This window comes from Hydra viridissima, unplaced genomic scaffold (genome assembly GCF_058129835.1).
Source record: "Hydra viridissima isolate aposymbiotic clone 2 unplaced genomic scaffold, HvirCarnegie_v1 scaffold_1, whole genome shotgun sequence".
Lineage (NCBI taxonomy): Eukaryota > Metazoa > Cnidaria > Hydrozoa > Anthoathecata > Hydridae > Hydra > Hydra viridissima.
This window is the reverse complement of record NW_028324300.1, coordinates 26639993-26712081: the sequence shown is the minus strand read 5'-3', so window position 1 is coordinate 26712081 and position 72089 is coordinate 26639993. Positions and strand designations below refer to the sequence as shown.

The 72089-nt window shown below is 32.3% G+C and overlaps 8 protein-coding genes, 1 long non-coding RNA gene and 1 pseudogene across 10 annotated transcripts; 6 read left to right on the top strand and 4 right to left on the bottom strand.

Moving 5' to 3' along the window:
• Nucleotides 1-10912: 10912 nt before the first annotated feature.
• On the bottom strand, nucleotides 10913-11989 carry LOC149894186 (uncharacterized). The gene has a single exon (XM_090077491.1). The coding sequence runs from the start codon at nucleotides 11987-11989 to the stop codon at nucleotides 10913-10915; it is 1077 nt and encodes a 358-aa protein (XP_089933617.1).
• Nucleotides 11990-12109: 120 nt separating this feature from the next.
• On the bottom strand, nucleotides 12110-13180 carry LOC149894185 (uncharacterized). The gene has a single exon (XM_090077485.1). It carries the CDS (start codon nucleotides 13178-13180, stop codon nucleotides 12110-12112), a length of 1071 nt encoding a protein of 356 aa, XP_089933611.1.
• An 87-nt stretch (nucleotides 13181-13267) lies between these two features.
• Nucleotides 13268-13936, bottom strand: LOC149894184 (uncharacterized). The gene has a single exon (XM_090077476.1). The coding sequence runs from the start codon at nucleotides 13934-13936 to the stop codon at nucleotides 13268-13270; it is 669 nt and encodes a 222-aa protein (XP_089933602.1).
• Nucleotides 13937-14027: 91 nt separating this feature from the next.
• LOC149894183 (uncharacterized) lies at nucleotides 14028-17564 on the bottom strand. Its single transcript, XM_090099466.1, has 2 exons — nucleotides 17442-17564; nucleotides 14028-17192 (listed from the first exon to the last, which is right to left on the bottom strand). Exon 2 carries the CDS (start codon nucleotides 16197-16199, stop codon nucleotides 14028-14030), a length of 2172 nt encoding a protein of 723 aa, XP_089955592.1. The 5' UTR covers nucleotides 16200-17192; nucleotides 17442-17564.
• A 23257-nt stretch (nucleotides 17565-40821) lies between these two features.
• Nucleotides 40822-43319, top strand: LOC149894181 (uncharacterized). Its single transcript, XM_090077465.1, has one exon. The coding sequence runs from the start codon at nucleotides 41331-41333 to the stop codon at nucleotides 43317-43319; it is 1989 nt and encodes a 662-aa protein (XP_089933591.1). The 5' UTR covers nucleotides 40822-41330.
• Nucleotides 40911-41297, top strand: LOC149894182 (uncharacterized). Its single transcript, XM_090097874.1, has one exon. It carries the CDS (start codon nucleotides 40911-40913, stop codon nucleotides 41295-41297), a length of 387 nt encoding a protein of 128 aa, XP_089954000.1.
• A 923-nt stretch (nucleotides 43320-44242) lies between the features above and the next one.
• LOC145180553 (uncharacterized) lies at nucleotides 44243-46466 on the top strand. The gene has a single exon (XM_080055460.2). It carries the CDS (start codon nucleotides 44243-44245, stop codon nucleotides 46313-46315), a length of 2073 nt encoding a protein of 690 aa, XP_079911586.2. The 3' UTR covers nucleotides 46316-46466.
• A 34-nt stretch (nucleotides 46467-46500) lies between these two features.
• LOC149894180 (uncharacterized) lies at nucleotides 46501-49976 on the top strand (annotated as a pseudogene). The gene is made up of 6 exons (XR_016455671.1): nucleotides 46501-46753; nucleotides 47015-47220; nucleotides 47481-47574; nucleotides 48117-48723; nucleotides 49076-49241; nucleotides 49471-49976. The product of XR_016455671.1 is annotated as an uncharacterized LOC149894180 (transcript).
• A 1520-nt stretch (nucleotides 49977-51496) lies between these two features.
• Nucleotides 51497-52546, top strand: LOC149894179 (ATP-dependent DNA helicase PIF1-like). The gene has a single exon (XM_090097865.1). It carries the CDS (start codon nucleotides 51663-51665, stop codon nucleotides 52497-52499), a length of 837 nt encoding a protein of 278 aa, XP_089953991.1. The 5' UTR covers nucleotides 51497-51662; the 3' UTR covers nucleotides 52500-52546.
• Nucleotides 52547-54876: 2330 nt separating this feature from the next.
• On the top strand, nucleotides 54877-56601 carry LOC149894178 (uncharacterized). Its single transcript, XR_016445165.1, has 3 exons — nucleotides 54877-55658; nucleotides 55987-56010; nucleotides 56416-56601. It is a non-coding gene; the product is annotated as an uncharacterized LOC149894178 (long non-coding RNA).
• The last annotated feature ends 15488 nt before the right edge of the window (nucleotides 56602-72089 follow it).

Sequence of the window (72089 nt, the reverse complement as noted above, 5' to 3'; positions counted from 1 at the left end):
CATATCTAAATATATATATATATATATATATATAGAGAGAGAGAGAGAGAGCCGGCTCGTGAAAAATATAATATGTGTGCGAGAATAAATTAGGCGCCTTGTAGATTTAAATTCCGAGCGAGCTTGCAAATAATGTCCCTGTTTTTATATCATAAAACAATGCATACTACAAATACAATAACTTTCTTAAAAATTTTATTGGTTTTAAACATTTTTAGTTAAAAAACGAACACGTCTAACTTTAGATTTTGCAAAATTTAATCTTAAAGTATCAATATCCACAAATTCAGCAATTTTGTTTTCAATGGAAGTTATTGATAAACCATTTAAACGTTCCTGGCCCATTGTTGATTGTAAATAGATTGTTATTAATTTTAATTTGGAAAAATTACGTTCCTCTGTACTCACTGTTACCGGTAGTATTTAGGGATGGCACTTTTACTTACTTTTTTTTTACTTACTTTTTTTTTACTTACTCAAGTAAGCCTTTATTAAAAAATAAATTGCGTATATAATTGTAAACGTTCAAAAAAAACTTAAATTTACTTTTAAAAGTAATTTACTTTTCTAAAACAAATTTTATTTACTAAAGTAGTGTTGTTATCGACTTCGACTTAATCGACTAAAAGTCAACTTGTCGAAAGTCTAAATTAGTCGTTTTTGAAAAATCGAATAGTCGATTTAATCGACTATGAGTTTCCTATTAATCAACTAAAAGTCGATTTAGTCGGTTAATCATCCTAACATCCTCATTTCTATTTTTTCACTTAATTTAATTTTATCAATCTTTAATATTGTTATGATGTTGACCAAGGAGTAAAGATAAGACTTTATAAGAAGTTTATCTTGTAAATATAAAATATTTATAAAGATTGAGCCATTCAACAGTGGGCTACAGGTGAGCAAAACCCCCCAAAATCAGAACATTAGAGGACATTGGACCTGGGCAAGAGGTTGCCAAGGTTTGGGTGAAGAGGTTCAATCGTCGCTAGACAAAATCTGGTACAAAGAGATAATAAACAGATAGTAACTGAGGATGTTGAGCTAGCCAGCATAGCACTAAAAGAGTCCTTGTTCCTCACCTGCCTGGTTCCCCTACAGATCTGGATCAAGGAGGCAGATGATGTTGTATGGACAAACCCAAAACCTACCTCCACACTCTTGCAGGCCAATCTGGTTTCAATACATAAAGGAGAGCAAAGATGTTGTGGTTGAGGAGTGTAACATTTTCAAGGAGTTCTAGGCTCTCCCTTCAAGGTTGGATGGATTCATGATCTACCATGAGCTGAAGAAAACCATGGTTGATAGAAAAGTTGCCATCATTCTTAGTGCAGTGATTGACGCAACAACTAGTCGCAGCATCTGCTGCCTGAGCAGCTCCAACCTGAATGACCTGAAGAAGGTTTATATTATTGTGGCAGATCTTTCAGATATTAGATTTAAACATGGCTTGTCCACCTTTAATTTGTGGATAAGAAGCATGGAGTGCTTCCTTCTTATAGCCAACAGGCTATGTTGAACTTTAAGAGGTTTTAGGCTAAGGTAGGAAATAAGGGACTAATAAAACTAAAAAAAAAACAGATTCAAGTTGCGCTGAGTGCAACTTGAATCTAATTTTTTTTTGGTTGGTATTGGTTACAGTTTTGATGTTCCAATGTCAGGAGGATCTGGAAACTCCAATAATAGCAATACTTTTAGGAGGTTTTTTAGGGGATACCAGAAGTCAGTAGAAATTTTAGGTGTTAATGGAGAGCTGATGAAGAGATTTTACATTACCCTCTGTATCCTCTCCAGCAATAAGAAAGTGGACCCTAACAAGCTGCATTACTATAACTTGGAGACTGCACAATTGTACACCAGCCTGTACAAGTGGTATCATATGCCCCTGTTGTACAGACTGGTACACAGTCTTCCTGTGCGGTCTCGACCACCTGTGCGGTCTCGACCACTCCTAGAGACAAAATAAGCCCAAACTTCAATACCCGACCTCATTTACCTATATTTAAACATACTAAATGTCCCTTTTTTATTATAAAACTGTCAAGACATCCAATGACCCACTCTGAAATTAACACCTGTGCTGTAATGACCACTCCTAGAGATCAAGTATACGCAGATTTGAATTCCTCGACCTCAATTACCAATACTTTAATTGAACCAAAGTATCTGACCATTGAACCTAATTTGCTGTATCACATAAACTTAACTCTTGGCTTACTGTATGTAGCACCACTTCATTAATGTTTCCTTTTTCTCATAGCAACCAGTCGATGCTTTTAAAACAAAAGTAATGTGTTACGGTACTCAATTAAGGATGCGAAAACGTTTTGCAAATCTGCCAACCCCAAAAAAGTTTAGCCCCCCTCCCCCCATCTGCTCCGAGCTGTTTTTAATTAAAAATTTTTTTTGTTAATTATTGGCTTTAATGTATGTATGTATGTATGTATGTATGTATGTATGTATGTATGTATGTATGTATGTATGTATGTATGTATGTATGTATGTATGTATGTATGTATCAATGTTTTGTTGGCGCGTAGGAAAAAATATTTTTTTGACAACCAATTTATTGAACGAAAAATATCTGCTTCAACAACTTTTTACTTATTCGGTTTCGGCCAAAATTACTGTTTAAATCACTACCGAAATGAGCCAAAACTTTTGTGAGGAGATTTTTTTAAGTTTAGTTAACTTGTTCTTCATTCAGTGTGATCATGATGATTTCCTAATTGTAATCGTTTGTGGGTAAATCAATTTTTAATTACGACAGTTGTAGCAATTTTAATTGAAATTACGTTACATAACTGATTCAAGTTACTACTCTCAAATCATTCCTTCAACTTCAAATATCAAAATTTTTTCACATGTTCTACTTTTTCTTTAACCCTTTCGTACCGGAATTTATTTAGGCAATTTAAAAAACGCAATACTATGCCACGTAAACACTTAAATAGATGGGTTTCCTTACAAAATAAGTTAAACAAAGTATATATCATTGGAAAGCAGGCAAAATTCAGAATCCGAAAATTAAATTAAAAAAGTAAAAAAATTGAACTGATGACGTCGACATTATTTCATATTGATGCAGTAGCATTGCGACTTTTAAATATTTGCTAATGAAGCCTTTCAAATAGCTAGCTATATTGTTTTAGAAGTGATTAAAGGCTTGTAGAACGGTGCAAAATTTATTCACCTTTCATTTGATGGTTTTTTTTTTCTAATATAGATAACTAGAAAATAAATAAATAACATTTTTCACTGGTGACGTCAATTTTTTATTTTTCTCCTAATTTTGTTACTTAATAAAAATATTAAAAATACCTATAAGGAAAAGTAACTAATTTAATGGGGTACTTTCCTTATTTAGATAAGTAGAAAATAATAAGCCAACACTTTGTTTAAAGCAAAGAAAAATTTTTCAAGCTATTTTATTTATTATATTTAGTCAACACAAGTAAATATATATATATAATTTTAAAAATTCGTTGTCATCAGACTCTGAAGACTCAGAAGACAAATCACTAACATCGTCCATTTCATCAAGGATTCGAAGAGCTTCATTCGGATCATTTAAAATCCTATTTCTCAAAGCCATCTGCGCTGAAAACGTCTAACAACTACATATATTTTTGTCAATAATTTTTAGTGTTTTAAACATGAAAACTATCCGTGAATTGAAAGTTCCAAATTTCCTAAGCTCAATTTACATGTCTACAAACACAAAAGATTATTGTTTAAGACTAAAAAGGGTTGAACTTTTAGAGAGGTGTTTTGATTGGTATGTCCAAGGCGCACATATGTGCGCCTTCGGCACGAAAGGGTTAATTATGTTACAAACTGATCGTTTAATTACCTTATGTTCCATGAATCCAACTACTCTGTGTGAGACTTCAAAACCATAAAAATGATTGAGGAAACTAAGTAAATTAAATTTTTATCATGGTCTTTATTTACGATTTGAATCTGAGACTTCTCGTAAACAAGGCACGCACCATATTAATTTTGTTTAATTTTTTCGACAAAAATGACTGGAAAAAAAAGACAAAAAAAGAAAATTATCTGAAAGATCTTTGTTTGGAACGCAAAACTTTATCAACATACATCGCCAGAAATGTTTGTCTTTATCTGAAACAAACACGCCGACAGTTGAAGCAAGACGCCTATCTGGTGACAATATTACATATTCAGGTATGTTTGTAAATTTTATTTAAATATTAAGATGAACTTGCGAATGAAAATAGAAAGGTCAAAGAAAGTAAATGACCCAAAATAATTACTTGCTGTACAGTCATGTATTTGTATCAGTCTTTAATTTGCGTTGATACTTTAAATATATTTTTATAAACTACTGTTTGTGCTGTAGGTTCGAACTCTGATACCGACGATGATCAAGTTATAAAATCAGTCCGTAAAATAAAACCATTGCCTATTAAGACCCTATTTTCATTTGTTGCCAACACAAATAAGTATGTTTGTTTGATGTGCCCGGAGAATGGAAACCTTGTGTGTGGATCTGAACCAAATCTGCAAATACATATTTTCCATGTTCATAAAAAATCTGAGTACTTTTAGGATTCTCAAAAAAAATTACTCGTTCAAGATAAATTAGTTGGGATGCAGAACAAAGATGAAATAGATGAAGCCGTAATAAATTGCATTATTCAAAATGGCCGTCCTTGTAACGATTTTCATAAACCTGGTATGCAACGCCTACTAAACATTCTTGCTCCACTTTACAAACCACCTCATCGAAAGACAATAGCAAAGCGATTGAGAAAGTAATACTATAAATACAAGAACGATCTTAGAGCTACACTTAAGTCATGTTTATGCTAAACTTAAGTCGCTATTATGCAAAGCCAATAGGATCCTAAAACTTAAGGATCCTATTGGTTTTGCATAACAGCGCATTATTTAACAAAGAAGTTTAAATACAAATCAAGTATAGATAGCTTTCGTAGATTTTACGGGAGACAATTAAGTAGTAGACTTACAGCATTCGTGCAAAAAGAAATCACTTCACTTGAAATTGATACTAAATTTATTTCAATAACAATAGACAACGCTGAAGACATTAAAAAGGCGATAGGATCTATAGCTTTACGGCTTTCATGCGTTTGTCATAACTTAAATCTTGGTTTAAAATCATTTTTAATATTACTATTTATATTATTATTGTTAGTATTATTAATATTATTATGATTATTATTATTACTATTGTTATGATTATTATTATTATTATTATTGTTATTATTATTATTACTGTTATTATTATTATTACTGTTATTACTATTATTATTATCATTATTATTATTACTTTTTATTATTATTGTTCTTAATATTATTATTACTATTATTATTCTTTTCCTTATTTTTATTATTACTATTTATACTTTTATTGTTATTATTATTAGTTTTATTAGCATTATTATTATTACTATTGTTATTATTATTATTATCATTATTATTATTATTATTATTGTTATTATTATTATTTTTATTATTATTATTATTATTATTATTATTATTATTATTATTATTATTATTATTATTATTATCATTATTGTTATTATATATTATATCTTCTTCAGATAATTGAAGATAAAGAGGTTAATAAATAGGAAAAAGCAGCTTAATAAGGTTACTTTGTACTGGAAAGACGTGTTATATCTCATAGCTTTGATGTTTTTATGAAGTTTGGCAACAAGCCGAGTAAAAGTTTATATGTTTCATGTAAACAGATTTTTTAATCATTCTACATGTTTTTTAAAGCGTAAGTGCATATATTTACATGCTATTACATTTTTTTTGACGCCGAGGAACAGCGAGTTGACGGAATCAATACAGAATTATTGTTTTTTTATTGTAAACATTTGTTTTATAATCTTGGTAAATAAATTTCAACAACTTGAACCTAATTGCTTCTTTACTTGTGTAATTTTTTAAAGACTTTTTAATCTTAACTCAGTCGGCAAAATGATATCTAAACTGCATCTAATATGCATCTGAAAACTAGTCTAAAAGATGTTTGAATTCACGTTGTGAATGAACGCTAAATAGATGTCTATCTTATAGATGTCTTTTAGATGCATTTTATTTGATAAAGGTGCATCATTTTAAATGCATGAAAGATGTACAATACACGTCTATTTTATTTATTTTTTTATCGAATAAAATGCATCTAAAAGACGTCTATAAGATAGACGTCTATTTAGCGTTCATTCACGACGTGATTTCAGACATCTTTTAGACCAGTTCTCAGATGCATATTAGAAGCATTTTAGATATCTTTTGCCTGCTAAGAAGCAAGTTCAAGTTCGTACTGTGTTTTTTAGAAATATTGTTAAAGTAGAAAAAGAAAATTATTTAAAAAAAAAACGCAAATAATTTAAAAACGTTCATATAATACAGCTTGTTGGATTGTTGCCAAGTATCTTTCTATTTAACAATTTATACAACTTATAATAATATATACAATATATATCAATAAAAAAGAATATATTTTTTTGTTTTGTTTTTTGCCGTGAAGGAGCATTTTAACAATACCGTCCAATTTGCTGTTTAATTTCAACACTTGAAACCTTTTAAAATCTTCTTTTTACAACTTCTAAAAATCAAATAAAGCATCATGTAGGATATATTTATCAAAAATATTGGAAATAAGTTTAACTTAACATAGAATATTTAACTAAACTAAAAGTTTAATAATTTAAACTAATTTTAGATTACCTTCTATTAAGTCATACAGTTTAGTTGATAATAAACCAATCTTTACACCAGAACCTTTTAAGTTGAACTGTGTCAACAGGTTATTTGTAAATACTCTAAAAGACATCGAATAAATGATTAAATCTAGGAAAAATATTAAACAACTTATAAATATTGATTTCCATAATTACTATACATAAAAAATATATTTACCACAAACAAATACAAAAAATAATTGCTATACAAAATATAATAAAAAAACTTATTCATGACCAATCTTGTCAGTTGTTTAAAATCTTCTGCACCTAAAAAACTGAGCTGTTTCACCTAAATAAAAGTTTGGCAAAATATTTATACAAAAATAACTATTTTCCCTTTTCATTTATATGCATAAAGTTTTATATATGGATAAATATTTACCAAATCAAGTCGAACACAATCCTCTAAACTTTTAATAAAATCCTCATACTCTGCAATAGTGTCTAATTTCTTGATTGGAAAATTACTATGATTTTGTTTGTTTATAGCTTGCATATAGCCCGAAAAGGCTGTAACCCCAACTTGATGTTCCGGAGAAACCCTCTTCAGGGAGTGATATACACACCCCTGATACCAAAAATGCAAAAATTAAAATGAAACTATTTTGTCCGAGAAAAAAAAAAAAAACACATATTGTTTGAATGATAACTTCATATACTTTGCATTTATTGCAGTATAAGTAATTCTTTGTATTGAATTATGAAATTTTACCTTATATTTGATAATAGAAGTATAACTTATGAAGCTTTTTGCCTGCAAAAAATTTATTTTTTTTAAATTCATGTTTAATTACACAAATAACTTGGAATAACTTCTTAAGAAATTGAATAACTTGGTTCTGTGTAATGGTAGCACTCTGACTTGTTGATTGCGTTGATGCGCTTACTTTTCTTTACGCGCAAGATTTCTCGTTTAAACTCTAATAATAACGATTCTTTTCCTTATTAGTAGAAATCTCTCCACTTCAAGTTACATAAAAACTATTTCTTCTACTCTCCTTTTGTAAAATTTAAACTCCGGTCTACTTCTTTTTCGTAGAACCTAAAAACTCTGTTATCAACTCTTCTTTTCGTAATCTTTAAAGTTCTGCGCTACTAATCATGCTGTAGTTATTTATCCCTTTCTCTCTCTACGTCTCGTGTATATCCGCCCCTCTCTTTCGTGGGTCTTTTTTTTTTAATGTTTCTTGCTTTTTATGTTGGTTATAATATTTTGGGCATTGGCGGTTTTTCATTTGTATTTGCTACTGTGTAAAATATTGATTAACGTTTTTGTGTGGTTGTATTGCTTTAAGCTGCATTTTGTTTCACTTAGAATTAGCTTCCTCACAGTAGTTATCGCAAAAATCGTTAGTTTCGAAATTTTATGACAATTTAACGGGAAAGGATCGTAATTATGTGATGGCTCTCGTAGCTTTTAACGGAAATTTCGAGCAAATCAATTGATTTACGTAAGTTATAACAAATCTTTCATGCAAACGACTTGAATTTGCGAATTAATTGAATCAATTACTTGTCGGAATTTCAAAATTACAATTTAATTGATATCGTAAATTGTTGCGTTCAGTAAGTTTTACGAACACTCTCGCAAATTTAATTTTTAATTGTTACGTTCGTAAAAACTGCGTAAGTCTTTCCTCTACATTTATCAAAAGTGAACTTCTCAAAACAATTTCAAGTTTCTATATGTATTTCAAAAATAAATAAAACAAGACAATTTAGACATCTCGTAAATAAATACGCAAAAATTCAAAAGTTTCACTTGCCCGTCTATTAAACTCTGATAAAAGGAATTTGTGAAAGAATGAAAAAACAAAAACGTGTAATTACAAAGTAATTTACAATTTCAAGAATAAAAGTAGTTATTGTAATAAAATTTGAACTGAGGAATTTAAAATTGGCAGCAATAGTAAGTTGAATAAGTAAATTATTTAATGATGAAAAATCATTAAAAAAAAAAAAAAAAATCTATGGATTCTGTAAACTTTCACAAACCGTCAATCATACGCGGAAACTTAATTTTTTAACTAACTTATAGTTAGTAACCGGTTTTTTACCACAACAAAATTGCATTTACGTAAGTACATGTATTTCATAATCTTTGAAGAAACATGAAGGGCTGAGTGCAAAAAGTACTCAAGTCACAAAATTAATGTTTTGAGAAAATTTAGTTTGATCAGAGATATAACACTTCAAAACAAGGATTTAAAATGGCTGATCAAAGTAGATTTTCTCAAAACATTTACTTTGTGACTTAAGTACTTTTTGCACTCAGCCCTTCATATATTAAAGCAATTCTAATGCCTTAGGTCGTAACGAAGGGTTCCTAAATTAGATGTTAAAAAAATTGAGTTTTCATAAAAATTTTAAACTATTTTAAAAACTTCGAAACTTAATACTTATAGAAGAAGGAAAAAAAAAAAAAAACTTATTTTTACCTCTTTAAACTATCATTTACAAACATTTTGCAGGCAGCTAATTAACCATCAGGCAGATGAGGTATTGTTGGTTGATTCCCTATATTAAAAGCTCATCCAGTTATTGTTATTATTATTATTGTTTGTATACTTTTTTATAATATTATTATTATTATTATTTATATCATTATTATTATTACGGAGGTTGTATTATCCTGCAAGTGGTTGTATTATTACGCCTCCGATTTTAATGGTTGTATTATTCAGCAAAAGGTTGTATTTTGGTTGTATTTTGGTTGTATTAAACGACTGGTTGAATTATTCTTATTTTTGGTTGAAGTATTTGTCATGAACAAAAGTGGTTGTATTATTACGCTTTGAAATCAGAAAGTCTTAATTTCAATTAAGAGACCTAGGTTCTTTAATTTTTCCAGCTAAGTGCACGGACTTAGCAAAATAATTATTAGCGAAAAAAATAATACAATTATAGAAATACAATTATAAAAGCAAATATTATTACAAATTTTATTAGCGAAATAAATATTAGGAACTTAGCTCAACAAAATATTAGTAAAACAAAACTTAGGAAAAGAAAATATTAGGAACTTAGCGAAAAAAATTATTAGGAGCTAAGCGAAAGAAAACTTTAGAACTTAAAGATACAAAATTAAGATTTTGACAAGTTTTATTACATGGTTTGAAAACAGGTAAACAGTTTCTTAGAATCTTCCGTCCACGATTTTAGCTTTAAAATTTGATTCTTATCTAAGCATTTCTAAGTCTTTCTCGAATATTTAAAACTAAAAATTTCCAAGTGTTCGTCATGCTCTTGAAAAATGTCTACTTTCCACGGCTGCTTGTCAAGGCAGTTTCTGACCTCTTCAGCAGTAAAGGTTCGGGTCCTATTTACGTTATCAAAATCCGCACGACATAATATTTGAGCACAGTTCGGTTAGAAGTAAAAAGAAAGATCTTCTGTGCTTTCTTCCTTTAATCAAATCATCCTTTTTAGGAATATCAAACTTTTGTAATATCTAAAACAAGAAAACCCTAGCCTCATTAAGTTAATAGATAAATAAAGTAAGAATTAAGGGCTAACAGAAAAAAGTTTAAAAATTATCATACGTTTCTTTAAAAATGGTTCCTAATTGAACAATTCTTAAAATTAAACACCACCACAAGAAAAAATTACATTTTCTATCTTGGTATCCAAATTGGAATTTGACCCTAAATAATCAAGTTGAAAAAGGACTGGAGAATGATCTGGAGAATTGCATGGAATATTTCCTTCCTAAAATAAAGTAAGGAACAACCATTTCAAATTCACCATTAAAAATAAATAGTTAGAATTAATTAGCATCTCATTATTACATAGTGCTTCATTTATTTTATACAAATTTATTTCAACATATATAAACTGATCCGAAGGTGATCAAGATTAATACCGATTGCGTATTATATTATTTTTTGAAGATCAACACCGCTTTTGTTACTTTATAATCAACATGTTCTTAATAAATTTTTACTCTATTTATACAGTTTTGATCGGTTAAAAATAGCTAAATTATTTTTATCAATCTTCATAAATGGGCTATATATAGCACTTATGGTAAAGCACCCAAATACTACAACCACGCATGATTAAGATCGGAATGTCCCATAATAAGCTAAGTTACAAAAATAGCGTTAACGTAAATTTCTTCCGATCATTCTCCCCCTCTTTGATAGACTCCAGTCTATCAAACCTTTTCAATTATTGAACTCAAGAAGACACAATCTTATAATTGGTCGTATAAATTCTTTTTCGCCAATTTTAACTTTTACAACTCTTACACGTCCATCTTTTCCTTCAAATACTTCTGTAATTCTATCGAGCGGCCAATGTCCTCTGGCTGTATCCGGAGAAATGACTAATACAATATCATCTATTTTCATTCTTCGGCTTTCTTGATTCCATTTATACCGCTTTGATAAAGAGGGAAGCCATTCTCGCAACCATCTTTTCCAAAAGTGACGTAATAATTCTTGTACTCTACGCCAACGTGTTTTAGGATGATAATTTTTTGATTGACTTGAGTCGGGAGCGAATTGTCCTCCCACTTGTCCAGTTAAAAAATGATTAGGAGTCAATGGAACATCATCTTTTATATCAGCACTCTGATACGTTAATGGGCGGGAGTTCAATAAACTCTCAGCACCTGTAAAGGCCGTATGGAGTTCTTCATCAGTAATATCGGCCTTTTCAAGTATTCCAGATACTGCACGTTTTGCAGCCTTGCTCATTATTTCGAACACACCACCAAGATGAGGTCCTAGTGGAGCGTTTAAGTACCACTTGATTCCTTTATCAGCTGTAGAGTAGGTAATTTTATTCTTATCTAAGCTATTGACAAGTTCTTTTAGTTCACGAGATCCACCAACAAAATTTGTTCCATTGTCCGTCAAAACTTCCAGTGGTAATCCTCTTCTATTCACCATTTGAAAAAAGGCATTGAGGAATGAATTTGTATCTAAATTATAAGCTATCTCGAGATGTACTGATCGTGATAGTAAACAGGTAAACAAGCATAAGTATCTTTTTTGTCGTGTCCTCCCTCTACCTTGCATTGTTAGAAATGGCCCAGCAAAATCAATGCCAATTCGGGCAAACGCACGTAGTGGTTGCTTAAAGCGAATTGCTGGCAGAGGAGCCATAAGTTGTTGAGCAGGTTTACATTTTCTTCTTCTACATTTGTTGCATTTTGCTTCTGCATCGCGGATTTCTTCTCGTCCTCGTATAATCCAATATCGTTCTGATAATTTTGTGAGTAACTGATTTGTTCCCATTACATGATTTCCTTCTTCATGGTAATGTTTAACAATCAATTTTGTAACCGCATGACCTCTCGGCAAAATGATTGGATGCTTAACATCGTAAGGCAAGTAGTAAGCATTTTGTAATCGACTTCAAGAGCGTAATAAGCCATCTTCATCAATTTGTGGATTTAAAGATATAATTTTGCTTGATACTGATATTGTTTTTCCTTTTTTAAGGTTGTTATATTCTTCTTTGAAGCTTTCCTGTTGAGCTTTAACAATAATTTCCTTTTCGCTTTCATGATATTCATCAGCTGTTATATCACCTATCATACGCAAATCAATTTTACATCGACAGTTCATTATATATCGATACATCCATCCGTTAACTCTGACAAGTCTTTTCCAACATGAGAATTGGTTTATATCAAGCAATTGATTTACTACTTCGGAAGATAATGCGAAATTTATTAACACAGCGTTTTTCTTTACTTTAATTGAAGCTTCATGTGTGATTTCAACGTGATTCTGAGGCCATTTTTCCTCTAAAGAATTCAGAAAACTTGGTCCATGCCACCATACATTATTGTTTTTTAACTCATTCACCGATGTTCCTCGAGATAATAAGTCGGCTATATTAGTTTTTGTAGGTATGTACCTCCATATAGTTACGTCTTTAATTTCAAGCTTCAAGGCCTTATCAATCTTCTCTGCAAGTCGTAAACCGAGAACAGCTCCAAGTAACTCCAGTCTTGGTATACTGATAGACTGCAATGGACTTACTCGGGCCTTTGACATTATGACTACACAGGTCACTTCTCCTGTGTCATACAAACATTGTTGATAAGCAACAGCACCGTATGCTTTACAAGACGCATCCGTAAAAACGTGTATGGATCGGTTTACAACTGTTGAAGTTATTTGTAAACATCTAGGAATGTTTATCATAGAAAGATCTTTTAGTTCTTGAAACCATTGATCAACATTTTTCAAAATCCTATCCGGAATTTGATCATCCCACTCAATTCCGTCAATCCACAACTCTTGCATAATTATTTTTATTCGAATCATGTATGGTGATAAAAAACCCAATGGATCGAACAAAGTTGCCATTTTTTTTAACAAAAATCTTTTTGTATATACCGCATTTTCTTCGGTAGCGACGGAATGAAAAGTAAATAAATCAGGTTTTGCTTCCCAGACAACTCCAAGCGTTTTCATGGCAGGTAATTCTCCAGAATCTAAGTTTATATGTTCTGCACGATCATTTTCGGGTGTTATTTTAAGAACTTCGACCGAGTTTGAAAGCTATTTTCGTGCAAACATTCCGGCTGAACTCCATAGTAGCGTGAGTTCTTTGTACAATTGAATTCCTTCTTTTTCATCAACTACAGAAATTATTGTATCGTCCATGTAAGTTGCTTCAAGAACAGCTTCAGAAGCTAAAGGAAATTTTTGTGCATACATTTTTGCGTGTTCTTGTGTTACAAATTGAGCCATGAAAGGCGCTGAGTTGATTCCAAAAACCAGTCGATTAAACTGAAACACATCAGGCTCAGCAGTTGGATCCAAATTTCTCCATAGAATTCGTCGGTACCTTCGATCATCTTTATGTATTCCGATTCTTAAATACATTTCTGCTATATCGCAAGCTAAAGCGACTGGATATTTTCGAAATCGAAGTAAAACTGTTACAAGATCTTGTTGAAGTTTTGGTCCTTGGTAGATAAAGTCGTTAATGGATTTACCATTGTATTTTGCAGATCCATCGAACACTATTCTGACTTTTGTGGTTGATTTTTCGGGACGGAGAATTGGGAAATGTGGTAAGTACCAACCATCTCCTAGATTCTTTTTATCAATTTTCTCCAAGTATCCCTTTTCTAGATACTGCTTCATAATTTTGTTATACTCATCTCCGACACTTTGGTTTTTCATTAGACGTTTTTCCGTGTTTTGTAGTCTGTTTAACGCCATTATATAATTATCATCCAGCTGTCTATTTTCTTTCCATGGTAATTTTAGCTCATATCTTCCGTTTTCTATTTTCAGCGAACTTGTAACTATATTAAGGGCGGTAAGTGTCTTCTGGGCTTGTTATCATTTTTTTTAATTGCATCTCTTCTTCACCTTCAATTGCCCATAACTTTTTAATGGTGTCATTCGCATCTTCTATTTCCTTTGCTTTTGGTATCATTTTCGTAAAGTGTGTTTGAAGGGATCCTCCAGTGCCGCCAATGCATGTCCATCCAAGTGGTGTTAGCCGGGCCACTGGTTCATTAAATTCTCCTCTTACTTCCTTAATTGCACGATGCAACTCAGAATAGTCTACACCAATTAGAATGTCAATTTTTGGTTTGGGTCCAATATTTGGGAACTCGATGTTTCTCAGATGTCTCCAATTATTTGACATTTTTCTCCAATTAACGGCTTTTAAGTTTCCAGTTACATTATTTACTGTAAAGGCTTCCACTGTTATAATTGTTTTTCCATTCAATGATTCCAGCTGGAATTCCACCGGCATGGTTTCGAATGAATCAATTTTTCCATTTATCATGTTTACAGTTACTTTTTCTGTTTTACCCTGCAGTGACAACTCAGCCGCCACATCAGAATTCAGATACGTTTTTGTACTTCCATCGTCAAGCAATGCGTTAACTAAAACTCTTTTATTTCCATTACGAAGAATAACCGGCACCGTTCGAAGCGATATACAGTTCATGACGTGTTTTGAATGTAGTTGGATGTTTGATATATGAGAGTTTTCAATTACCATGTTCTTGGGTTCTTCAGAAATTCTCTCATTTTGACGTTTCTTTTTGTGAAGCAAGCGATTGTGAGTATCTGTACAGCCGTCAATCCCACAAATTCTTGTATTCCTGCATTCCTTTGGCAAATGATTAGAGTTTAAGCACCTGAAGCAGAGTTTACATTTCTTGGCTGTTTCCCATCTTTCTTCAACAACTTGATTTTTAAATGTTGGACACTCCCATATTTTATGATCGTTTTTGCAAGCAGCACATTTTTTTATCCAATTTGTTTTCTTTTTTCTTTCATTGTCTGTAAAGTATGAATTTCCTTCAGACGGTTTGCTACCAGTGCCTTTTTTTAAGCCATGAAGAGTCTCTGTTGCTGCCATTTGAAAATCCGCTTCTTCAACAATAAACTTTTTTAGAGTTTCAACATTTTCGTTTAATCTGTATTCATGCACCCAACGTTTATATCTTATCAACATCATCTCTGGAATCTTTTTTTGCAGTTGGTGGTATAATGTTCCGTTACCAAGTTCTTCAGTTCTATTAGCTTCATTTAAGTTTATTACTGCCACATCCAACAAGTCGGCAAATTTTTCCAAATCTCTTGGTTGGTTTTCCCTCATAGGTTTGAAGTTGTTCAATTCATCCAAATACATGAGGACCTTTCTCCTCGTTCCGCCATATTTTCTTTCAAGTCTTTCTTTCGCAGCTTCATAGGCAAACGATGAATGCCCAAGTCCTTCAATTGCTTTTAATGCGTCGCCAGATAAATATTGACGTAACTGAAGTAATTTATATTCAGCTGTCGCTGGAGCTTGATCGATACATGCGTTGAATGAAGCTTTCCAATTTTCGTAGCTCTTTTTATCGCCATTAAATATTGGTATAGAAACGCGTTTTAGTTGTTTCCATAAATCCTGTCCAATTTTTGCAGTCTTTTCATCTAAATTATTTGTTGTACGCAAACGGCTATGAGTCGATTTGATTGATTCATATTCGCTATTATCTTTTTCTTCGTCCTTTAATTTTCGAATACTCGACCATTGATCACGTTGCTGCTTTTCCGTTGTCCGCATAGGTTCTCGATCCATCCTTTGGTCAAAATTAGATCTTTCACTTCCGTTGCACAATATCCATCTATTTACATTTTCCATCGCTTCCGTGAATTCGCCATTTATTCTTTCAATTCCTTGATTGAGTTTTTCTAAATTTTCTTTTGACTCCAGAAACTCGTATTTGTTTGATAAATCAACCATCACCTCGAGAACTTCGTTTTGTGTCTTTGTTAATTGATGAGTTAAATCGCGTAACTCGTTTTTACATGTCGGATCGTCGTCTCCAAGAAGCTGAATAATTTGATGTTTAATTTGCGTAAACGAAGAGTTTAAAATCGTTTTCTTCCTGTTTAATGCTGACACTTCATTTTGGACGGTTAGTTGATCTTCCATTTGATTTGTTAATTTCTGATTTCTTCTTTTTACCATTCTTCCGTTGTGTAGAAAATACCCTCTGCTACCAACTTTGAACCGAAGGTGATCAAGATTAATACCGATTGCGTATTATATTATTTTTTGAAGATCAACACCGCTTTTGTTACTTTTTAATCAACATGTTCTTAATAAATTTTTACTCTATTTATACAGTTTTGATCGGTTAAAAATAGCTAAATTATTTTTATCAATCTTCATAAATGGGCTATATATAGCACTTATGGTAAAGCACCCAAATACCACAACCACGCATGATTAAGATCGGAATGTCCCATATAAGCTAAGTTACAAAAATAGCGTTAACGTAAATTTCTTCTGATCATAAACTTTAAGTAGCATATTTCATCATCTAGCAAGCCTTCCTTTTCAAATCTTTGAGTTCTTTTTCTCTGTGGATAAGACTTTTTATCTTTTAAAAGAAGTGACTGTCTCTTACTCTAAATTTTATAATAATTTATTCATACACATTTATTACCATTTACAAAATCATTACTGAAATTTTATAATAGAAAAAATTGCAAATAAAATTATAAAAATTACTAACTTGAGGAGTGGATTCGGAATCAGATGAAAGTATGAGGTTTTCATTAGCATAAGCGTTCTAAAATATAAAGGGAAATGGAGAAACAATGTACGCAAAAACAACAAATTAATTTAAAAAACTCAATGTATTACAATACATGTTTGTATGTTAAAGTTTCAAATAAACAATATTAACTGTTTCCAACATTGAAGTACTGACACTTGTGTATACACACATAAATACAAGCATGCATGTATGTATGTATGTATGTATGTATGTATGTATGTATGTATGTATGTATGTATGAATCTGACAATCTGAAGACCATCATTTCAATAAAAAAAAAAGACATAATTTAACTGAATTTTACAATATTTTATTTGCTTTACTTACCAAGTCAGATTTTGGTTTTTTGTGTTCATCACTAACCATCTTCCAAACATCTTTGGCAAGAATACTCTTTTCTAAAAAAACAAGGCATTTACACTAATCATATAAATAACAACTGAGTCTTACAAAAGTTTGTTCAAAATTTACCCTGCTGAATTAATGTAAACTGCCACAACCCTGCAGAGGGTTAGGGTTAGGGTAGTGGTTAAGTAAATAAGCACAGGGTTTTTAAAAGCTATACGAACTTAACAATCACATTAAAATGTTGTAAGAATAAACTTTGGTAAGCACCACAAATAACTATAGTCATCAACATTTATTACCAGAATTTCTTGCATACCCAGACCACCTTTCCATTTGAATAGTTTCTATCAAAAATAATTTTTCTGATATATAATTGAATGAAATGCTGAGATGAAAAACAAAACTAAAAATACTTAAGAAAGAAGGCTGCAAAATTTTTTTTAAAAATTTTTTTCTAACATGATAACATAAATACTTTTTAGTTTGCTTTGTTTTGCACTCTTGGCAACCAGTTTCTCAAATGCATCTTCACAATCTAGATATTTAAACCATGAAAAAAAAATCAAAAAATGTTCTAGATGATATTTAACATCAATTATATTTAATATTTTAAAGAAAACACTTTTTACATCATCCAACAGCTTGACAGTCACTACATAATTCAACAATTTGATATCATTATATCATTCAGTAAACTGAAAATGTGAGACCACTTATCTGTCTAATTTTAAAACAACTTCTAACTTTTTTTTTTATATCTTTTTATTAATTAGTTTTAAACTATTTAAACTTAATTAGTTTTCAGGAAAACCTCTGACTGCAATAAAAGTTATTTTAGAAGTATTATTTACACTTGTTCTTATGAATGAAAAACTCACTAATACAACTCAGTAATCTACACAAAAAAACAAACTATTAAACTTAGAAAAAATGTAATGTAGCATATTTTAATGTTTATTCATTAAGAAACTATATTGTACCTTTATTTGTGACCAACCTTGAACTTTGGCAAACATTTTGATGATTGCTTCTGGGACGAGGACTTTGTAGATATAGTCATTAAACTAAATAAGTTTATACAATAAGGCCAGAAAGTTCAAATTTTCAATTTTATTTTTTCAGATAATACTTTAAAATTTTAAAAAAAGATAAACCTTAAAAGGAAAATTTTTCCCCATTTCAGAAGCAAGGAGGTCAGCCTGATTTTCTGAGAGAAGATTAATCAAGTCAACATCACACATTTTCCCTAAAATTATAATACTTAAATTATTTTCAATTTTTGATACTTCTAGCAGATATTACATTATACAAATGGATAACATATATAAAATGCTAACAACAGAAAAGTTGGTTCTTTTAGACCATTTCTACAGTTGTTATTCTAATTATACTGATAACATACTTTTTGCTGCACCCCCTTCTTTAAATATATTGTGTCTGTAGCTAAAGTTCTAGAAACAAACCAAATATTGTTTTATTTCAGTAGCTAATCTGTAAATTTTTTGCAACATTGTTTAAAAATAAAACCATACTTCACCAGAAAATATCAATTTTAGGCTTTGTGAAGATGCAATATCCTTAATTATCTTTTCGGAAAACTTTTGAAAGGCTGTAGGAAAAAGACTTTTAGCTTCTAATTTCACATATCAAAACATAATTATGTATATGTATGTATGTATATATTCATACATACATAAATACATACATACATACATACATACATACATACATACATACATACATACATACATACATACATACATACATACATACATACATACATACATACATACATACATAGTATAAAAATACTAACCTTCGCCAACAATTCTGTCTTTCTCAAGCAATTCACTTGATTCTGTACTGACTGGCTAAAAAAAAAGTATTTATGCATAAAACAGAATACAACATGTTATACATTTTTTCTGTCTATATGTGTATATGGTTATATTTAAAAAATATATATTACAGCAATTTTTGCAGACAACATAGCCATCTCCAATTGTACCACCATGGCATTTTGTATCAATCAATAAATTACACATTATGCAACTTGTTCCAGATTTGAAAGCATCACCATTACATATGTAGCAAACAACCATTACTTTATATATAGATTTAGTTGATATTAACCTACTAATAAACATATACTTTTATAATTGTTAATCATAAATACATAGCTGAACTTAGAATTACGCAATTAGTAAGTATAAGTTTTTATTTACTTGGCATTAGTCATATTTTAACACAACTTAGTTTGATTTTCTCGATATATAAGTACCCAGCTAACTGTAGTTAATAGCTACCTTATCGAAACATAGCTAAAGTATTATAATAAGTTGACAAAAAAGTGCGGAAAATAGATCCTAATAATGGTTGCGGATATGTGGGTTGTTTTATTCTGCAAATGACACATTAAAACTTGTTTTCTGGGTTCAATTTAAATTCTTTTTACTAAATAGATGATTTATTCTTACTCGTGCTCCCTATTTTTTTTGATTTGTTCTGAAAATTTGATTTAAGATGAAAAATAAGAATGCGTTTTTTATATTATTATTATTACTAAATCATCCGTTAAAAGAAGCGATCGTAAAACAGTATAAAATATACTTGGATTTCCAGAAAAAAAGATGTTTTTAATATTTTAACATTGGTTATTAGGCAAAAAAATTTCAGCAAATGAAAAGATTGGTATAGAAAACTCAATAATACTATTTAATCAATCTAAAAATATTTTAAACTGGACATATTGTCATGTTTAAGTGGTTGTATTATTCCAATGATGACTCCTAAAAGGAGCATTAAAGATGAGGTTCGACCGATTTTTTTAAATATTTATTGTCAGGGACATAATATAATCGTATAAACTAAAAAAAAACAAACTCATTTCATATTTAAGACAAGTTTTTTTACGACTTTAAATTCAACGCTGAATAATTCAACCAAACGGCGGTAATTATTATTCATACTATTATTATTATTATTATTATTATTATTATTATTATTATTATTATTATTATTATTATTATTATTATTATTATTATTATTATTAGTATTATTATTATTATTATTATCTTTATTATTATTACTATTATTATTATTATTATTATTATTATTGTTACTACTATTATTATTATTATTATTATTATTGTTACTACTATTATTATCATTATTTTTATTACTATTATTATTCATATTATTATTATTATTATTATTCATATTATTATTATTATTATTATTATTAATATTATTATTAATATTTTCATTATTATTATAAATATTAATATTATTATTATTATTATTATTATTATTATTATTATTATTATTATTAATATTATCATTATTATTATAACTATTATTATCTTAATATAATTAGCACAGAAACGTTTAATGTTTAATGTTTAATGCTCAACGTCGTTTCGTCATTAGTTACTAGGCTTTGAAAAAGCGCGTTCTCTAAATGCACGCGGCCATTGGAGAAAGGTCTCTTAAGCGAGTTGAAACCTTTTTCCTTTTGGAATTTAATTATTAGTTTAGATATATTACATAAAGAATCATATTAAGAGAAATGATAATCGTTAAGATGATGTTATAATTGAAGAAAGTATATAAAATAGTTATATACACATTTTTATTAGCTAAAGTAGAAAGGATTTAAATTTTTATCAGAAAAAGTAGAAAGGATTTTAATCTTTTAAATCGTTTGTATTTTGTTTGTTTTAGCTTTTCTTTCAGCATTTTTATTTTTGATATTTTATTTTTTAGAAGGAAAATAAGGGTATGGATGTTATTTAAAGTTATACTAATGCTTTTTCCATAAAATGGTTATTACTACTTTGAAATTATTACTACTTTGAAATTTCTGTGATGCTATTAACTATTATTGTTCTTTTTTAGAAAATTTAGAAAATAAATTAAAATTTTGTGCCAACACTGACATGGCATGTCACATGTTATAGTATGTAAAGGTTGAATTTTGTTGTGAGGATTACAGTTCTTATGAAAAAAAAAAAGAAGGTAAAGAGTATTGTTTGTAAATATATATTTTCAATCTTTTTAAATTTTCTTGCGTCATTTTTAATATTTTTGTTTGCACACGTTTATTGTTTGCATATATGCTTTTTTGATATGTATGTGTATGTGGTAATAAATAGTTATTTTATTAGTTATCAATGTATTTTTATAATAATGTAAAGTGTTTTTTTATTGTTTGTGTATGTGTTAATATGTGTTATGTAATTGTTTTAAAAATGTGATTAAATTTGTATATAAGGTATACATTTAGCCTCATATACATATTTAAACACATTTTTTGTGTTTATAGTTGGTACATATGTTTATATTATGTTGTTTCCGTGTTTTCAAAGTGCTGTGACTTGGTAAACGTGAGCAAGATTTGTCAACTTTGCCAGCCAAGTGATGTACTTTTAACAGAGGGTTACACGATAGTGTTCAGTGTCAAACTGTTACTGCTTTAGGTCTAGCTGTTTTCAAGCCTTTATTAATAAAGATTATTCTAAAAATACATAATAATGCATTTTAATAACATTTTGCGTAATGTTTTTACTTATGTTTTGTTATATTTGAATGTTTTCTTACTTAAGTTATATTATATACATATTATATTAACTTATGGTGTGTGCTATTGTTGTGTGTTGCTGCTGTGATGTTTTTTTGTTATCTTTTGAGTTAATAGACATTTGGCTTATCTTCATGTTGGTGTCTATTGTTAAAAATGGTAAATAGGTAATTTTATTAAAAATCACTGCTTTTAATCATTCACTAAAAGCCAATACAAATTTTTTTGCCATATATACCATTTGTTTTATCTCAATTTGATTTTTTGTCTTTAGCGCTGTTTACTACATGATTTTGCTATAAATATTTTAGAATCATGATGTTCCAGCATAAATTATATTGTAAAAGCTAACATGAAATAATAATATTTCTCAACTACTACTCTGGTAAATCACAACAGCTTTTCTCTATAAGGTACATTGATTTTCATTTTTTGTATGTAATGTTTTTCTTATTTACTTATTCGTTACATTTTTTGTTTTAGATTTATCAGATGATGTGTTTATGTGGTATAGAAGAACAAAATATTGTAAAGTTTTGTGAATTTTTTAAAAACGTTTACTAATAATTTTTTTTGAAGAAATAATATTTAAGTTTGCAAAAAAGGGTTACCAACGTTTTATTTTATTAAATTTTCTTTGTTAGCAGTATGTTTGTTATAAGAATTGTATGTTTTTAATAATTTTTTTTATTATTTACTACGCTAATTTTTTTTCAAACATCTCTTAGCTGATATATATATATATATATATATATATATATATATATATATATATATATATATATATATATATATATATATATATATATATATATATATATATTTAAAGTCATAAGATTATTGTATAACTTATTCTAAATGACAGTCTGCTATATTTAAAAATTATTTGTGTGATATATAGGGAATAGGCGGTTCTGGCGCATTAACATTATATGTATAAGGAAATGCCGGTTCCAAGACATTGGCCCCTTCCTATACTTAAGGGATCCAAGATGATGTCGTGTTTTGATGTAAAGTGTGAATATTAACTTACCTTTTTTTCTTGAAGTTCTGTTATTATTTTTTCCTGTTCATGGTCTGGTTTTGTAATGTCCGTAAGCTAGCGTGTGTATTCCGTCTTCTAAGATGATCCTCTTGTCATCGTTAGCGCTGAATGCGACTTTGTTAATTTCTTCGGTGTAGACATCGTGATGACGTGATCTGAAGACGTTCATGGTGGTGAGTTTTTCTTGTTTATCCTTCAAGCAGTTGTAGTAGTCTTGATGAGTGAGGTGATTTAAATTATTGTCTTTTTTAAAAAAATGTTTTTAGCGAGAACAAAGCATGCAGGTGAAATGAAAGCGTTGTTTGATCTTTTGTTCAATAATATGAAGATGGTGTTTTTGAAGATAAGTAAAGAAGGAATTTGTGTGAAAACAAAAACAACGATAAATTTAATGTTTGAAGTGGAGCTTTTTTCAGATCGGTTTGACGAGTACGTGTTTGATTTTGAGGAGCCGTTGTATGTAGGTGTTGAGAGTTATATAAGCAAGGTGTTTAAAACGGTGAAAAGTAGTTGCGAGTTGACTTTGTTGATTTTGAATGCGGAAAGTTTGGAAATCACCGTGAGATCTTTAGACCAGTTTGTGTATAATATTAAGGTTGCGATAGAAAGCGTTCAAAACGTGAATTTGAGTGAGAGCTATTCTTTTCAGTTAAAGAGAAGAATTTCAGCTTCAAGGTTTAGAAATATGTGTAATATGATAAAGCCTACCTCTGAATTTAGAGTGTGTTTAGAGAAAGGGGTGATGATATTTTCAATGGAGACATGTGATATATTTTCTGAGAGCTTTAAGTTTGGAGAAGAAACTGAAGATGAATTGAAGGTGAATTTGGTGCGTCGGTCTGAGCAGTTGTATCGAGTTTTAAAAATAGTTTCTTTTTCAAGCGTGTTGGATGTGTTTGTGGGAGAGACGTTTATGATTTCGTCAATAGGAAAGATTGGAACGGTAAAAGTATATTTTCTGAGAGAATGATAATGTAAATTTTATATATCTGAAAAATATGTAAAATAGATTCTATCATTTTTTAGTTTCATAATCTAGTGCTGGTTGCATACTGTTTTCTTTGAAATCTTTATCTAAGCGCATACGGGTTCTGATATAATGTTCATAATTTTTTAATACGTAATTTTCGTATCTATTTGTTTCTTTGTCAAAAATTTTAAAGGAGTATGGCATTTTTTATAGCAAGAAAAAATTTATTTAAGTCATTTCAAAAAGTTTTTTTTCTTTGTACAATTTTACAAGAGCTTTTCATAGAATGGCGCCTAAAAAAGGAATGCTTGAGAAGGGTGAGTTTGGACCGAGCAATAGACCAGATCCAACAGATTGATACCCTTTTCCATTTTTAACAAAGAGTCCTTCACCAATAGTAGGTTTTACCCAAGGCCTTAAAAAGATTCCTGATCCTGCAGCAGTCATTTTCATTCCATTTCCATTCTTTTTCAAGTATACGATTCCTCTTCCTGCAATTTTATCAACCATAGCAGAGCCGACAGAAGAACCTACACCTGCTAGTAATCCAGTGGCTAGAGCAGGAACTACTTTTGTTGCAAGAGTGCTGCCTATCATTCCTAATAACGGTAGAAGAGCTCCGATGAATCCGCCTTCAATGGTTGAGTTGTGTGATAATTGTCTTTTACTTAGTTTGAGTGTGACTCCAGTTCCGTTACTGTATGCTTTTGTAATTTTATTGAGTTGAGATTTTGTTACTGCTAGAACATGTTCACCTTCTAGATCTGAATGAGATAGTCTTATATTGACATCACTCTTTTCTTGAATCGCTTTTTTTATTTTATCAGTTTGACTTTGCGAAATGTTTATTTTTACTTTTTGATAGCTCATTTTTTAAATAAAAGAAAAAAATTATCGTTGAACAGCGCTACTCGTAAAAAGGTCTTGAAGAACAGAGGTTATTCTTTCTCTAACGTGAAATCTGAGGATAATGTCTTCACCTCTAAAGTCGATCAAGTTACCGTTTTGATCTACAATTCTTGTTTCCATTCTTGAAATTCTACCAACTATGATAGGCAAGTATATCAAGTGGAAAGGTTTTTCGCTAATTTTGTAGCCTGGAGGAGTGTCAGGATGAAAAGAGTAAATGTCAGATGTTCTTTTTCCGTTATCATAAGAGGATCCGATAACATCGTTTGTGATTCTGATGATGGCTATATCGTCTATTCTCGAAAGTGATTCAGACTCGTAATAGTCAATATAACTTGTTACTTTATCTGGATTTGCTGGATCATCCTTTTTCTCTACATAAGTATATTCTTCTTTATTAAATCCGAGAACAGTGGCTAAACTGTTATTCACGTTGAAATCCACCCAATATTTTGTTGTAGATCCAGGTTTTCCAAATTTCAGAGTAGTTCTTAAAGTGGTTAGGTTTGCACCGATAACAACACCATCCGTTCTATATAAGTTTCCAACTTGTTTTTTCATTTCATTCTGAAGATAATCATTAATCTCGCTAATTTCATACGCTCCTTCTTCGATGAGAATGGTGTAGCTGTTTGAACCGGCGTTGGGACTGTATCTGAAAACATTATTTGTCGAATTGATGTTGGTGTAACTGTGAACAGTGTCAAAGCCAACAAGAGCCATTTCGTACTTTTTATTAGGTTCGAATTCGATGGGGTTGTCAAACTCAGTTTGGATGACGCTGTTTCTTACGGTTGGAGTTTCTTTTTTTGCTTTTGCAAGGAGATAAAATCCGCTCATCTTTTTATATAGGGTTGGGAAAATAAAAATTGTCAAATCCGCTTCGATATTTCCCACAATCCTTTTTTGAGGATAAATCAATGACTGCAAATCCGTGAGGTTGAGACCAGCAATATTTACAAAACTTTTTAAACTCTTCTTTTTTCATATCGCTTGAAACATGATCTCGGTAAATATGATCTACATTCTTTGAATCCTGTGGAAACAGGCAAATGAAATTAGCGTTTTCTCGTATGGTTTGTCTTGGGAGCATGAAGTAGTTTTGAGCGAGGTAAAAGCAGTCGACGTTAGAATATCTTCCTCGGATATAATATTTTTCGCACTTGTTTTGTTTGGTCAATTGCAAATCGTCAAAGATCATTAAATTGTTTTTGGATGAATTAAGATCTTCTGGTTCTGGCACATCGTCTGCTGTTTCGAAAAACTGACACTCCATATCCTCTGTGTTATTCCATTTTTTTGAAATTTCATCAATAACACATTCAGGACTCACGTTTAATTGTTCAATTTTGCTTTGAATGTTAAACAAATCAAGAATGACCTCTTTCGGTAATTTCTTCTCAAACGAGTTTTTTAATATTTTATATTCTGGCTGAAAAAGAGATTTTCCAAACACTTGTAAATGCTTATAGTCTAACCAGCCAGGTCTTAAAAGTAAATTGAGTAGTAGTGTTGTTTTACCACAGCCTGATTTTCCAATAATGATTCCACGCATACTTTTAGGCAAAAGTGTATTGTTTTTCCTTTTGCTTTTATTTACATTCCATGACAAATCAATCACTTCCATTTTTTATTATGTTGAATATAAAAAATGTATTGTGTCAAATGCAAAAGAATAACAGAAACGAACAACTTGCACCATGCTGTAAGCAAAAACAATAGAAATATGCTCAAAGGAACTTGCGTCATCTGTGGAACCACTAAGAATAAATTTGTTTCTTCGCATGCGCTCGATGGATCATCTTCAGCTGCAAAAGGAGGAGACTTGGTGGAATCGATCAACAATTTTTCGAAAAAAATAAAGCTTCCATGGGCAAAGTTTCCAGGAGAAATGCACATTCCAGGGATGAATTTTGCAGAACCTGGTACTAATTTAGACAAAAGACTCACATCCACAGACATGTATCAAGAGTGGAGCAAACCGGTGGATAGAGTGGACAATGCAGCATATCACCACGATTTAGCTTATAAATATTTAAACGATGTTAAAAGCAGAAATTTAGCAGATCAAATGATGCTTGAAGAAATGAACTCTATACAAAACCCAACTCAAAGAGAGATTAACGAAAGAAAGCTAATTACGCCGGTGATTAAGGCTAAAGCTAAATTTGGATTGGGTGTATCCGCAAGCGAATCTAAAAAAAAGCACCGGAGAACCTGAAATGGACAGATCAACTTGCAAACGAGCTTCATAAACCAGTAATACATCATTTTAGAAGAAGAAAAGTGTTTGTGAACGACATTGATGAAATATGGGCTGTAGATTTGGTTGACATGCAATCGTTTTCAAAATTCAACAACGGTTAAAATATTTGCTCATGGTTATTGATGTTTTTTCAAAGTATGGATGGATTGTTCCGTTAAAGAGTAAAACTGGAGTTGATGTAGCTAACGCTCTAAGCAAAATATTTGAGGAGAGAAAGTGTGTCAAAATGTGGGTGGATAAAGGTAAAGAGTTTTATAACAAGCATGTACAAGCTCTAGGTGTGCAATTATACTCCACTGAAAATGAAGAAAAAAGTTCTGTTGTTGAACGATGGAACAGAACGATGAAAGAGAGAATGTTTAAATATTTTTCAGCCAACAACACTAATAAATACATTGACGTATTAGATGAAATGGTGAAAAATTACAACAACACCAAACATTCTTCCATCAAATGACTCAAGTGGAAGCTAGCGATGAAAAGAATAAAGGTAGGGTATGGTGGAATATGTATGGAAAGGATCAAACATTACCAGCAAAACCAAAATTTTCAATGGGTGACAAAGTGAGGATCGTAAAAAAGAAGTCTCATTTTGAAAAGGGGTATACACCGAGATGGACTGAAGAGGTTTTTACTGTATCAAATGTTTGGTATACAGACCCACCTACATACAAAATCGTTGACGCTAACAATGAAGAAATACAAGGTACATTTTATGAACAAGAAATGCAAAAGACCAATCAAGACATATTTAGAATTGAAAAAGTCATTCGCAAGCAAAAGAACAGATCCTTACTCAAATGGAAAGGATATCCTGATACGTTCAACTCTTGGGTAGACAATAGAGAATTGATTTCTATGAAAAAATGAACTTTAAAATTCAAAGATTTTCATTATTCTGAAAAACGAGTTAAATAATTTTCTTTTCTATATAAAAGAAATGAATTTTATTACGATTGAAAATTTTGATGAGAGTAAATTATCAGTTGGGGAAATTTACACAGCAACCAAACCAGTAGCCTTTCAAAAAGTACCTGTAAAATATTCTTATTCAAATGGAGATGGTATTACGAACTCCTACATTATTTTCGTATGGTGTGTGTGAGAATAAAGATCCGGTAACACAAAAATTGACTGGATATTCCATGTCCTTTGTTTGCTTTGATGCTAAAAAAGGAAAGACAGAACAAGAAGCAAAGTTTATTAACACAATGGAAAAGATTACTTTGTTTATTAGAGGTGAAGTGGATAAATTGTCAGCCAAACTTAAAAAGGGAGGAAGAAAAAAACAAATTAACTCTAACGAACTGAATATTTTAAAATATAAAAATGATCATCTTGAAGCAGCGCCAGTGTTTTATGCAAAGACGTTTACTAAAAATAATGAGAAAGACGAAATGTTAATTACTTCTGTATTTCATAGAAAGAAAACAGATCTTGATATACAAAATGGTATCAAAGGAGAACGTAGTAATAGAAATTTAGTCAGCTCTTCTGGACACGATTTTTTAAGACAGCGATGTTATGCTATTGGAGGACTTAGAATTGAGGGGGTGTATATCGGTTCTTCTATTATGTCTATTCAAGTCAAACTGGTAGAAGCCGTCATCGTGAAAAATATACCTTTACATCATATAAGTATGATGTGTGAAGACTTGGATTTAAAGGTAAAAGAATCGAACGATGAAATGTGTGAAGACTTGGATTTAAAGGCAAAAGAATCGGACGATGGAATGTGAACTTTGAATTTTTAAAATTTTTCTAAATTTTAAAAAATGATCAACGTTGAAGGAATTGTATTGCCGAACAAACCTCTCACCAACTTACAATTAATAGAGGCTGCTAAAAAGCTCAAACTTAAAGACTTTAGAGGAGTTTTTGTGAGGGATGATTTGCCTAAAAATCCAAGAAAAAAAGAATGTGGAATTGTCAACACAGGAGATTCTAGCACAGATGGGTTTCATTGGGTCTGTTGGTATAAAGACGGAGGCAAAAAATATAGCTTTGACTCTTATGCTCAGCCTGTACTTGTAGAGCTTGCAGGCTACTTGAAAAGCCCTATCTTTTACAACAGCGAAAGAGTTCAGTTTGGTGACACTTCTTGTTGGGGTCACTTGTGTCTTTACGTTTTAAAAAAATTACGAGAAGGTGCTGACCTTCAAAGCGTTGTCAACACACTTAGGTGAAAAAAAAAAAGTCGTGACTATATAAAATGATTGACAAATTTGGTAGAACTGAATTGGGAAGGTATTTCTATGATCCTTCTTCATCAATAGCTATAACAGGTGATCTCTATGTCAGAACAGATGGAAACAGCACCATCACTGCAGATTTGGATTACAACTCTCATAAAATCATCAATTTAGGTGAGCCGACTAACGCACACGATGCAGCTACAAAAAATTATGTAGACACGCATTCAACAGGTGGAACTGGCACAGTGATTGGTGCCGCTGACTTGGATTTAACTTTTCACAAGGCTATCAATTTGAACGAACCCACTAATCTTCATGATGCTGCCACTAAAAATTACGTTGACGTCAGTTCGAGTCAGTGTGTTAAAACAGATGGATCAAGCACAATCACTGGAACCATCGATATGAACTCTCACAAGTTGATCAATGTAGCTGATCCTACCAATTTAAAAGACGCAGCAACAAAAAGCTATGTGGACACCAAAGTCGCTTACAATAACATTTCATACACTGACATCAACATGACGGTACATAAATTGATCAATTTAGCAGAACCCACTTCAGCTTCAGATTCAGCCACCAAAAATTATGTGGACACGCATGCTTCAGGAGGTATGACTGTAGGTACGTCAGACTTGGATTTAAATTCTCATAAAGTGATCAACGTGACTGATCCAACAAGTGCGCAAGACGGAGCAACAAAAAGTTATGTAGACGCCTTATCGATAAAACCCAACTTTTTAGGAATGGTTCCTAATTCAAACTTTACGTCTTTAGGTTTAAAACAACAAACCGTTGCTGCTGGATTAACAGATGCTGTCACTGTATTCACTTACTCTGATGGACCTGGAGTATTGAGAAGATTGTGGTTGGCTCTTAGTGGAATTGTTACAGGAGGATTAAGCGTTCCTGGAAACGTTTTTCTTCGAATACATACAGACGGAGAGATTAACGTAGGAAATTATGCAGACAGTACAGAAGGAATTGGACTTGATCAAGCGGCTCTCGCTTGCGATTTGCTTTTTGCTCCTCTCGGTGGGGCAGGTTTTGCCAATTCTTTGCAAGGATGCAATGTTGCAAGCAGCACTTCGTTAGGTGGTTATTTCACATTAGACATGCCTTTTAAAACAAACATTGCTATTATGTTGCGAAACAAAACAGCTTCGCCAGTGACGTATTGGATTCAACCTTTTATCACCACATTCCCATCTATTCCTGCGTACTTACCGTTTTACAAGCTGTACTCAGTCACATTCAGATATATGAATACCACTTGCGGAAACGAATATATTTTACTGCACACGCCAGGCAAAGGAAATGGTGTGTTTTTGAAATACATCAGGATGCACATCGTTGGCGCTTCTGGAAACTGGTGGGAGTCTAGAGTAAGAATGTATGATGGAAGTACAGTTCCTCCTGGAAATGGATATGTCATTTCTCCATGGACACCTTACAACACCAACAATTACACCACTTTCCCAGGATACGATGGTAATAGCAAATGCATTTTCTCTTCGTCAGGATTAGAAGATTTTTACTTGTCTTCATGGAACGGATCAAGCGTTAATTCTTTCAACAACCCCTCAAGTGCGCTAATGTATCAATCTGCTACCTCTATTGGATCTACCACCACCATTTCGTTTTACAGAAATTTCGGTGTTGCTGACTCTATGCCTAACGTTTCCGCTGGAAGAAGGCTTGTTGTCACGCTAAACTCTGGTGATGCACAAACGGGTCAATCTGGTAGCTACTACCTTCTTCTTGGACAAGCCTATTACTACGCTTAAAAAATTTCATAAGTGAAATTCCATGGATCTAATACACAGATGAAAAAAAATTTTGAAAATGACTTAAATAAATTTCTTACGATATAAAATGAATATGGAACAGACTGAAATAATGTATGAAAGCGATGAAGAAATGAGTTACAGACAGCGTGCGATGATAGAACGACTGACTGCAATAGATGAAAGGACAGAGCCTCCAACGCGGGAAGAAATGAGTATTCTTTTAGATGACGAGTTTGAATTGCGAAAAAGAGATGAAATAACTGCTGATATAGTTAAAATTTATGTAAGAGTTGAAGCAAGATATTTTGCAACCTTAAGAGTTAAAGAAAGATCTTATCATAACCCAAGCGAAGAGGAAGAGGAAGAGGAAGAAGAAAGCGATGATGAAACGTATGAGAGTATAAGGTATTTGTGGAATGGATATGAAAGCGATGAAGAAATGAGTTACAGACAGCGTGCGATGATAGAACGAATGACTGCAATGTGTGAAAGGACAGAGCCTTCAACGTTGGAAGAAATGAATAGTCTTGAAAAAGATGAGTTAGAATTGATAGAAAGAGATGAATTTACTGATGATATATATAAAATTTATGAAAGAGTTGAAGAAAGATATTATGCCAACCTAAGCCTAAGCGAAGAGGAAGAAGAAGAGGAAGAAGAGGAAGAATATATTTCACAAGAGCAAAATCGACAGAAGATTAAAGCGTTGATTAAAGGTTTTCATAAGGATAGACATAGAACATGCGCTTCTGCTGCTTAACGCTATAGTAAAAATATCCGCAGACAATAGTCATTTTATTCCCTACATGTGAGGAATAAAATGATGTATAAAAAATAATTTTTTTATAATAAAATGGAAAATAATATATATAAAAAACTTTTTTTTTTTCGACAAGTATTTGAAGCATCCTCCCTCAAAAGTAGGAACTAGATATGAAATATTTGTTCAAAAAGACATCACACTAATTCATCTAAGTCATCAGAAATTAATTTTTATGTTTGGAATAAAACTTAAAAGCGGATTAGCTTGAGTGAACTTGAAAAAAATTATTTTTTTTTGTAATAAAAATGGAATACAATTACGATGCTAAATCTAAACTTTATCCAGTTCTTCCAACAGCTCCTGCAGATGAAGGACATAGTTACCGACTTCAAAAAATAAGCGAAATCCAAAAAGAGATGGACAACGAGAGGAAAAAGCGAGTGCATCTAAGCAAAAAGTACCATCGCGCTTTCAGAATCATTTCTTTTGTAAACACTACGTTGCAAGCAGGTGGCGTTGCGCTTGGAGTTGTTGGAATTGGAACTTTGAGCACCATCGCTGCTGCCCCTGTTGCGATTGCATGTGAAGGTGTAGCTATTGGTATGGGGTTTTTATCCATTGTAGGAGGGCAAGTGAATAAAAAACTAGCATTAAAAGCGGAGAAGCATGAAAAGATTAAAGTGTTGGCAGAGTCAAAATTGAACACCATCAACAGTCACATTTCAAAAGCTTTAGTAGACAACGTTGTGAGCGATTTAGAGTATGAATTGATTTTAGACGAGCTTCAAAAGTTTAAGAGCCTGATGAAAGAAATAAGAACTAAAACAAAAATCAACATTGACGAGGTAACCAAAGAGTCGTTGATCCAAAAAGGAAGAGAAGACGCTATAAAAGCGTTTAATAATATGTTTAAGAAATCGTAGATTTCCATGGATTCAAAGAATCTAAGAAAAATTAATTTAAAAACACATATAAGTTTACGTTTAAGTTTTTTTCTTGTGTTTTAAAAAATGTCCTTTTTTAAAATACTAGACCCAAACAAGAGAGATGAAATGGTGAGAGAATTTGTTGAAAGAAGAAAAAGAATATATCAAGATAGTTTGAATGAAAATATTTATGATACTAATCTTCAGACTGATTTGAGTAAGCTTTACAAGCCTCTGATTGAAAGCAATGAAAAAATGATCAAGAGCATTGAAGAAAGACGAAATGAAAAAGTGCCTACTAGTTTGGATGAGACAAATCATTTAGGAGACATTTCATCCGTCTATTTAAATAGGTATAATACACGTTTCGTAAACGACGATGTTAGAAGAAATTTCGAAATTAGTAAAATTAAGGATAAATTGTACTTTGGAAAAATGGAGGTGGATGTGGATGGAAATGATATCGTTGTTGGAGGAGAAAGGTATAAAGGAACAAAGGGTCTTTGGGCGCTTATGACAGAATCTGAAGCTCCAAACAAATTATGGAGCGACGTTAACGATGAAGATTTGGAAAACTATTCAAAAATTATTTTCAACACTGGTGCAATTTACTCGGGATCAAATCCAAACAAGCCAAAAGCATCCAGAAGCGAAAAATACCGACAAATTATAAAACCTCTTTGAGATAAATTTAAAAGTGAAACTAAAGTCAAAAAAGGTCATGGAGTGATTATTCTTCCAAGTGATCCAAACGCTCTTGTGGAAGAGCTTGAATTGAGTGTGGCTGCATGGCATGCTGGGAATAAAGAGTCAAGAAATGTGGCTGTTTCCATTTGCGATGAGCTGTTGAGGCAAAATAGGATTAATAAAGACGAGTACAAGGATATGATGACGTATATTGATGCGAAATAAAAAAAATCTTGGTAATAAAAAATGATTGTTTATAGAAATAGATATGTTAAGAAGCATATTATGGGTGGAAGTGGAATAGTTGACACGCTTAAGAATTTCTTAAGAAGAGCAGCAGCTTCGAGCGCTTCAAGAGCAGCATCTACTTCGGCTAATAAAATTGCAAAAACTGAACTGGGAAGAGAAGCAATCATGGCTACTAAATCTGCAGGAAAAGAACTAGCTTCTACAGCCATTTCCACTGCTAGAGATGTAGCTATTGACAAAGGTAAAAAGACCATTGAGAAATTGTATGCCAAGACTGGAACTCCAAAGACGCATGAAGCTGCAAAGAATGATCTCAGTCTTAAAAGCAAAGAAATTATTTCATGCATTGTTAATAGAAAACCAACTTCAAGCGCCTCTGTTATAGATGAATATTCCATGCTTGGAGGAGCGATCAGAATACAAGACCTGGTAAAAAGGGGAAATGGGCTTTTGATTGCATGAGTCAAAAAATTTCTCAAGTGAAATTCCACGGATTCAAAGAATCTAAGAAAAATTTTTTTCTTTGATGTATAAAAATGGCAAATTCCGATGTTTTAAATTTTACAGAAGAGATTATTGTTGATGAAGAAATTGAGAGATTTGAATTTCATGAATACGAACCAGTGAATAAGAATCTAAACGTTGATGGTGAAATAAGAATCAACATTGAGCAGCAAGATTTGTTCACGCTTCCATCTGAGGCTTACCTTTTGGTTGAAGGAAGACTTTTAAAAGCAGATGGAACTTCTTACGCGGATGCAGATGTCGTTACTTTAGCTAACAACGGTATCATGCACATGTTCAGTCAGATTTCTTATCAGTTGTCGAATCAAGAGGTAGAAACCATTTACGAGCCAGGGCAAGCTACCACCATGATTGGATACCTCAAATATCCAGTGGAGTTTCAAATTTCAGAGGGTATGAACCAGCTGTGGCAAAGAGACATAACAGCTTTAGCAGATCTTGTCAACAACACTGGATTTAAGCAAAGACAAAATTATATCATTACACAAACCGAAGAAAAAGGAACGTTTTCGTTCTGCATTCCTTTAAAGCACATTTTTGGATTTTGCGACGATTACGATAAAGTGCTTTATGGATTTAAGCATACACTTGCTCTTGTGAGAAAAGGCGACGCTGATGCTATTTTTAGAGCAACTGCAACAGCTGCAGGAAAAGTGGATCTTAGCAAACTATCCTTGTTTATGCCTCATGTCACACCTTCTGTTGCAACTAGTAACAATCTTTACAAAATCATTGAGTCAAAAGTAGATGTACCATTTTCGTTAAGATCCAGACAATGCGATACCATCGCTGTTCCAGTATCGAACAACTTTAGTTGGAGGTTGAGTGCAAGATCTGCCAGTGAAAGACCTAGGTATGTCATTGTTGGATTCCAAACCAATAAATCTGGAAGTCAAGAATTAAATCCTTCAGTCTTTGATCACTGCGACTTGAAAAACATGTATGTTACTTTAAACAGTGAAAGGTATCCTGCTGTCGATTACAATTTAGACTTTAATAACAACAAATACTCAAGAGCTTATAGAGACGCATGTAAGTTTGACAATAGACTTTATGGGATTAACAAAATTATAGCTCAACCTAATTTGTCTGCCTTAAATTATAGATACATTTGCCCTCTTTTTGTTTTTGATGTAAGCAAGCAGGCAGAGAGGTTGAAAACTTCAGTGATAGATGTGCAAATAAAAGCTACATTTAATGCAAACGTTCCTGCAAACACTCAGGCCTTTGCTGTCCTCATTTCCGATAAATTGCTTAGACTTAAATCAGATGGAATCAGAATGAATGTTGTTTATTGATTCCATTCAAAATAATATTTTTTTAATAAAAAATGAGATATACGAAAAAGGATTTGAAAAAATTACTGAAAGAAAACGGAATTTCCAAAACGTCAAACAATAAAATGTCATTAATGATGCTTGCGGTTGAAAACAACTTGATCGATAAAGACGAATGGATTAAAGACGTGAAGGAAGAACGACCAGTGGGTAGACCTAGAAAGGATTTAAATCATTTACGAGAAGAATAAAAAAATGACAACATTTAAGTTTTTTCCGTTTTTTCTAGAATGTAGTAGGAAAGAGACCGACACAAATAAAAAAAGACATCTTGAGCTTCTTGCTTTTGAAAAAACAGGTGTGTTTTGTGAATCTGAATACGTCACTAAAAACGGAAATTTTAATATTCCAAAAGAGTACAGTGATGAAGAGAGAGACAAGCTTTACCAACTTGTATGGAGTGACAAGACAGAATTTTCACAAATCGAAAAGAAAATCAAAGAACGTCTAAGTACTTGGAAAGGCTTATCTAAAGAAGAAAGGCTAAGAATGATTGACAAGTATGTGCTTGGTTTGGACTGTGATACCGAGGAGAAAAAAAAAGATTTCTGGAGAATTAAAAAGCTTGTTATTACTACATTCACTCGCTTCAAAAGACATTGTGTATAAAAACTTTAAGATTCTTCAGATCGCAGAAATGAAAAAAATGAATCTGAGTTAAATAAAATCTTTGTATAATAAAAAGATGCCGTATACAAGAAAGGTTTTGAAAAATTTACTAAAAGAAAATGGTGTTTCCAAGACGTCCGACAATGTAATTACGCTTATGATGCTTGCGGTTGAAAACAATCTGATTAGTAAAGATGCAATTTTGGAAAGCTCGAAAGATGTGAGACCTGTGGGAAGGCCTAGAAAATATGAGAAAAAAGAAAAGAAACCTCTTGATCCTAAATATGAAAGACTTGGTTTAATTAGAAATAATCCTTTAGGTTTGAGAATAACTCATGTTGATACTGGTGAGGTTGTAGAAAACAAGTCTACTTATGAGTCGAAAAAAAAGGCTGGGCATAGCTGGCAGTACTTTGAAAGTCGAAATGGAAAAGTAGTTGATGGATACAAGTATGAGATTTTTAGCGTGAGGAGTTTTTAAATTCTTTTATATATTGAATTTAAAAATTTGAAAATGATATAAATAAAAATCTTACGATATAAAAAATGGAAAACAAAACGGTGAAAGAATTAAAAGAAATTGCTAAAGAGCAAAAAATAAAAGGGTATTATAAAATGAGAAAGGAGGAACTTATAATGGCTTTACAGCCTGCTCCTCGTGTCGCCGCTCCTGCTGCTCCTCGTAGACGAACGACTGAGGCAAGACCGTTGCCTGCTCCAAAACCAGCGATCATTCCACCAAGACCTGTTGTAAAACCTCCTATTGCTCCTAGACCAATTCATTTGCAAAAACACATCCTGGATGACCCGGTTTCAGATTCATCGCCTGTCATCATACCAAAACCAGTCATTCCAACGAAACATGGATTTTTTTCAAGTCTGAAGGCAGCTGCAAAAAGTGTGGCTTCGTATGTTGCAACTAAGTATAATGATATTAAAGATTGGATAGAACCCTACGTTCCTGAAGTAGTCAAGAATCAAGTAAGCGAATCAGTGGAACAAATCGATAAAAAGATAAAGTCTATCAAATCACTTGTATTAAGAACAGTGTATAAACCTATCGCGTCAAAACCTTATAAAATAAAATTCAAGTTAACTGAACATTCTGCAGAGCGTGCTGCTAGACTATTTTCTTACGAGCCTTCTTCTCGATACCAAGACATTGTTCCTTTTTTAAACTTGGTGAGAGAGTCGGTCATTCAAACCATAGCAGGAGAAAGAAACACAAAGGTAAGAATTGTTTTAATCTGTGAAATGACTCGCGTAAGCATCTTAACAGGTGAAGAGACTACTCAGATGGCTCACTTTTCATCCAACTTGAAAATTATATTGGAGGGTATAGATGTAAGAACGGTTGTGAGTCAAATGGAAGAAAAAATCTTGGAGCGAAGCGCTAATTACAACAAGATGGGATCCAATTGCGTCTTGTCTAAGATTTTAAGAATGGATATCAGATTTATCGATTATGAACCTTTCAAGGGTTCTTCCTACATCGAGCTGTCTAAAAATCTAAAAGACAAAAAGGCAATCATCAACATGAAAAACGATGACGATCAATGTTTCAAGTGGTGCGTCACCAGAGCTTTGAATCTTAAAAATAGAGACAATGAAAGAATTGATGATGACTTGATTCTAAAATCAGAAGAGCTGAATTGGGATGGGATGGAGTTTCCTTTAAAGGTGACTCAAGTCGAAAAGTTTGAGAAAAATAATCCTGACATCAGCGTGAACGTCTTTCACTACGAAATGAATAAACCTCAACCTATGCAAATATCCAAATTTCATGATCGAAAGCACTGTGTTGATTTGTTGTATATTTCAAACGAAGACAACAGCCATTATTGCCTCATTAAAAATTTCAGTCGGTTTGCTCGTTCTTCAGCATCAAAACATCAACATAAACAATATTTTTGCAGAAGGTGCATGCACGGCTATGACCAAGAAGAAAAGCTACAAATTCATCGAGAATACTGCTATAATAATGCGCCAATGAGAATCGATCTTCCTAAAGAAGGAACGACCGTCCAGTTTAAAAACTACAACAAGTCTATGAGAGTTCCATATGTTGTATACGCAGACTTTGAAAGTTTCATCACACCTCTTAACACTTGCACACCGAATTCTAAAGAGTCGTACACCAAAAAATGTCAAAAACATGTTCCAAGCTCCATCGTCTATTATATCAAATGCTACGACGAAACCATTTACAAGGGAAAGCTTGAAACGTATACAGCAGAAAGTGATGATGACGACGTGGCTCAAAAATTTGTTACCATGCTTGAAGCTGACTTTATAAAGATTTGTGACGATAGTTATTCACGGCAAGAACAATGGAAAAAAAAGAGAATAGAGACTGATGAGGATGAAAAGAAATTTAAAGATGCAACCGAATGTCACATTTGCAAAAAAGATCTTAACGGTGATAAAGTATGGGATCACTGTCATTTGACTGGAAAATACCGTGGTGCTGCTCATAAGAAATGCAACTTGGATTATAAAATTCCAAAATTCATACCAGTCATTTTCCATAACTTGTCTGGCTACGACAGCCATTTGTTCATCAAGAGATTAGGTGGAAAAAAAGGAAAGATCACTTGTATACCTAATAACGAAGAAAAATACATCAGCTTCTCAAAAAGCATCAAAGTGAGAGATTCTATCGATAAGAAAGGTAAACCAAAAATAGTGTATAGAGATTTACGGTTCGTTGACAGCTACAGGTTCATGTCAAGCCCTTTAAAAGATTTAACTGACAACCTTGTTAAAGATTTGTGTGAGGAGTGCTCAAAATTAGATCCAAAAACATGCAAAAAGGACTGTATGGTTAAGAAAGGTAAAAAATGCAAATGTAAAGACAATTGTGAAGATTGTGCTCATAGAAGATCTAAAAAAGGAGACATCATGTGCAAAAACTTAAATTCATTCCACAGTGGAGCAAAACGAGATTTGCTATTAAGAAAAGGTGTTTACCCTTACGAATGGGTGAACTCCTTTAAAAAATTCTTTGAAACACAATTGCCACCTAAAGAAGCCTTTTACTCTAAACTAGACGATAAACACATCAGCGATGAAGACTACGCGCATGCGCAAAACGTTTGGAACGTATTTGGATGCAAAACGTTTAAAGATTATCACGAGCTGTACAACATCTCAGACGTGCTCATTTTAGCTGATGTCTTTGAAAATTTCAGAGACACTTGCATAGAAAATTACGGTCTAGACCCTCTTTGGTATTACACCTCTCCTGGTTTGGCTTGGGACGCTATGCTAAAGGAAACTAAAATTAAATTGGACTTAATAACCGATATTGACATGTTCAACATGATCCAAGAAGGAATACGCGGCGGAATATGCATGATCTCCAACCGACTTGGGACTGCTAACAACAAATACATGCAAGACTATGATCCTTCACAACCATCGAAATTCATTCAGTACTTAGACGCCAACAATTTATATGGATGGGCTATGTGCAAACCTCTGCCTGTTAGAGCATTCAAATGGATGACTGATGTTGAAAATTGGCGTAGCATACCATGCATCCTTGAAGTCGATTTGACCTATCCTGAAGAGCTTCACGATTTACACAACGATTACCCTTTGGCTCCTGAAAGTTTAACCATTGGAAAAGTAGCCAAGCTCGTTCCAAATTTAAACAACAAAGAAAAATATGTTATCCACCATGAAAACCTAAAACTCTATGAACGATTGGGTTTAGTCATCACCAAAATTCATCGAGGAATCACCTTTGAAGAAGAACCCTTCATGAAACAATACATTGACCTCAACACCAATAAAAGAAAAGTGGCTAAAAACGACTTTGAAAAAGAATTCTTTAAACTCATGAACAACTCTGTCTTTGGAAAAACAATGGAGAATATTCTAAAGCATGTCGATATTAAACTGGTCACCACGAAAAAAGAAGCCTTAAAATTATCCAAAAAACCTCGATATAAACGGTACACCATTTTTGATGAAAAACTCATCGCAATTCATATGAAGAAAACACAAGTCACTTACGACAAACCCGTTTACTTAGGAATGAGCATCCTCGATTTAAGCAAAACTCTCATGTTTGAACACCACTATGACTACATCAAGCCTAAATACAGCGATAAAGCAAAACTACTCATGACCGACACCGACTCGCTCATTTACGAAATCAAAACAGATGATTTTTACGAAGACATTGCTGACGATGTACTTGAAAAATTTGACACGAGTGACTTTCCTAAAGATCAACCCGCCATTCAAAACGCTGGATTCAAAGTAGGCGAAAATAAAAAGATCATTGGCAATTTCAAAGATGAAACCGGTGGAAAGCAAATCACGCAGTTTGTTGGTCTTCGACCCAAACTCTACTCTTACTACATCCCTGAAGAAATAGATGATCAAGAACATAAAAAATGCAAAGGGGTTAAGAAGTGCATTGTTAAAAATCACCTCACTCATCAAGACTACTACAACTGCTTGAAGGATAAACAAGAAAAACTCACCACCATGAACGTCTTCAGATCACGTCATCACGATGTCTACACCGAAGAAATTAACAAAGTCGCACTCAGCGCTAACGATGACAAGAGGATCATCTTAGAAGACGGAATACACATGCTAGCTTACGGACATTACAAAACCAGACCATGAACAGGAAAAAATAATAACAGAACTTCAAGAAAAAAAGGTAAGTTAATATTCACACTTTACATCAAAACACGACATCATCTTGGATTCCTTAAGTATAGGAAGGGGCCAATGTCTTGGAACCGGCATTTCCTTATATATATAATGTTAATGCGCCAGAACTGCCTTTTCCCTATATATTGTGTGTGCTATTTAGAGTAGAAAAAAGTTATATAGGAAAGATCGCAATCTTCAGGATTCTTCAAGATTTTTTCTTACTACTTTCAATTAAAAGTGAATGGATGATATTAGGCTAGAAGCAGATATTAGTTTAGAAAATGGAAATGTTAATAGGCAAGTTAATCGTCGCAGAAATGAAAGAGATAGGCTTAGGCGAGATGAAATTAATAATCAACAAAATGTTAGATATGCTGCTCGGCAAGTAGCTAATAATTCAAACCCAAATGAGGAGAGCTTGGTTAGGCGAGTTGAAAATAATCGTCGCAGAAATGAAAGAAATAGGCTTAGGCGAGATGTAATTAATAATCAACAAAATGCTAGAAATGCTGCTCGGCAAGCAGCAAATAATTTGAACCCAAATGAGGAGAGCTTGGTTAGGCAAGTTGAAAATAATCGTCGCAGAAATGAAAGAGATAGACTTAGGCGAGATGAAATTAATAATTGACAAAATGCTAGAAATGCTGCTAGATACGAAAGAATGTATTGTATAGCAAGAAGCAATACTATTCCAGATTATAATTATTTAGGAGAAATGAATTATATTTGTCAGCATTGTGGTGCTAAGAAATTTCCTGATGAAACACATTTTTTATGTTGCCATAATGGAAAGGTAGTTTTGTCGCAACCTTCATCATTTCCACAAGATTTAGAAGATTTATTTAAAGGAAACTATGCAGATAGAAATGCCAATCTGAATTTTTTAAAATATATTAGAAATTATAATGCCTGTCTTTCTTTTGCTTCATTTGAAGCTAATGTAGTTCAACCCATGAACCATGGGCCGCCATGTTTTAGAATATGTGGTCAAGTTTTTCATCGTATAGGTAATCTAAGACCAAATCAAGATGTTCTGCCGACATATTGTCAACTATACATCTATGATCCACTTGCAGCAGTAAATTTTAGAATGCAACAACGTGGTAATGATCTTTGCTTAAATGATTTAATGTTGCGATTGCAAACTATTATTAGTGAAGAGAACCCATTTGCTCTTGCATTTAAAAACATGGCTGAAGTGGAAGATGAAGAAGTTCGTCGAGCAGCTCTAGAAGGGCGCTCAGTGTCAGTTGTAAAAATGTCTTTACTTGAAGGGCAAGATAGACGTCGCTATAATCTCCCTTCACATAACGAAGTTGCAGCTGTATTTGTTGGTGAAGATGGTGCACCACCTGCTTCCAGGGAAGTTGTTAATTACCCAAGAGGTCATCCTCTTAAAACTATATCAAGTTTGTCTGCCAACTTAGATCCTATGGTTTATCCTCTATTTTTTCCGAGGGGTGATGCTGGTTGGCATAATCAATTGGTTCACAACCCTGAGCGTGCTACATTGGTTAGAAATCATGTTACATTATCTCAGTATTACAATTATAAACTTTCAGTTAGACAATTTTTTTCTTCACTCTTTTATGGCAAAAAACTGTTTCAGCAATATGCTGTTGATGCGTATGTTAAAATTGAAGGCCAGCGCCTTGCTTTCATCAGAAATAACCAAAACAAACTGAGAAGCGAGCAGTATGATGTCTTACACGACCATGTAAACAACCTCAGAAATGATCATAATGTTAGACCAGGGCGTGTTGTAGTTTTGCCATTAACTTATGTAGGAAGTCCTAGAGCTTTAAAAGAAAACATTGAAGATGCTATGGCTATAATTAAAAAGTATGGTAAACCAGATCTTTTTATTACTTTCACTTGCAACCCAAAATGGCGCGAGATAACTGAAAATTTATATCCAGGTCAGACAGGAAATAATAGACCTGACTTGGTTATTCGAGTATTTAAACTCAAATTAAATAACCTTCTTAATGACATTTTTAAGCATGGTGTATTAGGGAAAGTTGTAACGCATGTTCAGGTTATTGAGTTTCAAAAGCGTGGTTTGCCACATGTTCATATTTTATTTCACTTTGCAAATGATGATAAGCTTGAAACAGCACATGATATCAATAATTTAATATTTGCTGAAATTCCAGATCCGATTGTTAATCGAGACCTTTATGACGTTGTTAAAACTTGCATAATTCACGGTCCATGTGGCATACTAAATCCAAATTCTCCCTGCATGAAAGATGGGGTGTGCAGCAAAAACTATCCTAAAGAATTTAATGCTAACACAGTAGCAGTTCATAATGGTTATCCGCGATATAGACGTCGTGATAATGGTTTGGTTATAAATATTAAAGGTAACAATGTAGATAACCGCTGGGTGGTACCTTACAATCCATGGTTATCAAAGAAATATCAAGCTCACATTAATGTTGAAGCTTGCATGTCTGTTAAGGCTGTTAAATATTTGTACAAATACATATACAAAGGTCACGACTGTGCCAATATTTTAATAACTGAACAAATTAATCATGATGAAGTAAACACTTTTTTAGATTGTCGTTATGTTAGTGCACCTGAAGCCCAACCAGCAGCATTCGATCGGTTCGTTGCTGGTCGGCCAGTTCTGGCGAACCACTAAAGGTCCAACACAACACCAAGTCCGGCACGCCAGGGCTAGTTAGCCATATCTGGACCGATAATGGTTCGCCAGCACTGGGCTGTCGTCGTCGGCCATACATAGGCCCTAAATAGGCGAACCAACGCTGTTAAGCTAAAGCTTGACAACCAGTAAGTACATTTGGCTTCCCTTTGAAGTCTTTGTTTTACACATGCGTACGTACGCTATGTTGAATTAAGCAAAACGGCAAAACCATGTCATCATTAATTTTTGACGATATCTTCAATTATTCAGTAATTTACTGATATAATTACAGTATATTATACAGGGTAGTAATCTGTACAATACAAAAGTATCAAAAACATCTTTAGATTTAGTTGTTTTGTGTTTGGAAAAAAACAGTCTTATATGCATGTAAGTTAATTTGAGATGAATGATATATATATATATATATATATATATATATATATATATATATATAATTCATCTCAAATTAACTTACATGCATATAAGTCTGTTTTTTTTCAAATACAAAACAACTAAATTTAAAGATACTTTTGTGTATATATATATATATATATATATATATATATATATATATATATATATATACATATATATATGTAATTCATCTCAAATTAACTTAAATGCATATAAGACTGTTTTGTGTGTGCCCGTTTGTGTTTGCATATACATAACAAAACTATTATATATAATAGTTGAACACACAAAGAAGTTTATTTTTCATGTAAATTTTTAGTGGTTTATTGATTTCGTAGTCCTTGTGTTAGTGTCTGGTAAATAGAATCTTTTTGATTCAAATTAGTGACAAATTATTCAAGCAATTAATCTTAAGGTAAACCATTACCATAAACAAATAATTTTGTGTTTTACTTTTGTTTGCTGCTTGCTGAAAATATTGCTACTTTTTGATAGTTATAGCAATGAGTTACTGGACAAAGAGAAGAAAGATTCTAGAGGAAGTGCAACATATTTTAACTGAAATAATTGACACTGAAACACATAATATTGATGATAGAGAGGAATGGGCTATGGGAAGTTTATCACCTCAATTGTCTGAAACATTGATGGTTTCTCTTACTGAAATCAGTAGCCAAACTCCTTCATTCAACCCTTTATTCAACAGTTGCAGTGAGACATCAGAGACTAATTTTGCATCATCTTTGCGTAATCCTGATGAAAATGGTAAACTTGAAAATGCCATTATGAATGATTCTGATTCTGACAAAAGCTCTCAGTTCAGTAGGATGGAAGAACTTGTAACAGATTTGGCATCATGGTCATGTTCTTTTAATATTACACTTACTCCGTTAGCTGCTTTGCTGACCATTTTACGAAAATATTTTCCTGATTTGCCAAAAAGTCCCAAAACAGTAATGCAATCTGAAATCAACAAGAAAGATGTACGTGACAGTTCATATTGTTATTTTGGCATAAAGCAAGGGGTTGTTAATAGATTGTCACAGTTAGTTGCTAACCATATGACAGTGAATCAAGTAATAACATTACAGTTTAACATTGACGGGTTGCCATTATTTAAAAGTTCAAATTTACAGTTGTGGCCAATTCTGTGTTTGATGGAACATTTTGATGGCATGGTTCAAACAAATAAGGAACCGTTTACAGTTGCTTTATACTGTGGAAATAGCAAGCCGACTGATATCAATGCATTTTTGAAAGACTTTGTTGAGGAAATCAAAGAGTTTCAGGAAAAAGGAATCACATTTAATAGTGTGCGTTACAAAATAAAAATTTCTGCTCTGGTTTGTGACGCCCCAGCACGTGCTTATATTAAATGTATTAAGGGTCATAGTGCATATCATGGATGTGATAAATGTGAACAACGTGGTGTTTATGCTGGGCGTGTAACATTTCCGGAAACAGCAGCAGCTCTTAGAACAGATTTATCATTTCTAGAAATGAAAGATCAGAAACATCATCTTGGAGAAAGCCCACTTGTTGCTATCCCATCGTTAGGCATGATATCACAGGCACCTGCAGACTACATGCATTTAGTTTGCCTTGGTGTAATGAGGAAAATGGTTTTTATGTGGCTCAAAGGACCTTTAGCCACCAGACTTGGCCCACGTATGGTCAAAGAACTATCAGAAAAATTGGTTGACACGAGATCTTACATTCCGTCGGAATTCGCACGTAAGCCACGATCATTTCATGAATTTGAACGTTGGAAAGCGACAGAATTTAGGCAACTGTTGCTTTATACAGGCATGGTTTGCTTTGATGGGATTCTTTCACCTCCACTTTATAATAACTTTATGCTTTTATCTGTCGCTATGAGCATCTTGCTAAGTGAATTTCTATGCAAGAAATATGCTTCATATGCGCATAGTTTGTTATTGTTATTTGTAGAACATGTCTCTGAGCTATATGGTAAAGAAATTATTACATATAATATGCATGGGCTAGTACATTTGTCAAATGATGCCAGAGCATTTGGTCCTCTGGACAATATTTCATCATTTCCATTTGAGAACTATTTATCGCAATTAAAGAAACTTGTGCGACAGCCTCACTTGCCTTTGCAGCAAATAGTTCGAAGACTTAGTGAGAAGAGAGTTATTGAACTAAAAAAACAAAACAAAAGTGAACATACTAATACCTACTTCAAGAAAGAGCATTATAATGGACCAGTCGTCAAATCGTTGAAAGTATGTGCTCAGTACAGGGAATTGTTTACCAAGCGTTGGTGCATAAAAGTCGCAGATGGAGATAATTGTTTTAGCTTGAACAATGGCAAAATAGTTATTGTGCAGAATATTGTCAAAACAGCTGAGCAGTCCTTTATTTTGTATAAACAGTTTGTAAAACTTGACAATTTATTTACATACCCATGCAGTTCTATGAAGATGGACATTTTTAAAGTTTCGCGTCTAGAAAACGAATTGCTATGCTGTTCCCCAATGGAAATTAAAAGAAAATATGTTTGCCTACCTATTGATAATGAATATGCTGTCATTCCCATAATGCAATTTTAACATTTGTTCATTGAAAAATTTTTCAATCGAAAATAGTATTTCTTATAGTTGCATAGTGAATATTAACTGTACTTTGTGCATTTTCAAAGTCAATTTGTTAAAGTAAACATTTTAACAAAAAAAGTCAATTGGAATAAATACTTTAAAACTATACAATGTTGAACTTTGTTTTTAGATTATTTATTAGTGCAGATAATACTATTTTTAAATAAATAATTGCATGTAATATTGCTTTTAAATGATTTTAGCATGTAATAATATATTTATATATTTAGAACAAAGTCAATGTGTTAAAGTAAACAATTTACTGCAATAAATCAATTAAAACAAATACTTAAAAACTAATGTTGAATATTGTTTTGATATATTATAATTATAATGTTTTTAGATAAATAATTAATGCAAATTATACTGTTTTTAGATATAAAAATCATAAATGTAAGTAATAACTGTTTTTATATATATATATATATATATATATATATATATATATATATATATATATATATATATATATATATATATATATATATATATATATATATATATATATATATATATATTTATATATGTATGTATATATATATATATATTCTTGTTGGAAAAGTGTAAATTGAATTTTTAACATTATTTTACTACAAAACTATGAGAAAACTAATTTTATGTTAATGTGACTTTATAATGTTATTCACTTTCCAGGATGGCTATGGAAAAGTATGCTATTGTTGCCTTCCTGGAGGAGGATGATGCTGTTGCAGTTGTGCCTGCAGCTTGGCTGATTAACAAAGAGTTGTGTTATTGGCCTTTATATACCAGTCAAGAAAGAAAAAACAAAGCAGCAATAAATTGTGAAATACCGACTGAAAAATGGTCTAAACATTCTTGTCGAATTTTAGGGACAAAAGGCAAGTGTTTATCATTTACATTTACATTTTGATAAAAGCATGCAAACTTAAATGGGTATTATGCACAAATGTCTAATGTATATTACTGGCTTGTTATAATATTGCTTTCCTGAATATTAAATACTTTATGTTTACTTGTTTTATGTTTCTAGATATCTTTATTTTCTTTTTCTGAGTTTAATAGGAAGAATGATTAATATGTCAGCAGGGGTATTCAAAATCAACTATTTGTTTAAAGTTTACTACAATTTTTCTCACAGATTCATATGCAAAGGCCAGATCCGAACTTAGTAAAGCTACAATTACATCAGATCTACAGAGTGATTCAGATGATTCAAGACTACGAACAAAACGGTAAATTTATTTATCTTATATAGGGATATTGTCTTATATAGACAATATATATATATATATATATATATATATATTAGGGCCCTGCAAATCAGCATTTTTTAAAATTGAATCTCGAACCAAAGCAGGTTGTGATTCACGAATCAAATCACAAATCGAATCAGAAATTTAAGGAAATCTGAGTTGATACATTTTTTTTAAATATATATTTCAAAAAAATATATATAAACACTTTTTTGCTTCTTAAGAAAAAAGCTTAACCAGGGCATATACATATACATATATATATACATATACATATACATATACATATACATATACATATATATATATACATATACATATATATATATATATACACACACACACACACACACACACACACACACACACACATATATATTAATATAATATTTGTTAATATTAACTAAACAAAATAGTTGTTGTTTTAAATGTGTTAGAAGACAAATAATATAATTAAATTTTCAAGTATATAAATATATTGCATTTCATTTAATTTATTATTGCTTTTTGTGTGTGTTTAGTATTCAGAAATATCTTGAAGATGGCAATGATAATAGTGATGAGTATTCTGACAAGGATTATCAGCAACTTCTTAAACAGAAACAACCCCAGTGTCAAATTTCTAAGAAAAGGAAAGGTTCTGCAGAAGGGAGCAACAGTCAGTCAAAAAAGAAATCTCACAAACCAACTCCTACAGCACCTCCATTTCCTGTGTCTAGTCAATGCTCTTTAACACCTCTGTCTCTAGTAGTTAATAAGCAAGCCATAACAGAATCAACTTCTCCAACACAGCCTCTCCTTGTAGCCATTGAACGAGGTTCTTTCTTATCTACACCACATGTAGCTAGTCAACGGTCTGCAACACCTACTACTGTGGCTTGTCAACAATCTGCAACACCTGCAACCGTGGCTAGTATATTTACTCTTCTAGTTGAACTGAAAGGCCAAGTAACTAATCTTCAGAAGCAGACCAACTACAACACAACTATGTTGAAGACTTTGTCACAAGGTGGGATACAAGAAGATGGAAACAATTTTGAAGCTCTTGATCTTCCTGTGTGTGACCTGAAACAGCTGCAGCAGCTTGAAGATATTATTACTAGAGACAATCTTGTATTTAATAAACTTGTAAGTACTTTATAATAAATTTCTCTAAATAATTTGATGTATCGACAACATATTATGTATCAAAAGCATGCAAGAGTTTTGAATTTTTTTGAACTAAGCAATAATTCACAATTTACAGTTGAATTTAATCTTAGTTCTAGTTTTTCTTCATTTTCAGGCCCTTACCATAGAGGGGGTTTGTTGTTTGCTAATCAAAACGGCCGTTTTTTTTCAAAAAATGACCCCCTCTCCTAAAAAATGTCATGGTAAGAGCCTGATTTGAGTTACAGTTTTTATTGTTTTTTATGGTATTGCTAAAATGCAAATGAAATAATCAATAACTTTAATCAAATTTCGACGGTTTTATGTTTAGGTGCATGGTGTTGCTTCAAAGGGTGGTCAGGATCTGAAGGAAGCCATCAAAAGGATGGTTTCCTCTCTAATGGAAAATGACGTAGTAAAATATTTGAATTGGTCCGGACTTGGTGAAAATGAAAAGAAACCCTTTCGTGACTTGAAATGCCGAAAAGTTCTGGAAAGTAAGCGAAACTTGATTTTTTTAAATATCGCTCACATATAATTTAGCACATTAACTTCAGAAACAGTTGTTCAATCCATAAAAACTACTTATTCTATTTGATAAAGAGATTTTAATTACTAGAAATATTTAGTGTATAAAAAATATTTTATTTAGTAATATTAAGTATACTATTATAATGTGAACAAAGTCTGAACATAACTGTATTATTTTATGATGAACTTTTGCAGGAGCATTACAAAGAAATCCACCAACGAAAGGTGCATCAGAAAGTGATGTGCAGAAAGCTGTGGTCCACTATTTAGCAGGAGCTGCTGATCGAAATGGGGGTAGAAAACAAAGAGCAATTCGACAATCTATCAAGAAAACTCGCTTGGAACATCGTGAACTAATGCCTACATCTTCATCGGCAGTCTTAGAACAACCTGTAGTAGCGCCAATAGGCGCTGAAGTTCTATAGAACTTCAGCGGAAGTTTTATTGCATTGTTTGTCACTTTTGTACTCAGACGACTCTCAAAATTAGTTATGTTAAATGCTGTTACTTTTTAGTTCCGTCAGAAACGTTTTATACGTTGTTTCTCATATTTATAACATAGTTTTATTTATCGTGTGTTATTGTTACAGTTTTTTATATTATAGCTATGTTTTTATTATGTACATGTGATACGGGATTCTATTGCCTTATATATGGTTTTATGTTACTTTACAAATTGTTTAAACTGGTTTGTTGTGTGATTTTAAAAGATGCATATTAAAGCTTCTTTGGTTTTTATAAAGCTCCTTGAGTAGACACGTGTTAAGCTTGCTCTAAGTCATTTATGGACCTGGGTTTAACTACGGCTTTGCCGTTTGCGGACCGCTGATATGCCATCACTGGCTTACTAGTAGCGGACCACTGAAACGCCAGCACTGCGCCTGAACTGGTAAGCCAATGCCGGACCATGACAAAGCCAGTGAGCAAATCGGCGCTGGCCCAGCTCTGGTCAGCCGGATGCGGGCCACCTCCGCAGCCTGCGCTGGGCCATTGCCGGACCGGTATATCGTTGCTGGTTGGGAGCATTGTGGCGAGTTTTTGAGTATCCAATAAGTCATATGTCACACACTATTATACGCCTTAAAGTTCATCTACCTGAAAATCAGTTAGTGTATTTTAGAGAAGGAGCAGAACAAATGGCTTTAGATTGTGCAGCTCAACGTGATACGCACCTAACAGCATGGTTTAAGTTAAATACTGAAAATGAAAGAGCACATTGCTATTCGTATGTAGACATTCCTTATCACTTTGTATTTGATGATAAACATTGTAAATGGAAGATTAGACAAAGGGGTGGTGATAAGGTGATAGTAAGAATGTATAAAGTTAATCCAACTGGAGAATTGTTTTTTCTTAGACTGTTACTTTTGCAAATAAAAGGAGCAACATCTTGGGAGGATGTGCGTACTGTTAATGGTATTGTCCTTGAAACGTTTCGTGAAGCATGTGTTTTGAAAGGTTTGTTGCAAGATGACACTGAATGGCAGAATACTCTTTCTGAGGCGGTTTTAACACATATGCCAAAGCAAATTAGACAGTTGTTTTCAATTATTTTGACCTTTTGTGAACCTGACAATCCTTTACATCTCTGGAATACATACAAAGCTTTTATGATGGAAGATTTCATTCACCGCTCAGTCCCACTTCTAATAGCTGAACAAGCTACTCTTCATCAAATTGAGAAGATTATTAATCAAAGTGGTAAAACGCTGGCTGATTACAATCTGCCTGTTATTGATGAGTTTATAGGCTTAAATCTAGAAAATTTTAATGAAAATGTTCAACAATCTATTGACGAAGCCAATCGAATGAGACTGTTGCTTAATGTCAATCAATTAAATGTATGTAATGCTATTCTTGCTGCACTGAATGAGCAACTAAGTGTAGAAAATCAACATTCTAGATTGTTTTTCATGGATGGACCAGCTGGTAGTGGAAAAACCTTTACTTATAATTATTTGATTGCTAAAACCATAAGTAGGGGCTTTAAATCTGCCACAGCTGCATGGACTGGCATAGCAGCAACTCTTCTTTCAAATGGATCTACATTGCATGGCTTATTCAAACTTCCTGTTCCAATATTAGATAATAGCACATGTAATGTAACTCCTAACTCTATGCACGGGGATTTTTTAAGATAAGTTAGTTTGTTTTTGCTTGATGAAACATCCATGATACCTAAACATGCGTTAAATGCAATTGATAGGTTGTTAAAAGATATTTGCAACAACAACTATCCGTTCGGAGGAAAAATCATTCTTTTTGGTGGTGACTTTAGGCTAATTCTGCCTGTTGTGAAAAGAGGACAACCAGCTGAAATAGTGGAATCATGTATAAAATGTTCTTTGCATTGGCAATGGGTGCAGAAGTTTGCATTAACTGAAAATATGAGAGTACAAGATGGGGAAGGTGAATTTTCCCAATGGCTATTAAAACTTGGGAATGGAACAATACCTGTCAAAGAAGAGGATCCTTTTAAAGGATGCATTGAAATACCAAATCAGTGCATTATTAGAGAAAATGAATCGATTGTTGAAAAGATTTTTGGAGATGCTGATCAAAATGATTATTCTAAACGTGTGATTTTAACACCAACCAATTTTGATTCATTATCAATCAATGAAGAAGTGCTTGAATGTCTGCCGGGTGAGGTCAAAATTTATTTAAGTGCTGATCAAATTGATACTGATGACCCTAATGAAAGAAATAACTTTCCTGTTGAGTTTTTGAACAGCTTAACTCCTTCAGGTATGCCACCTCATTGTTTAAAATTGAAAAATGGTTGTGTAATTATGCTACTTAGAAATTTAGATCTCAAAGCTGGGTTATGCAATGGTACTCGAATGAAGGTTTGTGCCCTTCAAAATAATTATATTGATGCAGAGGTTTTGACAGGTGTTTCTGGTGGTAAACGGGTTTTTGTTCCTCGAATTCAATTGGCTCCATCAGGTTCTAATTTACCTTTTGTTCTGAAACGTCGTCAGTTTCCTGTCAGATTGGCTTATTCAATGACAATTAACAAAAGTCAAGGTCAAACATTTGATAGAGTTGGGGTATATCTCAAAAAACCGTGTTTCTCTCATGGTCAACTATATGTTGCATGTTCAAGAACTAGAGCATTTAATAGTTTGTTTTTCAAAATTGATAAACATCTCATTCAAGGTATGGTAGGTGAAAAGTGTTACACAAATAATGTTATATTTTCTAATGTTCTTAATTTATAGTCTTTAGATTTTCATTTCGAAAATTTACTGTTTGTAGGTTGTGAGCATATTTTGTATGCATAACTTTATTTATTATTTTAATATTTTTTTTCATAGTTTTTGATAAATATATCCTGTCATTTAATATTGTTATAAAATGTGTTTATATGTGTTATATACCACCATATTTGTTTATAGTCGTATATATGTTTAAATTATGTTGTTTCCATGTTTTCAAAGTGGTGTGACTTGGCATTATGTTAAGCAAGATTGATAATCTTGCCAGCCAAGCGGTGTACTTATAGCAGAGGTGTGACTTGGCAGCATTTAGTGCCAGGCGGTGTTACTGCTTTAGAGCTAGGTGTTGTCTAGCCTTTTTTAATTATTCTGGAAACACATAATAATGTCTGTTAATGTTTAGCGTAATGTGTATGAGAGAGTATGCAACCTTGATCTTTAAATCTAGGGTGTTTTAATGTCCTAAATTTGAAGTAATTGAATAACTAATATTGAACGTAAAAACAAATATACTTTTATGTAGTTATATGTTGAGTAAAAAGATAAATATATAGTTAACTTTAAATTGGTTTTCTAATTTTGCCTTTCATATTTTATTTTGGTTAGTTATTTTCGCTGGATTTTAGGATCAAGGGTGTAAATATTCTATTGTTATGTGTTATTGTTGTGCTGTTTTGTGTTGATAGACTACTTGGCTTACCTTCACGTTGGTGTCTATTGTTAAAATTGAATAATAGGTAGTTTCATTATTGGAACTTACTGCTTTTGTTCATTTACTAAAAGCCAAGGCATCATTATGCCAAAAATGCAATTTATATCTTAATTTGATTTTTTTTTTTTTTAGAATTGTTAATCCTTTTGTACTTCGAAACAGATTTTATAGTTACATTTTCATGTTTAAAATGAACTGTTATTTCAAAACAGGTTACTATAAATAGGTAAATTGATTTTCAGTTTTTATGTGGTGTGTTTTTTTTTTTTTTTTGTGTAATTATGGTATCATAATTCCTTTTTTTTTTTTTTCTTTAAGATTTACGATTGACGCTGATTTCTTTTTATTGTAAGCTTTTGTCAGTTAAAGTGATATAAATATATGCAATTAGTTCAATTATTTTAAAATTTTCTCTATTTTATGTCTAATAATTTGTTGTACCTAATTTAGGGGATCCTTTTAAACGGGGGGTCGCAACTAAAAACCTTTAAAAACATGAATATGGTAGTTTTGCGCGTTTGTCAAATATCGAGTTACTTAAATTTTATAAGGTGTTTAACTAATTAATTAGCTTAGTTTGCATTTGCAACACTTTTGAGGAAAGAAAAAATTCTTATATATGTTAAATTCTTATATATACTAAATTTTTATATATATTAAAAAGAAAAACTCTTTTACATGGAAATCATTGTTTCACATTTTATTATTTTGGTAAAAGGTCTTCATCAAAAACTTCATTTCTCTTAATAAAAGTAACTATTCTCCTGGCCACCATTAAAGCAAAAACGGGGAAGGGAGGTCCTTTATTAGTGTCAAAATATTTAAGAGAATTAAATTTCGAGTAACAAAAGGAATTTTTAGTAAATGCTAGCAAATTACCGTTTACCAAAAACTATTGAAACAAAGAGGCCACAATATAAGAATGGTCTGTTGAACAGACTTAACAAGACCCGGGTGCGGTCAGCTTGGTTAACAGACATGAAAGTATGTCAGGTTAAAAACTACTCTTACTGTACCATCACATTTAGCTTCCAAAAATGTTTCAAATTGGCTTTAAAGGCTACGTTACGTAACCTTTAAAGCCAATTTGAAACATTTTTGGAAGCTAAATGTGATAGTACAGTAAAAATACTATTTTAAGATTTTTTGGCTCATAAAAGGGATTTAAGACTTAATCGATTGTGGTTTCCTATTAAACCGCAATAAACAACGATTAGAAAGCAATATGGCCCAGACGGAATATGCGACATAAATATCAAATTTGTATTTTACTCATTCACAAAAAATGGAGTTAAGACAAATTGGCTCTCATGTCCAGATATGTTTACTGCACATGTTAGTAAATAAACTAATTATTTGCGTAATGAGTTAGACGCATTGTTGAGTTATTTTAGGCATTGATTAAAATTTCTAAACACAATGTAATTAATTGAATATGCTAATCGTAATGTAATTTGTAATAATGTAATGCTAAAGTTAAATGCGCTTTTACTTTTTAGTTACTCTTGGTTGTTTTGTTACGCTTAGTGAAGGACAGGTTTTGTTTGTGCGCTGTTAGTTTTTCTTCTGTTCTGGAATTTTGAGATTGCAATTTCCAGTTATTTAAAAAAGCACGTTTCTATTATATCTGTTCTATTACATCTTATCATATCTTTCAAGTAGGTTATATTCTGTGTTGTAATTAGCTTAAAAATTGCATTATTGTATCGCGCATCAGAAGGAGCGTTGTGCGTGCGTCTTATATTTATTGTAAAGAAATTCATTGTACACAATGAATTTTCATTGTACACAATGAATTTTCATTGTACACAATGAATTTTCATTGTACACAATGAATTTTCATTGTACACAATGAATATTTATTGTACACAATGAATTTGGAAAACATATATAAAATGTAAAAGCTGAGAAGAAAGGAGAGAATTTTATAAATTGTTATTGTTATGACAACACGGTCATCTCGATTTTACATACTCTTTTATCACTTAAATCGTTTACATTTTTTTTTTTTTATCTTAATATGTCTATTTTTATATTAAATTTGTTTCTTATCATATTTCTTTTTATTTTTATATCGAATTGATAGAATGTCCCAAATCGTCGATGAAGGTTTGTATTTATTTTGATGTGTGTCATGTTACTGATTCGTATCATGTTAGGTAGTTAGTTCTTAAAGATATGTTTATTTTTAGTCGCTGAATTACTAAGTAGTAAGTTTTGTTCCCTTTTGTTATAATGAAATGTTACAAATTGCAGTTCGTTTATGTTTGTTGATTTAAATTAACTTTACAATAATAAATTGGTTTAGACGAAAATCTATGTAAATTAATTCAATCCAGAAAGATTAAATAATTATTTTAATATTGAAGTAATTAAAGAGGTTTAAGAAAGAATCGAATTCAATATTTGTTTGCTTTTCTGTTTAGATGACAACAGTATAATTGAAGAAAGTAAGTTTTAAAAAGGAAAAAAAAAAACTTTTTAATGTGTTTTTTTTTTTGAAGTAGGTTTAAAATTTCAGGTTTTTAAAATCTTATATTCTTAAATATTTTATAATTAAAAAATATTTATGTTAAATTTTTAAAATCTTATAATCTTAAATATTTTTTAATTAAAAAATATCTATGTTAAATTACACCAGATTGTAGAAAATAGTTATAGTTTAATGATAAGGTTGTAGACAGTTAGAGCCGATTGAATAGATCAAAGATATATTTAATCTACTTAACCTACTACCATAGTGAAAATTCACTATCAATTGTTTGTTTTTCTGTTTAGTTGGCAACAATGTAGAGAGAGATAGTAAGTTTTAAAGGATTTATTTTATTATTTATATTATTATTATTATTGTTATTGTTATTATTATTATTATTATTGTTATTATTTTTATTATTTTTGTTATTATTATTATTATTATTTTTATTATTATTATTATTATTATTATTGTTATTATTATTATTATTGTTATTATTATTAATATTATTTTTATTGTTATTATTATTATTATTATTATTATTATTATTATTATTATTATTATTATTATTATATTATTATTATTATTATTATTATTATTATTATTATTATTATTATTATTATTATTATTATTATTATTATCATGATTTTTATTATCATTATTATTTTTACTATTATTACTTTGCGTCGTTGAGAGCCTAAAAGAGCTTGACCGTACAACCATTTTATGTTAAGGTTACCACAATTGAATTCGCTTTCAAGTATGTGTTAACAAACTTTGACCGAACCAGGAGAGCGTATCAATTGCTATGAAGTTCTTTTAAGTTTATGAGCTTTCTGACGAAAAGGTGTACAACCTGTTTGAATTATTTCACAAATACAACAATCAAAAATACTTTGATTTCTTGTCAGGATGGAAACTCTAATACTTGAAAGAGAGCAAAAAAGTGTGTTAAAGAACAAATAGAGCTCCATTTGTAGTTGCTGGTTTTTTTAGTAACCTTTTTTGAGATTCGTAAAAGATTTCCAACCATAAACAATGAATATTTGCAAAACTGCATTCATTAAAATACGACCACGCTCAGTGGGCCGGAATGCACTTTTACTGGGCAAAATTAATAACTCTTTACATATAGAAAATTTAAAAATAAGATTTGCTTTATGTACTGATTTAAAGATTGTATTTCCAATGATGAACTTTTTTTTTTTTTTTTTTTGATTTCTGGTTGCTATGGATACCTAGGTGATTAGCGATTAGATACTTTCCTTAGTTACATAGGGAGTAAATAGATATTTTAACAACTTTCAATGTGTTTTATAACCCACCTTTTTTGAATAACATTTAGATATTTAGCTAATTAATGTTTTAGCAAAACTATAAAACCATAAATGGTGCAATAAAACATTGTTGATTTGAAATTAGATCAACAATTAACAAAACAATAACATCGTATCATCTTCTGATAAAATTTGCTTGTAAATGCTTTTGCTAATAGCACCATCAAATAGAGCCTTATCCGTGGGATTCATTATTATTATTGCTTTGTCTTCTATTATCAAGTCTCTCAGCACAGGTTCTTGAACTGCACAGATTTCTGCAAGGAATAAATCATTAAATCTTTCATAGGAACTGAAGCTGAATAGTTCTACACTGTTATAATTGCAGAATAACATTTGAACTTTGGATTCCTGATGTCATTGTAAGTGGGTTAAATCAGGCCCGCCGAGAACCATAAATTTAGACGTTGCAAGAGATATTTTCTGGCCCTTTACCCATAACTCTAATATTTTAAACTATTATTGTATGCTTTTGCTGAATCAATTGTGGTTTAATTCCACATTGGTTTTTGAAATTGGCAATTGTTCACAATGACGATGCAATCTTGTATTACAGTTTTATTTCTAGCTACAATTATTTCATTTAATATATACAATTATTTCATTTAATAAATTTTCATTTAGTAAATGTAATTAGTTTTTCTTTCATTATTGGATTAAAGGATATTTCTGAAATAAAAATTCAGACTATTTTTTACGTTTCAACCATGTTCAATAATCAAAAATCAATCTCAACAAATATTCAAGTACTAATAAAAACAGAATTTTAACAAATTGTTTATTCCAAGAATAGTTCATTTACAAAACAAAGGTGCTTTTCTTGCTTTTTTTGAAGCGAAATTTTGAATAACTTTGTCAAAATCAATTGACCTAGATATTGAAGATTCGGGACTCAACATTGCCAAACCCACTAACCGTCCTTGTAGTATTGAAGTTCTTAAAAAGTTTTCAATCAGTTTTAGTTTGCTGAATGAGCGTTCGGCGGATGCAACTGTAGCAGGAATTGTTTAGAATATTCTCGAGCATACACAAATATTTGGAAATAGAACATGTAAATTAGGAGTTCAAAGAGGCTTAATTGATTCAATCCAAAATTTGCATAATGTATAGATTTTAACTGTTTTATTTCCATTGCAATATCTTCGCTAATATCTGCTGAATACTCTTCACTAAATAATTTTGCTTTCATTTCCAATGTATCCAAATCAATATTGAGATAATTCCACATGAAGCTAAACTTATCTGAAATGCTCTGTGCTGCTTTGAATCTTGCAGTAAGGCCACCAATAGCACTTTCTAATACCACATAGAAAACAAATCTTCTAAAGCATGATTCCTCCATGGTCTCATGTAAACCCTTGATCCTCTGGCTCTTTTGCGATTTGCACCACCACGTCCTCTTGATAGTTTGACTTCTATATCCAAATTCATTGCAACATGCTTTGATTTTGACCAGAGTATTAGAGATTTGCCGGTTCTGGCTCATTTTGCTTTTTTCGTAATAATTTTGCATATCTAATATGTAAAAATTGTCGTTCAGCGCAAGTTCTTCCAATAGTAAATAGATGAATAATGTTTATTTTCTGTTCTTCCTAAATCGAAATTCTTCCCATGGTAAATATATAAATAATATTTATTTTCTGTTCTTCCTAAATGAAAATCTTCTTAAATGAAAATGTAATGACATGCCTAAAGAGGGACTCCAAAATCAAATGTAACTTTATTTTTTAATCTGCAGTGTCCATGTGCTAAAGTGTGTATTCCATCTTCTAGAATGATTCTTTTATCGTCGTCGGCGCTGAGTGCGACTTTGTTAATTTCTTCTGTGTAAATGTCATGCTTTGTTTTGAAAACGTTTTTCATGTGTTCAAAACGTGGATGTGAAATTCCATCCTAGCTCTCGAAAAAGATGGGGGCAAATTTCGTCGTGGATTTTTCTTTTTTCGATGGTTTTTAAAACTGAAAAGTCTTCAATTTTGCACGGGTTATTTCTGTTTTTTAAGAGTTAAAACAAAATGAACTGAACGTTCATAAAGTTTTTTCTGTCAAGTTCTTTCGACTTGTTTTTTCCGGAATAAAGGTCGTAAAGAGAGGAAAGATCTTTAAAGTCCTTGATGAGATGTTCTTTTAAGTACTCAATGTTATCTTTTTTTTTTTCCGACCAGAGCGGAATAAATGTAGTTGACGTTTTCGTAATGCTTTGCATATCCTAGTTGTTTTAAAAAAATAAGGATGTGGTCTTTGGTGATTTTGGAGTATTTAATGCTGTCATCGTCTGAATCGACGAGTAAATTTAACGCTTTAAATTTGTTTTTTAACTTTTCAAATTCTTCTTTTTGCACTTTACAACTTTGCTTTCCATTGTACCTACTGATGCATTCTAGGTAGTGGATGATTCTAGACGAGTTAATTTTGTTTGGAATGTTGCTGTGGTAAGCGTTGTTTTCTAGTTGTAAACAAAAGGTGTTGTATTCATCCGTTTCATTAGATTTGTTCGTGCAACAGTTGGAAAGAAGAAAAGGTTTTTGTGAAATTTTAATGTGAGTCCACTGTCTTGACTCGATCAATTTTTCAGCAATTTGAAAGTACTTTCGTTGAAGATCTTCTTTTTCTTCATCAAACTTGTTTCTTTGCTCAAAAGACAACGTTGTTTGAAGAATGTCTTGAAACCGTTGCACAATAGGGATGGTTTTAGCCATAAATAAAATCTTTTCCGCTTTTCGCTGATTTAAATAATTCATGTATTCTTGCAAATTTTTTCGAGTTTCGTCATAGAAACTGTCTTTGTTTGCTAAAAAAGAGGAAGCGCATTTTAAGCGAGCAAGGTCTTCAACCGCGTCATGATCAAATTGCTCTATGATTTTTGCGTTTAATGAAATCATTGTTTTTTTACACTTAAAGAATTAAATTTAAAAACGGGATGCTGGAAAATGGAGAGCTTTGACCGAGCAAGAAACCGGATCCAACAGATTCATATTTTTTCCCAGTTTTAACGAATAATCCTTCTCCAACGATGGGTTTTACCCAAGGTCTTAAAAACATTCCCGATCCTGCAGCAGTAATTTTCATTCCATATCCATTCTTTTTAACATAAACGATTCCTCTACCTGCAATTTTATCAACCATGGCAGAGCCTACTCCTGCTAGTAATCCTGTTGCTAGAGCAGCGATGACTTTTGTAGCAAGAGTACTTCCTATCATTCCTAGCAAAGGAAGCAAGGCACCGATAAATCCTCCTTCTATTTTCGAGTTGTGTGACAACTGTTTTTTGCTCAGTTTAAGCGTGACTCCAGTTCCCTTATTGTATGCTTTGTAACTATGTTCAATTGAGACTTTGTCAATGCTATGACGTGGTCACCATCTAGATCTTCACTAAAAAGTCTTATACTGACGTTGGTTTTTTCTTGAATCGCTTTTTTTATCTTTTCAGCTTGACCCTGTGAAATGTATAGTTTTACTTTTTGATAATTGCTCATTTTTTATAGCAATAGAAATTTATTTTATAACGTTGTTCTAACGTTGTACAGCGCTGCTCGTGTAAAGATCTGATAGAGTAGATGAAATTCGTTCTCTGACGTGAAATCTAACTATAATGTCTTCTCCTCTAAAGTTGATTAAGTTTCCATTTTGATCGACTATGGTTGTTTCCATTCTTGAAATTTTACCCACCACGATGGGTAAGTAAATTTAATGGAAAAGTTTTTCGCTAATTTTATAGCCTGGAGGAACGTCTGGATCAAAAGAGTAAATGTCGTTTGTGCTTTTTCCATCAGAGTAAGACGATCCGATAATGTAGTTTGTGACTCTGATGATGGACACATCGTCAATTCTCACAATGCTCTCAGATTCGTAAAAGTTGATGAAACTGGTCACTTTATCAGGGTTTGTTGGATCTTCTTTTTTCTCCAAGTATTGGTATTCCTTTTTATCAAATCCAAGAACAGGTGCTAAACTGTTAATCACGTTGAAATCCACCCAATACCTAGTTGTCGATCCTGGTTTTCCAAATTTCAATGTAGATCTTAAAGTCGATAGGTTTGCACCGATAACGACTCCGTCTGATCTGTACAAACTTCCAACTTTTTCATTTCATTTTGAAGATAATCGTTAAGCTCACTCAAATTCGTATGCCCCTTCTTCAATATAAATGGTGTAACTGTTAGAGCCGGCGTTGGGACTGTACCTGTAAAAATTTTTTTTAGAATTAATACTGAAGTAACTGTGAACAGTATCAAAGCCCAATAGCGCCATTTCATATTGTTTGTTCTTATTGAATTCGATGGGGTTGTCAAAGTACGTTTTGATGATGCTGTTTCTTACAGTTGGAGTTTCTTTTTTTGATTTTACAGTGAGATAAAATCCTGACATCTTTTTTATTCGGTTGGAAAATAAAAAGTGTCAAATCCGCTTCGATATTTTCCATGATTCTTTTTAGACGATAAATCAATCACCGCAAATCCGTGAGGTTCAGACCAGCAGTGGCTGCAAAACTCTTCTTTTCCCATGTCGCTGGAGACGTGATCTCGGTATTTGATCTATATTTTTAGAGTCCTGTGGAAACAAGCAAATGAAATTCGTGTTTTCTCTGATCGTCTGTCTCGGAAGCATAAAATAATTTTGCGCTAAATAGAAACAATCGACGTTGGAATGTCTTCCTCGGATATAATATTTTTCACACTTGTTTTGCTTAGTCAATTGCAAATCGTCAAAAATCATCAAGTTGTTTTTGGATGCATCAAGATCTTCTGGGTTCGGCACATCGTCTGCTGTTTCGAAAAACTGACATTCCATATCTGTTTCGTCAGACCACTTTTTTGAAATTTCATCAATGACGGATTCGGGATTTGCGTTTAGTTTTTCAATGATATTTTGGTTGTAGAACCAATAAAGAATGACCTCTTTTGGCAATTTCTTTTCGAACGAGCTTTTCAGTATTTTGTACTCTGGCTGGAAAAGGGACTTTCCAAACACTTGCAAGTGGTTATAATTCAGCCATCCAGGTCGTTTTTCCGCAACCGGACTTTCCGACAATGACTTCTAGGTAAAAGCTTGTTGTTGTTCCTTTTGCTTTTACCGATGTTCCATGACAAATCAATCACTTCCATTTTTATTTTCCTAAATAAAAAAATGTACTGTGTTAAATGCAAAAGTAGAACAGACACGATTCATTTGAGAAACGAAAACAACAGAAACATTCTTAAAGGGACTTGCAATGTTTGCGGAACTACTAAAAAAAAATTTGTTTCTGCGGCAAAAGGAGGAGACTTGGTTGAATCGATTAACAAACTTTCAAAAAATATAAAGCTTCCTTGGGCTAAGATCCCAGGGGAAATGCACATTCCAGGTATGAACTTTGCAGGACCTGGAACCAATTTAGACAAAAGGCTTACTTCTACAGACATGTATCAAGACTGGAACAAGCCTGTGGATAGGGTAGATAATGCCGCATACCATCACGATCTCTCTTACAAGTATTTAAACGACAGGCAAAATAGAAATTTAGCAGATCAAATGATGATTGAAGAAATAAACGCCATACAGAACCCTACTCAAAAAGAAATCAACGAGAGAAAACTTATAACTCCAATCATTAACGCCAAAGCTAAATTCGGGTTGGGTGTTAAAGCGAAGAATCTTAAAACGGAAAAGAAAACTCGTGGGTAGATTAAAAGAATTAATTCGTTTGCAAAAATGATATAAATATTTTCTTTTCTTTATAAAAATATGAATTTTATTACAATTGAAAATTTTGACGAAAGCAAATTATCTGTCGGAGAACTTTATTCAGCAACAAAACCAATTCAATACCAAAAAATTAAGCTGTATTATGATTATCCCTCTGGACAAGGTCCTCTTTTATTGCGAACAACCACATTATTTTCGTATGGCGTGTGTGAAAATAAAGTCATGACAACACAAAAACGTACTGGTTATTCCATGTCCTTTCAAGGTTTCAACAAAAAAAATCGGATAAACAAAGAAGAAAAAAAATTCATAGAGGTAACCGAGAAAATATTTAAATTACTTCGTGAACAAGTGATTAAAACGATGCCTTTGTTAAAAAAAGGAGGAAGAACAAAAAGGATTATCACTGAACACTTGTCCATTATTAAAAGCAAATCTGAATGCAGTACACCCCTATTTTTTGGAAAGTTATTTAGCAAGAAAAATGAAGAAAATATCGAAGTCACTTCTCTCTGCTATGCAAAGAAAACAAAAGATATGATTAACGGAGTAAAGTGTTTAGAATGGAATAAAATGCTTGTTGCGAAGAATCCGCTCAATTACGTTAGAAAAAAATGCTATGCAATCGCCTCTTTAAGAATTGAAAGGGAGTAGTAGGAAAATGCCGATTCTAGCGCATGTCTATAAAAGGTGGAAATGTTTTTAAAATAATAAAATGCGTCAGAATCGGCACGTCTATAAAAAGTATGTTTTTAAAATAATAAAATGCGCTAGAATCGGCATGTCTATAAAAGGTATGTTTTAAAAATAATTTAAAAAGCATCATTGTTTTGAATTAAGTTAAAATAGATTTTAAATAAAAAACGTTTTATGGCAAGGAAAAAGTATGCAGGTGATTTGATGGCCATGTTTGATCTTTTATTTTATAAAATGAAAATGGTGAGCCTGATCATCAGCAAAGAAGGAATTCATTTAAAAGCAAAAACAAATATTCAACTCATGTTTGTAGTTGATCTTCCAGCAGATCAGTTTGACGATTAGGTGTTTAAATTTGACGAGCCTTTGTATATTGGTATTGAGAGCTATATAAGTAAGGCATTTAAAACGATGAAGAGTAAGAGTGTAGTGACTTCATCGATTCTTAGTCCTGGAAGTTTGACGATTGATGTAAAGTCTTTAGATCATTTTGAGTATAGCATTAGGGTGATGACAGAGAATGTTCAAAATGTGTATTTTCTTGATTATTTTTCATATGATGAAGTGTCTAAAAAAAGAACTTCAGTTTCGTGATGTGTCAAATGATTAAGCCTACTTCTGAATTTAGCGTAACAAGAGATAAAGGATTCTTTATTTTTTCGATGAACACTCAAGATATTTTTTCAGAGAGTTTTAAATTTGGAGTAGAGGATTTGTCAGATGAGGTGAAAGTTCATAGCGTGTATAAGTTGGAGCAATTGTATCGAATATCAAAGATAGTTTTATTTTCAGACGTATTGTATGTTTTTGTAGAAAAGGATAATCCGCTTATGTTCATGTCTACTGGAAAAATAGGAGTAATAAAAGCCTATTTTCTTTAAAAACATTGAAAAACGATTTTAAAGTTATAAAATAGCACCTAAGAAGAGAATCCTTGATAAAGGGGATTTGGAACCAAGAAGCAAACCAGAGCCAATAGGTTCATATCCTTTTCCTTTTTTAATAAAGAGTCCATCACCGTAAACGGGTTTATTTTTAGTCCAAGGTTTTAAGTACAGCCCAGAACCTGCAGCAGAGAGTTTTACTCCTTTTCCATTTTTGCTCATGTAAACAACACCTCGTCCAGGTATTTTATCCACCATGGCTGAACCAGCAGAAGAGCCAACTCCTGCAAGCAGTCCAGTGGCAAAAGCAGGAACGACTTTTGTAGCAAGAGTGCTTCCAATCATTCCTAATAAAGGTAAAAGAGCTCCTATGAAACCTCCTTCTACTTTAGAGTTGTATGCGATTTGTCTTTTGCTCAACTTAAGAGTGATTCCTTTGCCATCTTCGTACTCTTTTCTAATTTTTTTAAGTTGGGACAGGGTAACAGCAAAAACCTGTTCACCATTCAAGTCTTGATGAGTGAGTTTAATGCTAGCATCGGTTTTATCATGCATAGCTTTTTTAATTTTATCAGCTCGTACTTGTGAGATGTTTAGTTGGATGTTTTGATAACTGCTCATTTTTTTATAGAAAAAGAAAAAAACTTTTAGTGATCAACAGCGCTGTTTGTATATAAATCTTGCAACACAGAAGAAATTCGTTCTCTTACATGAAATCGAATAATGATGTCTTCTCCTTTAAATTCAATTAAATCTCCATGTTCATCCACAAGTTGCGTTTTCATTCTAGAAGTTTTGTTAACGACAATAGGTAAATAGATTAGATGAAACGGTGTTTCGCTAATTTTGTATCCAGGAGGAGCATCAGGGTAAAAGGAATAAATATCATTGATCGATTTTCTATTTAAATAAGAGGAGCCGATAATGTCGTTGGTAATTCTAATGACGGCAAGTTCTTTAATTCTTACAATGCTTTCAGATTCGTAAAAGTCTATAACGCTCTTCACTTTATTAGGATCAACAGGATCTTCTTTTTTCTCAACATAGGTGTATTCCTTTTTATCAAAACCGAGAAGTGAGGCTATGCTGTTATTCACATTAAAATCAACCCAATATTTCGTGTTTGTTCCAGGTTTTCCAAAAGTGAAAGTAGACCTTGAAGTCGTATCACTTGTTCCAAGAATGACTCCATCTGCTCTGTATAAAGTTCCACATTGCCTTTTCATTTCTTTTTGCAGGTAATCGTTAATTTTGTTAATTTCGTAAGCGCCTTCTTCAATGAAGATGGTGTAACTGTTAGAGACAGTGTTTGGACTATCTCTAAAGAAGTTATTTTTAGAGGTGATGTTAGTATAGCTTCGATAAGTCTCAAGACCAACGAGAGCCATATCATTCTATTTATTCATACGAAGATCAAAAGGAATATCAAAGTAGGTTCTAATAACGCCACTATTCTCGGTCGAGTTTTCTTTTTTAGATTTAACAATGAAATAGAATCCAGACATGTTTTTTTATTCGGTTGGAAAATAAAAATCGTTAAATCCACTTCGGTATTTTCCCTGATTCTTTTTAGAAGATAAATCAATGACAGCAAACCCATGAGGTTGAGACCAGCAGTACTTGCAGGGTGTTAGATTTGAAGAGAGAAATTGGATGAAACCATACATTGAACGCTACACCGAATTGAGATCAAAAGCTAAAAACGACTTTGAAAATGATTTCTTCTAGCTTATGAACAACTCCGTCTTAGGGAAAACCATGGAGAATATCGAAAACCATGTAGACGTGAGGTTGGTCACCAAAGAAGAGGAAGCTCTTAAATTATCAAAAAAAGCCGAATTTCGAAAGCGGAACCATTTTTGATGAAAACTTGATTGCTGTTCATATGAAAAAGACAAGGTTAGTCTACAACAAGCCCATTTATTTAGGAATGAGCATCTTGGACATAAGCAAAAATCTCGTGTTTGAACAACACTACGACTACATGAAGCCTAAATATGGAGATCGAGCTAAGTTGCTAATGACTGACACAGACTCCCTTATTTATGAAACCGAAACAGAAGATTTTTATAAAGACATTGTTGCAGATGTAGAAAGCAGGTTTGACACAAGTGAATTTCCTCGAAACCATCCTGCCGTTCAAAACGTTGGGTTCAAAGTGGGAGCAAACAAGAAGGTGATCGGCATGTTTAAAGACGAGACTGGAGGAAGGCAAATTGAAGAGTTTGTTGGACTTCGACCAAAGGTTTATTCCTACAAAATTCCCAAAAAAAAAAAAGACGGTCACAAAAAATCCAAAGGGGTGAAGAAAAACGTTTTTGATAAAAAAATCGAACATGAGCACTATAAAGACTGTTTACTAAATGGAAAAAAGACTCATGCAACGATGAAAATTATTCGGTCTCGTCTTCACGATATTTACACCGAAGAAATTAACAAAATAGCACTTAGTGCTGAGGATGATAAAAGGATCATCTTGGAGAATGGAGTTCATACTTTGGCTATAGGACATTACAAAACAAGGAGACTTATGATTTACTTAAGCAAACAAAATGAATATCACTTCACTTCACAATAAAATATTAAAGCAGTTTGACATTGAAACTGGAAACAAGGTTGAAAAAGCTTTCTTCTTTTTGAGAACCATTCCTCTTATTTAAAGATATGAAGACATTCTACAAACAAAGATTCCCTTTAGCGACATGAATAAATTTAAAGAGGAGAAAGAAAACATTCAAAGACAATACTGTCAAATAGCAACAAAACTTGTCCATTCTAAAAAGTGGACTATTAAAATAGAGCAAAAACCAATCTACTTGCGTAAATGCAAATACTGCTCCAATGATAACCCTAAACTAATTGAGATGGATGGCTGTTATAAAAAGTTTTGCTTGATATGCTCTTGCCAACAAGATTCTCTCAACATTAAAACAGAGTATCATCACTCTAACAGGATGAGTTCGTCAAAAATGGCACATTTCCAAGAATGCATCAAACAGTAAAATGGAAATAAAAATTGTAAAGTTCCAAAAGAAGTCTTTGACAAGCTTGAAAGAAAGTTTAAAGCTTTAAACCTTCTAGTAGACTGATGAAAAAACATCAAATATTCTAAATTGACTAAAGAGCATATACTCATCTACTTAAAGCAGCTAGGGTTTTCCAATCACTATGAAAATGCCAACTATATTTATTTCGTGCTCACTGGTAAAAGAATAGACAACATTGAATACCTGGAGGAGCAAATCATTAGACTAAATAAAGTTCTCTTCTTTCTATGATGATTATTATGGAAAAGACAAGTCGAAAGAAATTTATAGAAAAAGCTTTATTAGCGCACAATATATGTTGTTTGAACTTTTAAGAAACAGAAATCATCCTTGCAACATTGAAAAACTTTTCTTTTTTAAAAACCATCGACAAGAAAAAGATGCATGATGAAATTTGCACTCACCTCTTTCAAAAACTTGGATGGACTTTTACTCCTACTTTTTAAATTATTTTTAAAACATACCTTTTATAGACATGCCGATTCTAGCGCATTTTGTTATTTTAAAAACATATCTTTTATAGACATGCCGAATCTGACGCATTTTATTATTTTAAAAACATTTCCACCTTTTATAGACATGCCGATTCTGACGCTTAAGTATAGAAAAGGTATCGATGCGCTGGAATCGGCATTTTCTTACTACTAAGGTGTTTTTATAGGATCGCAGATTGAATCCATTCAAGTAAAGATTCCTGAAGTTATTATCACTAAAGTTTCACCTTCTTTTCAATCCATCATGAGTGAAGACTTGGACTTGGGAGAAATGGAATCTGATGAAATGTAGATTCTTCAAATCCATCAAAAATCTATGATTTTTTTTAAATTTGCAAACGAATTTAAAAAATGATCAACGTTGAAGGAATTGTCTTACCGTACAAGCCTCTAACCAACTTTCAATTAATAGAGGCAACAAAAAAGCTCAAAATAAAAAACTTCACAGGTGTTTTTCTGAGAGATCAATTGCCGAAAAAACCAAGAAAAAAAGAATGCGGAATTGTTAATAAGGGAGATTCAAGCACAGACGGATTTCATTGGGTGTGCTGGTACAAAGACGGAAATCAAAAGTATAGCTTTGACTCTTATGCTCAGCCGCCACTTGTCGAGTTTGTAGGCTATTTGAAAAATCACAGATTTTCCACGGATCCTTCAGATCTGAAAAGTCCCGTCTTTTATAACAGCGAAAGGGTTCGATTTGGTGACACTTCTTATTGTGGTCACTTGTGTCTTTACGTCTTGAAAAAATTACAGGAAGGAAATGACTTTCAAAGCATCATCAACACTCTTTGGTGAAAAAAAAAAAACGCACTTATATAAAATGATAGACAAATTTGGTAGAACAGAAATGGGGAGGTATTTTTACGATCCTCTTTCGACAGAGAGTAACCTATTTGTAAGAGCGGATGGCTCCAGTTTTATCACGTCAGACTTTAATTTCAATTCAAACAAAATCATCAACCCGGCTGAACCGACTAACGCGCATGACGCTGCTACAAAAAATTATGTAAACACTCATTCGTCAGGAGGTACTGGAATGCTTATAGGAGCTGCAGACTTGAATTTAAATTTTCACAAAGTGATCAATTTAAATGAACCCACCAGCCTTCACGACGCTGCTACAAAACAATATGTGGACGTCAGTTCGAGCATGCGTATCAAAACAGATGGCTCGAGCACCATCACGGGAGACATCGATTTGAATTCTCACAAATTGATCAATTTCACTGATCCAACCAGTTTGCACGATGCTGCCACGAAAGCATACGTGGACACCAAAGTCTCTTACAATAATATTTTTTACACAGACATTAACATGACAGCACACAAACTCACCAATTTGGCTGAACCCACATTGTCTTTAGGCTCTGCTACAAAAAAGTATGTGGACAATCATTCGTCAAGTGGAACGACAGTGGGAACTGTAGATTTAGATTTGAATTCTCACAAGTTCATCAACGTGACTGATCCAACCAACGCGCAAGATGGATCGACAAAAAGCTACATTGACGTCTTGTGGCAAAAATCAAATTTTTTAGGACTGGTTCCAAATCTAAGCTTTTCATCTTTAGGTTTAAAATATCAAACGGTGGCTGCTGGTTTGCTAGATGCTTCCACTGTATTCACCTACTCTGACGGACCTGGAGTTTTAAGAAGATTGTGGCTCGCTGTAAACGATGGAAGTACAGTTCCTGCTGGGGATGGATATGTAATCACTCCGTGGACACCCTACAATTTAAACGGTTACACTTTCTTTCCAGGATACGATGGCAACAGCAAATGCATTTTCTCTTCGTCTGGATTAGAAGACTTTTATTTGTCTTCTTGGAACGGATCAAACTTAACCTCGTTCAACAACAAATCATCGGGACTGCTGTATCAATCCACGGCTTCTATCGGATCTACCACCACCATCTCTTTTTACAGAAATTTCGGAGAAGCAGACTCCATGCCTAGCGTTGCAGCTGGAAGAAGACTTGTTGTCAAACTCAATTCGGGTGATGCTCAAGTCGGTCAATCTGGAAGCTTTTATCTCTTGCTTGGACAGGCTTATTATAACGGATGAAAAAAATTTTTTGAAATGATATAAATAATTTTTCTTGTTATAAAAAATGCCGATGAGTCTTACAGAATATGAAATAACAGCAAACAGAATACGCGATAAGCGTGAAAGAAACCAAGAACATGATATCATTGAACGACGACGAATAATTGAAAGACCTCCGTCTGAACTAATTATAACAGAACCAACTGAACCTAATGGAAAAATTCAATTTAAACTTATTATAAAGAGACCCTCTGTAGTTGAAATTACAGAAGAGAAAAAATTAACTCTTTAAAAAGCAAAATGATATGAAATAATTAAAAGAGACCCAACAGTAATAATAGAAGCACGAAATGAAACAATTACTCATACTACTCATGTAACTGGAATTATTGACGTAGAAGATGACGTAGAAGATGCAGAAGATTAGTGAGGCTGAAAAAAATATTTTCTAAATGCACGGATGAAAATAATTTTTTTTTAAATGAGTTAATTTATTTCTTACTATAAAAGAAATGAATTCTACTGACAAGTCTCCTTAAGATAAAATACTAAAAACGTATTCAGTTGAAAGGTTTGACCCAGAATTAAATCTAGAGGTTCCTTGTTATTATCGCAGTACAAAAACCATAGATTTTGGAGATTTGGGTTGGAGAGAAATAGAAATATTAAAAAATATAAACGCTATTAAGGATATGTAAATTAATTTTTTCGTTGTAATAAAAAAAAAAAAGGAAAATAGCAATTTAAGAAAAATTGTTTATTATGATCTGTTATGGTCCATTCTAGAACTTTCTAGATACAACAGAACATTCGAGAATCTTCATAGAACCCTCTAGATATATAATAACGTTGCAGAATGTTCTGTATCTTTCTAGGAACTTTCTATTTTACTATAAATATTAAGTTTGTGATATTATTGTATTGTATTGGTATTACAAAATCAAAAATAAAAGCTTTACTGAAATCGAACTTTTCTTTGGATCTGTTAAGAAACATAACAATGATCGAAAGGGATAAAATACATGGAACAAATCTACTCTTATTTTCGACAAGTATTTGAAATACCCTTCAGTGAAAGTGGGATGTAGATATGAAATATTTGCTCATAAAGACATTAAACTAAATCATAGGAATCATCAGAAGATAGATTTAATGTTAGGAATCCAACTTGAAGGTGGAATAGCTTTTGTGAATTTGAAGAAAAGCATAAAATTAAAACTGAATTATTTCAAACACAGCATGGTGATTTCAGAGTCGTTGGATAATGTCATCATGGAGATTCATAACAACAACGATAAGGACGTGATTGTTAAAAAAGGAGAAAGTTTATGCTTTATTAATTTTTTAAATTAGAAATATTATTTTTTTTCGTTTAATAAAAAAGTTAAACAAAAAAATGGAATACAATAGCAGCGTTAAGTCAGATAAAATTTATCCGGTTCTTCCAACAGCTCCATCGTATGAAGGACACAATTACCGTCTTCAAAAAATAAACGAGATTCAAAAAGAGATTGATAACGAAAGGAAAAAGAGAATACATCTTAGCAAAAAGTACCAACACGCATTCAGAATCATTTCTTTTGCAGACACCGCGTTGCAAGCAAGTGGAGTCGCGCTTGGAGTGGCTGGAATTGGAGTTTTGACTACCATTGTTGCCGCCCCTGTTACCATTGCGTGCGAGGGTGTTGCTATCGGTGCAGGGTTTTTATCCATTGTAGGAGATCAAGTCAACAAAAAACTAGCATTAAAAGCCGAGAAGCATGAAAAGGTAAAAGTACTTGCAGAGTCGAAACTTAACACCATCAGCAGCCACATTTCAAAAGCTTTAATGGACGGCGTGGTGAGCGATTCAGAGTTTGAATTGATTTTGAGCGAGCAACAAAAGTTCAAGGATATGAAGGATGAAATAAGGACTAAAACAAAAATCAGAATCGATGAAGAAACAAAAAGAGTTGTTGATCAATAAAGGAAGAAAGGATGTGATAAAAGCGTTCAACAATATTTTTAAAAAAAATTAATATTTTTTCCATTGATCCAAAGAATCTAAAAAATCATAATGATTTTCCACGATTTCACTTCTGAAATTTAAAAAGTTGTAAACGCAGTCGCAAACGTGTTGAGTTTTGCGATTAATTTTTTCTGTATTATAAAAAATGTCTTTTTTTAAAATACAAGACCCGAACAAGAAAGATGAACTTGTAAAAGAAATGATTGA

Bases quoted from the DNA above. Each gene is read 5' to 3' on its own strand.
- LOC149894186 (XM_090077491.1), bottom strand. From the start codon at position 11,989: ATGGGAACAAATCAGTTACTCACAAAATTATCAGAACGATATTGGATT.
- LOC149894185 (XM_090077485.1), bottom strand. From the start codon at position 13,180: ATGAAAACGCTTGGAGTTGTCTGGGAAGCAAAACCTGATTTATTTACT.
- LOC149894184 (XM_090077476.1), bottom strand. From the start codon at position 13,936: ATGGCGTTAAACAGACTACAAAACACGGAAAAACGTCTAATGAAAAAC.
- LOC149894183 (XM_090099466.1), bottom strand. From the start codon at position 16,199: ATGGTAAAAAGAAGAAATCAGAAATTAACAAATCAAATGGAAGATCAA.
- LOC149894182 (XM_090097874.1), top strand. From the start codon at position 40,911: ATGGATGATATTAGGCTAGAAGCAGATATTAGTTTAGAAAATGGAAAT.
- LOC149894181 (XM_090077465.1), top strand. From the start codon at position 41,331: ATGTATTGTATAGCAAGAAGCAATACTATTCCAGATTATAATTATTTA.
- LOC145180553 (XM_080055460.2), top strand. From the start codon at position 44,243: ATGAGTTACTGGACAAAGAGAAGAAAGATTCTAGAGGAAGTGCAACAT.
- LOC149894179 (XM_090097865.1), top strand. From the start codon at position 51,663: ATGAGAGTACAAGATGGGGAAGGTGAATTTTCCCAATGGCTATTAAAA.